The following is a 72,089-nucleotide window of genomic DNA, read 5'->3' as shown; positions in this document are numbered from 1 at the left end:
GGGAACATACAGCAGTATGTGTATGATTACTACTCTGTTGCAAGGTTCAAAGCCACATATGCCTATGCCTTGCCTGCTATGGAGGGAAAACAACAATGGGACATGGTGGACCCTGGATTCAAGCTTTGCGCTCCAGTTCTGAAGAGAGCAGTAGGTAGCTAGACCAAGGAAGAGTCAAATCAGACCTCGCAGCGAAGGAGCTGGACTTGGAGTGAGGAAGCGTAAGTGCACAAGCTGTGGTGGGTCTGGTCATTTCGGTAAGTATTGTGATAACACAGTAGATCCAGCATTCAGAGAGAGTTTCGATGAAGGCTTCGATGAAAATGTTGGTCAGCAGCCGGTTGCCTCAACAGATGATGAAAATGATGGTGAACAGTCGGTTGCATCAGATGAGGATTTTGACAAGATTCCAAATGATGATGGTCAACAGCCGCATGATTTTGACGATGATCCAAAATATCCTCCAAATGATGATTCAAGTGAGGCTCCAAATGGTGATCCAAGTGAGGCTCCAAATGGTGATCATGGTGATCCAAGTGAGCCTCCAAATGGTGACCAACCTTTTGTTGTTGTGAGTTCTGCTAGGTATGTAAATCTTGCAAATACTACTGTACATTTATCACTTGACATGATCTCATCACCCTTTATGTTTTGCACAGCTCTGTGGTAGGTTTGAAGAAGACACGCAAGGTACCGACAACCAAGAGGAGAAGAGAAGAAGCAATGAGCACAAGGTGCATGAGGAGCAAAGTGATGGCAAGAAGCTCAAGGAACAGACACAAGCCCCAACGCTATTTATGAATAATTATGAAACATTATGAATAATGTTGTATTTCTGTTGAATGATGTTGGACCTATGTTTGAATGATGTTGGACCTATGTTAGAACTTCAAATTTGACATGCTATATGGATGTTGGAATTCCTTTTTTTTGATTTTTTTGAATTTTGTTTTGCTCATTTGAATTCTGGTCAAACCTAACTTTGACCAAGATTTAAACAAGTCTAAAACATCAAAATGAAAAACTAAGCATGGATCCTTCTTAGTCACTCCAAAATGAAGCTGTGGTGAGGTTTTTGAAATTTTCATGAAAAAAGTGCTAAAAAAGAGGGTCCAAAGGTAGGGTAAACAACCTCATTTCTAAGCAAGGTTTTTTCGACCTTGTCTAAATCAGCCAAATAACTTTCCTACACATATATTCTATATATACAGACTATGTGCATTGGTTTTTCCTTTTTTTTATTTTTTTAAATTTGTTTTGCTCATTTGAATTCTGGTCAAACTTAACTTTGACCAAGATTTAAACAAGTCTAAAACATCAAAATTAAAAACTAAGCCTGGATCCTTCTTAGTCACTCCAAAATGAAGCTGTGGTGAGGTTTTTGAAATTTTCATGAAAAAGTGCTAAAAAAGAAGGGTCCAAAGGTAGGGTAAATGGCCTCATTTCTAAGCAAGGTTTTTTTCGACCTTTTCTAAATCAGCCAAATAACTTTCCTACACATATATTCTATATATACAGACTATGTGCACTGGGTTTTCCTTTTTTGATTTTTTTTAAATTTTGTTTTGCTCATTTGAATTCTGGTCAAACTTAACTTTGACCAAGATTTAAACAATTCTAAAACATCAAAATGAAAAACTAAGCCTGGATCCTTCTTAGTCACTCCAAAATGAAGTTGTGGTGAGTTTTTTGAAATTTTCATGTTCATTTCCCCAAAACACTTCTCTTCACTTCATACAAGAGAGTTTGAGATACTTGAGATATCACACAAGACACATGAACTTTTCGTTTAAATGTACGTAAACCTTGTTTATCAACTTAAATCGTTAGTATATGACATAAGAAGACTATGTGCGCAGGTTTTTCATTTTTCTGATTTTTATTTAATTTATTATACTCATTTGAAATCTGGTCAAACCTATCTTTGACTGCTCCAAACCCCTCCCTAACCCCGCTAACCCTAGCGCTGAACAACGACCGTCCATCTAACCCTAGCGGCGATCAAGGACCGTCGATCTAACCCTTCTTGAAGGAATCTGCGGGGAGGAGGAGGCGATCCACGAGATGCAATCTGATTGGGTGGGAGATTGTTTTTTTTAACAAGTGCTGGGCGTGCTGGATGGACCGTTGGGCCGTCTCGCTGTCTGGGCCTGAGACCGCAGTTAATAGCCCGTCTCAGCCTTTCCAGGCCTGCATGCATGGGAAGGGCGGCGACGTGGGTTTGCATGGGCGGGAGGGAGGCGGACGTGCATGCATGCGAGCGAGGCGAGCGATGCGAGCTAGGTGGCCATGCACGCATTGATTCAGAGTTAGGCCATTGTTTCAGATTACGGCAGTGGTTCAGATTACGGCAGCGAGTCAGATGCACGCACCCGGTCAAAGAGCTTCCCTATGCAGTGATTCAGATGCACGCACGCGCCCCATGCATCGTTTTCGTGCAAAAATTTAAGGGTCCAAAATGTAACGGATACACACACGCGTCCGGATTCACACACGCATCGTTCTCATCCCTTCTCTCTTCCTCTCCCACCCACAGGCCTATAAATGGGGTGCCTCTCTTCCTCTCCCACCCACAAGCCAGATCCGATCCATTCTCTCCAACTTCAAACACCCAAGCGACCGAGCCCACTCCAAGCGACCAAGTGAAGATGCAGTTCAACAGGCCGACCTTCAATCGTCCGCATGTCGTGCCAGAGCTGCGCTACCCACCGGGCGTGCTCGTAGAGAGGGAGCTCCGTGTGTGGGCGACTTCAAGGTGGAGGGGGTCCGTCGAACTCACCCGTGCCTTCCTCAGAGCCGGCTATGCCCACCTCCCACGGGGCTCGCCTAGGATGTTCACCCTCAACGAGGTTCGTGGCCGTGGCGGCATCCTCCTATTGCTCACGGTCACCTTCACCAACCCGTTTGACGCGCACGAGCTCCTCGGCCAAGTCTTTTGGTGCGGCTGTGAGGCCATCTTCTTCACGGTGTGCAACATCTACACCAACTACGAGAGCATCTTCCCCACTCCAGGCCAGATGCACTCCCTTCCCTACGACGACGGGGAGGAGGTGTGAAGTTGAACACAGTGTTGAAGGGGCGCGCGGCCAAGGTGGAAGAAGGAGGTCAACATGAAGATGTTCAAGAAGGGGTGCGAGCCCGGAGTCAAGCTCGTCATGTTTTAGTTTTATCATTTTTATTTTGTTGCTTTTCTATGTCGTGCGTGCCATGTCGTGTCGTGTCGTGTCCATGAACTTATGGGTCCAAGTTATTATTGCCTAATGTAAGGGTGCGGTGTGTTGCATCTTATCTATCCAAGTTATTATGTGTGTTAAAAATGTCCGTGCCCAAACATATCATTTCTTCCCTAAACCAAGCCATGAAGTTCGAGAACTTGTGGTTTTCATTAATGAAAATCGGAGGGGGTGAGAAGCCCTCTCTTTCATTCAAAAAAAAACCAAGTCATGAACTAACATGCAAATTTATTCCCTTTAAATCCTAAACCAAGTGCCACTCTAACCAAAATCATGTGGCAGTGCAAACATACGTTTCCAACCCTCCAAAATTTCAGTGCAAAACAAAGGAAAACCACTCTCACGCGTGTGCAAACATTCACTGTCTCACTATGTATACCTTCCTTCCCTACCCATGTCAAAGTCTTTCCATCTCTCCTAGCGGTTACCAGCGCAGCCCTAAACGCCACAAACCCACACGGTCCTGGGTTTGAGTCCCCAGCCGCACCAATTTTTTGTGCATTTTCCACCCTTCATTTTTTAGACAAATTATTTTTTTCTCATTGTAATGCCCTTAAAAAATGTTCCTTAATTTTGGCACCAGGTGTAAACCTCTACCAGAGCTGAGGCACATTTTCCATGACATTTTGGTCTTTGATTTAAATCACGGTGTATTTGAATTGGAGTAATTAAACTGCTATTAAATATTTAACAGCTCCAAAACAATTTCTAAACTTAACTGTTTGGCTCTGGAATAATTCAATTAGCTTCCACAAAAAGTTTCAGCATTATGATTTACCGCCTAAATTAACTCAGAACAGAAAACATAGAAACTCGCAAGAGAACCCCCGAATGGGCCTAATTGGATGCAGTTGGCCCATTAGTCTAGCCTGCACTTGGCTCTACGCTCTGAATTTGGCCCACAGAGGAACCTTTATTTTTTTACAGAAAGGCAGAGCAGAGAGCTGCATTTCATTGGTCAAAAGTTTATGAATTCCTCATTTCTTCTCCCTTTTTTCAACATATTTAAATGTTGGTCACTTCTTCTCTTTTTTTTCAACATTTAAACTAGGTGAATTTCTCATACAATTTCAAGCTTACAAATTCCTCCATAATTCATGCCTTTCCATACAATTTCAACATTACAACCAGTGCGATTACCATACCTACAAATGCCCAGAAGTAATTGCAAATGGGTATTGGTATTTGTGCTTGATCTTCAAGCTTCCTAACCTTCTTCTTCAACATCCTAATCTCAACAGCTAGCTCTCTGTCAGTGCGTGCTTCGCCCTCCATCTCTTCTTCCGGAGCTTGTGCTGCAGCCACTGCCGTTCGTGGCAGCATGCACAACCATTCTTCATGCTCTTCTTGCAGTTCATTCATCAGAGTCTTGGCCAGAGCATCGACCCAAAGAAAGAAGCATTTCACCTGCATGAACACCAAACAGATCAACCCATTGCTCAAAGATCCTGACCACAAAAATGGTGCAATTGCCCCGATTCTTACCCCATTCTTGCTGCACGCATAGAACGGACGATTCTGGTTCCTCGGTGTGTGAGAAACCCTCCGATCAACGGCCGCCCGGCATCGCGGACAGACGAAGACATGCATGTCCACCCGCGCCCGGTTCTGCATCCGCGAGGTGGCGCGGGAGCTTGAGGAAGACATGGAGCTCGGAACCGAAGGGGATCTCAACGCCGCCGCGCCCTCCACAGCTAGCTTCCCACCGCCGCTCTCTCTCTCTCGCTGTGGTCACCGCCGTGCTCTCTGTCGCCGTGGTCACCGCAGCTGTCTGTCGCCCGCTTATATAGCACACCCGCAACGGCTCTCTACTCAACGGCTCTCTGCTGGGTCCCACAAGCAACGCGTGCAACGGTCTGATCATCTAGGGCGTCTCTGCCGCCTGGTCCCACCTGTAAGGGCCAAGTCAAAAGGTTGACCTGATGGAGACGGCAGAGTTCACGGGACGAGTTGGTGCGCACGGACTAGGGGTAAAACTAAGCACGATTCGCATCTGAGGGCAAAACTGAGCACATGGACACCACTGAGGGCAAAAGGATAATTAACCCATAAAATAAATGCAAAGAGATGAAAGCTTATGCGTAGGTACTTGCTAGATGTTGATGATGTCTCCCCGACAACGGCGCCAGAAATTCTTCCTGCTACTTGTGAGCTGCGTTGGGATTTCCCCGAAGAGGAGGGGATGATGCAGTACAATAGAGATAAGTATTTTCCTCAGTCATGAAACCAAGGTTATCAATCCAGTAGGAGAATCATGCAACAACTCGTTAATTAACAGCACAAGGACACAAAATCACTACGGGAAACAACTAATTTGTCGTCAGGGGCCATCTTTGCCATGAGGTTTTTGCAGACGGAAAAGAAAGGGTTTGCCATAATCAGCAGACGGTAAAGAAAAACTAATGGCAAAATAGACTTTGTCGTTTGTGAAAAGAACACAGATGACAAAGAGCTCACTTTGCCGTCTGCTAGAACAAAGCCGTCTGTGTTTGTTCTGGCAGACGGCAGAGATTCTTTGCCCTCTGTATTTTTTTCGCACACGGCAAAGTGGGCTTTTTGCTGTGTGTGTTTGTTTTCGCAGACAGCAAAGAGGAAGCACACCACACGGGTCGATCACACGGAAGGATGACTTGGTAACATCTTAGACGGACATCCCACCCACTCAGGGCCACCGAACATACGGCCCCACCCAACCCACTGACCCATGACGCACGTGCCCCCATGATCCTACCCGCCCCGCCCACAAGCCACGACCGTACCTGCCCGCTCTCTCCACCCACATGAACCATCACTCGTACGCATCTGCCTCTCTCTCTCACGAACCTGCCGCTCGTGCTCCCAAGCCAGAGCACCCCGGCGCCGGTGCCTCGGCCTTCCTCTGGCCATCTCGTCGACAGTTGGCCCTGCCTCTTCCCGCTTCGCCCCAGCACCGTTGGTCCCGGCCTCACGCCCCAGCGCCGGAGACCCCCGGCCTCACGCCCCGGCGCCCATGCAGGCCTCCTCGCCACAGCCCCACGCAGGCCTCCTTGCCATAGCACCCCCGCGCGCATGCTTCTGTGCCCCGTCGTCCCCTTCGCCCCCGCAGGCCTCCGTCGTCCTAGGCCCTGTCCCATTCGCTCTTGCAGGCCTCTGCTACCCCTGCCCCGTCCCCCATCGGCCCCGGCCCTTCGCCCTCGTCGGCCTCACGCGCGACGCATCGTGCCTCCACGGCCTCCGTGTTCCATGCCGTGCCGGCCATTGCTGGCCGCGCGATCCACCTCTGGCTGAGTCGGACATCGCCGTGCCGTGCCGGCCACCCTCTGTAATCTTTTTTTTGTTCGACACTGTCTGTAATCACTCTGTAATGAAACTTTTTTACGTATACATAAGATGATTGTCAGACAACTTGAACACAGCCCAAACGAACGAATATCAAAAGAAAACAAGTTACGGTTTTGTCTACACCTTTGACCATCCAGCGTCTGAAATTGGACTTCTGATTTAGGTTTTTTTATAAATAAAAAAGATTCTTTGCCGTCTGTCTGTGATGTCTCAGGTTGACGACAAAGATGCATTTTTGGTTGATGGCAAAGACCATTTTCTTGGCCGTTTGTTATTTGTTCGGCTGGCGGCAAAGACAGTTTGGCTGTCGGCCAAATCTTTGCCTCCTGCTAGATGAAAAGCTGACGGCAAAACAGTTTTTGCTGACTTACTCTTTGGCGACACACTTTGCCGTCATGATTTCAATCTTTGCCGTCTGTGGGACACAGACGGCAAATTACCTGATTCCTGTAGTGGATAAAAAATCCTTGCACCCAACGCGAACAAGGGGTTGTCAATCACTTGACAGTTAATTGCAAGATTAAATTGTATGGTGATAGATAGATAGATCGAACAAAAATAAAAAATAAAATAAACAAAAGAGAAGAAAATTGCAGCAAGGTATTTCTAGGATTTTTAATATATGATAAAGTAGACCACGGGGCCATAGTTTTCACCAGAGGCTTCTCTCTTGAAAAATAGCATATGGTGGGTAATGAAATTACTGTTGGGCAATTGATAGAAAAGAAAATAAGCATGACGATATCCAAGGCAATTATCATGTATATAGTCATCACGTCCGACACAAGTAGACCGACTCTTGCCTGCATCTACTACTATTATTCCACACATCGACCGATGTCGAGCATGCATCCAGAGTATTAACTTCATAAAGAACGGAGTAATGCCTTAAGCAAGATAACATGATATAGACAAAGTAAACTCACGCATGAATAAACCCCATCTTTTTACCCTTAATAGCAACGATACATAAGTGTCATGTATCCTTCTGTCACTAGGATTGAGCACCGCAAGATCGAACCCATTACAAAGCACCTCTCCCATTGCAAGATAAATCAATATAGGTGGCCAAACCAAATCAATAGACCGGAGAGAAATATGAAGCTGTAACCATCATGCATAAAAGAGTTCAGAGAAAACTCAAATAATATTCATGGATAATCTGTTCATAAACTCACAATTCATCGGATCCCAACAAACACACCGCAAAAAAGTGATTACATCGGATAAACTTCCAAGATCATCAAGGAGAACATTGTATTGAAGATCAAATAGAGAGAAGAAGCCATCTAGCTACTAACTATGGACCCGTAGGTTTGTGGTAAACTACTCGCGCATCGTCGGAAGGGCAGTAACACTAGTAGGGAAAACCTTATACACAGAACCTTAGCAGTAGCGCTGTATAAATTGAGGCGCTACTGCTACTTAGCAGTAGCGCGGGTCCACAGAAGGCGCTACTGCTATAGACATAGCAGTAGCGCGGCAAGGACAAAGAGCGCTACTACTAAAATTGCCCCACCGTTGCTGCCAGGCTAAGTGTAGTAGTAGCGCTTTCCGTTGAAACACGCTACTGCTAGGTAGTTTAGCAATAGTGCGGGTTACTGCTAATCCGGCATTATCCCCCCGCGCACCCGCCCGTTTCCTCACTCTCATGTCTCACTGTCACACCGTCGCGGTCGTCCTCCTCCTGACATCGCCCTCGTCGACGCATTGCCGCCACCATCGCCGCATTGCTGCCGGTGTCCCCGCCATCCTCCGGCCTCGGTAAGCCTCCTCCTTCTCCTCTTCCTCCTCCCTCCTCCCTCCTCCCTCCTCTAGATGCCCCTCCTCCCTCCTCCGCCCCACTCCTCCCTCCTCTAGCTGCCTTTCCTCCTCCCCTCATCCCTCCCCCTGCTCCTCCCTCCTCTAGCCGCCCCTCCTCCATCAATAGCCCCTCCTCCCTCCACAGCCCCTCCTCCCTCCATAGATTTAGTTGATAGTATAGATAGGTGTGCTAATGTTGAAAACAGCGTTAGTCTAGGTTAGTTCTAACCAAATCATACCAAAACCATATAAAATTGTTGTAAACATGGCATGAATACTTCATAAATTATAGATACGTTGGAGACGTATCAAGCTCAAGGAGAAGTAATCTAAACATTCATTGTAGTTGGGAAGCATTGTGACCCAAGCCTTTCCAGCGGAGATTATAACCCCTCCCCACCCCCAAAGGACATGAGCATGAGCTTGGGGATAAATCACTTCGTTTCTATCCCCCTTTGGTTAATCATATTACTTGACCATTCCTTGTTTAGTTAATATTGTTTATCTTTCTTGCTAGTTGTATCTAGTCATTTAGGGTGATTCACTTATTTTTAGAGCACACATAATTTCGGAATTCCTAAACTTAACAAAAAAGGTTAACTCTTTCTAGACACCTATTAAACCCCTACTAGTCGACATCCCTATCCTTTACCGACACATTTTTCTTGAGTCTGTGCACACCCTACCAAGGATTATCACAATGAATGTCTACATCGATGGTATATGTGACAAAACCCATCTATTATATCCATGTAGTTACTTACATATTATGTGGTGCACACTACAATATACTCCGCCGGTTGTAATTTAATTCACATCACCGTGGATCCCTTGCACCAAACCCATGATGACGTGTCACTTTCTGGAGGGTATTGCTTTCGTGGAACGACATAAATCTTTTCGGTGCAAAATCTTTGTCGTCAATACACAACAATAAATCCTTGCACATAACAAATCAATGATATGATTCTCAATATATACAGAAAGATACTAACAACTACTCTTACTCATACCAAGAGATACATAGTGATCGGTAAATTAAATAGGAATTATTAAGAGGAGCTATATATAAGAAAGTGATACCGAGCTCGCCCAACAAAAATCGGTGCGGTAAGATCTAGAGTAACCTCTTCCATCTCCAATGGCCAAGTTTGTGGGTGTCAACGCTGTTGCCTATGCCGCGCTTGTCATCGCTACCGTCGCGGCCACTCGCAAGCCCGACTGTGCGAAGACACAGCAAGACTTCGAGCACTCGCTCGATGCCTTCATGGAGTCTTGCGACTGCCCCGACGACATGTTCTCTGGCCTCGAACAGATCACCCACATCCACCTCGCAATCGCAAAAGATCTACAGGCTACTGCCAACACTGAGGAGAAAGGGGTGCATGAAGAGAAGGATACAATAGCCACGCCGCCGATGTCGGTGATGATTCCAGCCTTCGAGGAAAAGTAGATCTATCAATCAATTGATATTGTGGCTTGTTGTTGTGATGTTAATTGGTTTTCTTGGTTATTATTCTAATCAGGTGAGTCATCTTGGGCATGAATAAAATGGTGAAAGATTGGAGAACTGAATTAGTATATTCCTAAAGGCAAATTAATTTGTTGCAGTTACTTTTTAGGGGAAATTTTATCATGATGCTTTGATCATGATATTATTGCTTAATTATGGGCCAGGGGAACAATGTAATTTAGAACAAAAGGCTCAAGCAGAGCTCAACTTTAAATTAATGAAACCACCACAACCAACACACACACAAGTTTAGTTATTACATGTTCACGGAACATACCAAAATGGGAACATGCGGCATCGACAAATCTCGGATTCATAGGGGTTTGGGTTGTGAGTACATTAGTACGATCTTGTTAACCGTGAGCTCCAACGCCTGTATGTCCTTCATCTGCACCAGTGGCTTCAATTGCTGCAAAAAGAGGATGATTTTCGACATACGATCAATCAATTGTTTAGGGATCACCCACTCAATTCTGAATTTGTACCTAACCCCATCGACCAACATTGAGCCGAGAAACAAATCCAAAAGGTTGTTTGAATTTTCATAAAATGTTCATTCTTTAAAAAAATATTGTTCAAGATTTCAAAATTAGTTCAAGTTTTTTTAAAAAAATTCACAATTTTTAAAATGTCTTCCTTTTAAAAAACTGTTCAAAACTTAAAAATATTCACAATTTCAAATAATGTTCACAAATTTCAAAGTTTGTTCACATTTTAAAAAGGTGTCCACAATTTGAAAAAACATTTGGGTTTTCAAAAAATGTTCAGAATTTCTTATAATATTTAAAATTTTCAATATTCATTCGTGTTTCCAAAACATGTTCAGAATTCGTGAACAATGCTTGAACTCACAAACTTTTTTATAATACATGAACATTGTTTATTTTTGCTCACTTTGTTCAAATTCGTGAACAATTTTTGAATTCTCAAACTTTTCTGTAATTCCCACTTATTTTGAATTTGGGAACATTTTTTGAATTTAGAAACATTTTACGAATTAAAGAATATTTTGGAATTCACAAGAAAATTTTGAATTCACGTTATTTTTAAATTAATAAAACATTATGTATTCTTGCTTTTTCTTGTCAAATATAAATTAACCGACCGAAAAAATAAGAAAAAACTAAAAAAGATAGACATGAGCTTACTAGGGTAAGCCCATCTGGCATGAGCGACGCGGGCGACTTGATGCTTGTAGCTCGCAGTGAGCGATACATATCACTCACCTAAGCCACGCATATGTCTCGCTATACGTACGGTACGCTCGTGTCTCGCGCCTTCCACGGCCCAACACATGGATCGGCGTCCTGCACCCTACGCCCTCGTTTTCTTATATGATGCTTACATGCTTTATCCATGTTATTTGCACCGCTTGATTGCTAGAATTCAACTTCTTCCAGACTATCCTGGCCATCACTTAACTGAATCTTGGGGCGCCTGTCGTTCTTCAGAGGACAGCTTTAGTTGTTCTTCAGACGTCGAGGACACGAGGTCCCGACAGTTCCGAACATATAGCTGTTTGCATATCCCTCTCAATCTAAATCATAGGACAGCCTTAGGGCGCGTCTGGAATTGATGTATTTAACTTACACCCGCATATTTACCGGCCGCTGAGCAGTTTACGTTTGGAAATGAAACGACGGGCCGAGACGTGTATTACTTACAAGTGTATTTAAAAGAAAAACGGGAACCCAAACACGACCTTAAAAATGGTGGAAAGTACTCCCTCCGTAAACTAATATAAGAGCGTTTAGATTACTATTTTAGTGATCTAAACGCTTTTATATTAGTTTACAGAGGGAGTATCTGAACTGCAGGTCGTGGGAGCTGCGACATAACGCCCTCGTCGACCATTTCTTTTGTTCAGAACTTTGTAACGAAGCTGATAGTTATAATTATGTGATCCCAGAACCTAGCTAGCTAGCTGGGAAGATGATCATGTACTTAATAGTTTCATTCATGGTGGATAGCCAACTTTTATGCGCACTTGAATGTCGAAGCCACGTATTTCAGGTGGCCATTTCCACTTCAGTCTTCAGGGCCCTGCGTGTGCTGCACTGCACCTGATTTAATTTTGGGCACTGAAAGAAGAACACAGCCAAGCGAACAATCTGTGCGTCCAGCTGGTTGTGATAACATGGTATATGCGCAGTACCAGCTGAGTATGGAGTATGGACTTATCTTTGGCTGGATATTTGATGATATATTCCAAGGAGATAAGATTGTGTCTACTCTAGCCACCTACAAAGGGTATATGTGCAGTACCAACTGAGTATGAACTGTCCAGTGATCTGCCAAGTTTGTAACGAGGGTAGGGAAGTGATTGCAGTCGCGCGAGGAAAGTTTGGATGAAGGTGGGTGCCATTGACAGAATCAACCAGGCCACAATTACTAACAGACCATTCTCAGCCATTTTGGAGGAACTAATCACAGATGGATGAATGCCAAATGTACTTGAAACATACTTCAATGATGGTTATTTTCACGTTTGGTTGCTGGCATTCGTGGTGGGAACGCAGGCAAAAGATGAAAAAATCCAATCGTTCGAAAGACCCGCGCTGTCAGTTCAGACTTTGGCTCTGAACTTTCAACGTGTCAGTCCGGATGTCTACGGGCGATTTGAGGGACGGCCGTTGGAGATGCCCTGATAACACGATAGAGGAGAGATGTCCACTTCCACGCCTTTCTAGCCTCTGTAAAAAAATGAAACACGAGAAAGATGAGTGAAAGAGACTCCGCTACAACTGCTCTTTCTTTATTGAATATGAAAAGGACGGTAGTGACTCTGCAACTGCAAGTTTGCATGCACGCCTTCAGTTATTTATGTCCAGCTTGCTCCTTCCTTGGCACTTCCTCTTCAGACATCCACCACTCAATTGCTCCTTAGGCACAAGCGATGGCGCATGTACCAGAGCAAGAAGCCAAGCGTAGCTGCCTCGGTGACGCCGCGAAACGAGGACGCCGACAACCTTGCCGAGCTCATCCCCTCGCTGCCGGTCGAGAAGCGGTTCCTGCTGCCGTTCCCCGGCTCGCAGAGGCGGCAGTACCGCGGGTACTGGCTCCCGGAGAGCAACCTGCTGGCCCTGGCGGCAGCCCGCCGCCGCTTCGAGGCCAAGCCCACGGACGTCTTCCTGGTGAGCTGCCCCAAGTCCAGCACCACGTGGCTCTCGGCGCTCGCCTTCGCCACCGTGCACCGCGGCGCGCACCCGCCGTCCTCCCACGACCACCCGCTGCGCCGCCAAAGCCCGCACGCCTGCGTCCTGTCCGTCAAGACGCTGTTTCGGCAGCCGAACGACGTCGCGCGAGGCATCCTCGAGTCCTGCCCGTCCCCGCGCATCTTCTTCACCCACTTCCCGCTGTCCCTGCTGCCGGAGCGCATCGCCGGCGACGGCTCCAGGTGCCGGATCGTCTACATCTGCCGGGACCCCAAGGACGTGGTGGTCTCCTGGTGGCGGTCCTTGCGCGCGTGCATCCCGGACCCCGAGGGGGCTCGGTTCGACGAGGTCTTCGATTTGTTCTGCCAGGGCCGCAACGGCGGGGGCCCTTACTGGCGCAATGCACTCGAGCATTGGGAGGAGAGCCGGAGAAGGCCACGCAAGGTGCTGTTCCTCAGGTATGAGGAGATGCTGCGAGACCCGCAGGGCAATCTCAGGAGGCTGGCGGAGTTCCTGGGGTGCGCGTTCTCTGACGCGGAGGAGAAGGCCGGCGTCGTGGACGCCATCTTGGAGCTCTGCGGCGTGGAGAAGCTAAACGAGCTTGAGGTGAACCAGAGTGGTGAAAAGACGGGGGAGCAGCGTGTCTCGGACGGTTCCTCCGTCAGGAAGGGGGTCGCCGGCGACCGGAGCAACCACATGACGCCGGAGATGGCGGCAAGGCGGCGGCAAGGCTCGATAAGATCGTCCAAGAGGCGCTGCAGGGAACCGGATTTAGCTTTGACATCCCCACGTCACAGTAATCATGTGTATGTGCGCTTGTATCACCAGGTCTAAACCAAAAGTTTTAATAAAGAGCTCCACTACAAATCTGAAATCAGATTTGTTGCAAACTAAATTTTTCATCATCACAGCAATATGATTGTCATGAAAAATGTCAGGTTTGCCATGCCAATTTTTTTTTCAGATTTTAAGTGTTTTCGTAAAAAGTAGGATAAAGCTAAAAAATTTGTCTAAAGATTTGTAAGGGCATTTACAGATCTTCTTATAGCAGGTCAACTATATAGTTGTTAGGCACGCATAAATAAAATGCGGGACAACAAAAGCGATAGAAACAGCTAGAACATACAGTACATGGTTCATAATTAAATTGTCTAAAACATAGGAAGGCAAGGCAGGAGGCACTGGGCAAGAATGATCACCAGTCATTGTGATCGAGGAGTGTCAGGTTACATCTAATCAGAGCCATTGTAGCCATCAGTCAGGTCATCAACCGAAGCTCCATCATGAGCTGAACCATACTCGACATCATACGGACATGAGACCTTCTGCAGCGAGAGGGATTCCGTACCAGTAAGTTGTTGTAGTGCTTGCCTGAGATGATGGCTGGTCACTTGAGTATTTGGGTCTGAACCAGCCGCAACAAGTTGATGAATCTGATCAGATGGTTAGTCTCGAATTTGTTGTTTTTGCTCCTTTATCACCTTGTCTTTCCGAGTCACTGAATCTGCGAGGCTTGCATTAATCTCTTGTGCTTGTTGCTTTGTGTAGTTGTAATCGACAATCACCTTCTGGCAGCGCCTTTCCATGTAGCTGATTGCTTTTGCTGCTACATTGTTACGTGAACTTGCTCCGTCCTTGCACAAGGAAACTTGTCATGGACACTGGTTTACATCTATGGTGCAGCAGTTCTGTCGAGGGGTAAGAACTCAATCTCTGACAGATACCCGCCTTGCTCAAGAGCGCGGGTGTAATAGTGTGGCTGAGGCAGGTCGAGCTTCTCGAACATAGCCTGCAGCAGGAACTTGCCAGAAAGATCAATCATCTCCACAGCGATCTGCATGGAGAGGCAGAATTTGTTTAGGGGTAGAATCACCTGACCACTATATTTCCCATGAGTATGAAAAGGAAAGCACAAAGGGTTAGGACAACCAAAGATAATGGCAGCCAGGCATTGAAAACTAATGGATCTCTGTAGTTTTTAACCACTGTGTTAGTAAGCAGTTATCAATTAGGATTGCAGCGGCTCAAAGTTTTGTGAGCAAGCAAATACGATGGGAAGATAAGTCAAACAAATTGGCATGTACAGAATAGAAACCTTAAGAGTTAAAATAGCAGTGCGTGTAATAACAAGAGAGCGGCATGGCAGATCAGTGTGGTAATCAACTGCAATACACCAAATCAAAAATCATGAACTGAGAAGTAGGTGATCTAAAATGCATTTGTTTAGACTAAGCCAGCAAGAATAACACATTAGCTTTTAATTTGCATACTTCATGTAAAGAAATAACATAAAAAGAATCAAGAATTTCTCAGTTTACTCAACCTTCAGCAAAGAGCAGTGAAAGTGAAACACAGCAGGCACACCAAATAAATCTGGGCAGATATAGACACATTTCTGTTATTCTCACACATAAAAAGCAGCTAACCTCTAGAGCCTATAAGTCATAAATATTACTCCCTCCGCCCGGAAATACTTGTCATCAAAATAAACAAAAAGGGATGTATCTAGAACTAAAATACGTCTAGATACATCCTCTTTTATCCATTTTGATGACAAGTATTTCCGGGCGGAGGGAGTAATAGTTTATTCTTCCCTAAAACTATCTGAGAAGGGACAAACAAGAACTTGCATACAGTACATTCAGATAATTACCTCCATCTAGAAAGAGAGCTAGATGTTACCGAATGATTAGTTCTAGATGGCTTTCCTAATAGGATTAATTTTAATGGATGTTCTTGCGAGTATAGAACAGAGATTAAAAAGGGAAGGAACAACTGAATGTAATTATGTACATACTGTACGCTCGTTATCTAGGTATTTTTCTCCCCTGCGTTGTATCGTTCTTCCACTTTACATCTTTTCTAAGTGATTTGTATTTTCCACCAGCACAGGCCTGGAGCTAAATAAACAAGTAATAGCAGGCAAATGCAGATGTAGAAGGAAGATGGTTATAATCGGCAGGGGCAAGAATACACCTGAGATGGCACCGATTGACAAACAGGAGCTGCAGTTAACTCCGCTTAAGCATAAAGCAAATCGACAGCCTATGGAAAAACATATTGTTGATTAGGTAACAGCCATAATTTTTCCTGATCTCCTGGAGGGTATTCAAGTAAATCTTGCGTGAGGCATGCCCTTCATGAAAGCCTCAAAGGTATATTTAAATCTCCAAGAATCAGAAAGAGTTGCCCTGCATATCAATGGGGTAGCATAATAGGTGATCAGGTAACTGACAATAATCTCATGTGGCAAGTGATACAAGTTCACTTCTGTACACTAATATGCTTAAAAAATGCAGCTCAAATGTCGTACTCAGCCCAAATAACTTTTTCTAAGTTGATTATATGCCAATCGAGAACATGAAAGTGAGTTAACAACACAAATGTATGTAAAACAGAGGAAAAATCATCAAGATAAGCATCAAAGAGTGTTGACGTACAAAGATCCTAGTATCGCATTTCAGGAACACTGATAACTTGGTCCATTCCAATAATCCTGTACATTGTTTATTTTATCTAGTTAAATGTTGGATTTGCCAAATAGCATATTCTTGAGAAGAAACATCCTTATCCTGCAGAGAAATTCACCTTCTCTAGAAAGTAGTTCATTTATATTTAAAACTACATAAGGGGGTAAAGAGAAGTCTGTGTAATAGTATTTTAGGAACTCTTACATATGCATGATCCAGAAAAGTACAGCGTAGGATGACATAATATTTTCATCAAACAATAATAAAGGGTAAATACACCACAAAATTGGAATGAGTACAATCTCGGTTATCTCAACAAATCAAGATATAAATATACCGTAAATTGCAATATTTACCACACTCTGATGCAAGATCATTATGAAATGGGGATATTATCTTTAATACTACCGGTAAAGATGAGGTCAGAATGTGCCATTGCATGGCTATGCAGTACCTGCCTAAAGTAGGACACGTCTTCAATGTAGATCAGCTGGTGAAGAAATAAATTTACTTTTGGAGGTCTCTCGTCAGTATCCTGATTAAACCGTGTCAGGCAGATGAAGGCGGACTAATGGATCTTGGTTCTACATCTGTGGAGGCTACCCTATTGCATCATACTTTGATAAAGGTCACTAAAAGTGGTCATGTCTTTAGTTGATAAAAGAATCTAGATTTTTTTTCTTCTTCTCTGTTTTCTAGACGATACTTCCTCTCAACAAAATACATATGGAAAATAGGTGCACATAAGAAACATCATATAACTATAGAATCATTCAGATCCCAGTTCTCTGATTGTTGTGCCCATATCCATAGCATGATAAGAATGCATTGCATCAAACATAGCACATCAACCACTGTAAGCAAAAACCGAAACTACAACTCTGTTCTCTTGTTTCAGTTAACTATAAACTCTGTTCGTAGCAGCGAAGAGCTTATCATTTGAAAGAGTTTAGCCTACTTGCCATAAAGGCCTAGGCACTATCCGGAGCAACTAACTGAAACTCTTTCCTGCAGGCATGGCACAACACACATTTGTCCATTACTTCATAACTGAAACCAACCAAGAAAATAAGCTGGCATTTATTTTTACTTATGACACTCCCTCTGAACAAGTACAGGGAAAAAGTGCACACAAGTAATATATAAGAGAGATGAGAAAATAATCGATCTTTGTAGACTCTGAACGAGAAGCAGCCAAGAGAAGATAAGAGCCCAATAAATTCATATGCAGCAGATCGGCTGACCCCAAATATGAACTCTAGAACAGCAATCAACCTGGTCCAGAAAATCCAAATCCCATGCAATACACACACGGGAAGCACATAGCTTAAAACCAAGGAGTAACAATAAGAAATCTAACAAGATAAGTAAGGATATCCCAACCTTAGCCTACCTGCAAAACAGCACGCATCCATCATGCCCTCCCTCCCAAAGAAATCCGAAGCAGAGAATTTGAGACCAAGCAAGAAATCTGATTCATGAAGTAGTTAGCAATTGCTGTGATCGGAATACTCATGGAACAATGACTGCTGTTTCATGTACTAACCAAAAATGACATGCAAAGAGCAAAGTATACAAATATTCAGACCAAGATTATTTTTATGGAACGGTGTAGCTAACAAATTAGCTGATTAAATCAACACCTCCTGCCCCTAGTGCCATCAAACCACATAATTCATTGCCACCACCTTCCGATCCCATAGCCAATTTTATCCAACATATGGAAATTCTAAAAGCATACTTTGGCAAATTTACTGGTCGTCAACCAACAGCCGAGCACATAATTATCAATTGATGATTATCAATAATATCTAACGATCACCTAGGATTTTGGCACTTCTTGGTAAACAAAGAAAAAAATGGAAACCAGTTGGTTTACCTTGATTAAGTGACCTTATTCAAATTCATTTCAAATGAGAAAAACTATAGTGGAAGCAACAATCCTAGAGAAATAACATCAAGAAATGGTGCTACTGAATTAGGGTAGAAAAGATAAAAATATGCATAACAAATAAGAGATATCAGAAATATTGGATAAGCCAAATCATCAAAGAGAGTACAACTCCGGAGTTCTCACTGCTGTAAAATTAATTATTGATTCCTATTTTAACGGCTTAACCAGATAGGAGCACCGATATTTGATCAACAACTTAGCTAAACCCTAAGTATTCATAAGAATCCTAAGAAAGAACACATACATGCCAGCATGACAGATAAGTACCAGATCCGGTGTTTTACTTCAAAGAGGCGCATCATCAAGCATCTAGCATCAAGAGAGATTAAACCAAGTGGTATAATGACTTAACCAGTAAGCAACAAGCATGTACATAAGCGTTGTTCAATACAAAATTGATGCAAACATATCTAACAGCTACCACCTAGCAGGAGCATGTATAGAGATATCAAAGGGAAACAACTATCATGCATATCGAAACAAATATAGAATAACAAAACTTGGAAATGTACCTGTCAGCCTGTAAGACTCTTTTGCCCAACAAAATAATAAGCAGGTTGCAGCGCGGGGTGCGCACAAAGGAGGCACGGAGGAGGACGGGGCCGTGGCCAGGCCATGAGGAGGCACGAGGAGGATGCAGCCGGGGCCATATAGACCCCCACCTCAAGCTCCAACATCACCACCAGATCCACCCCACCACCCATCTCCCTCGTCTGACCATGGCCTCGAACTCCCATTCTCTAGCATCCCACGCCGGAGCCGCTTGGTGCACGCCAGAACCGCGCGCTCTAGATCGGGAACCCAGACGGTGGAGGGAGAGACGAGGAGAGCTGGGGACGGGAGCTGAGAGGGGATTTCTTGCACCCCGTCCTGTGTAGGGCTAAGGTTTTCACCTGCCCATGAAATCCTTCATCGCCCAGCCCGTCCGTCGCCTTGTTCGTGTAACAAAAACAAGAGAAACCTAACATCGCTTCCACGACCCCACATGCCTAGTGCCCCACCAGTCATCCAGCCTTAGCCCGAGCTTGCACGCACAAAAGGGATGGACGGCCAAAAATCACTGCCTCGACGCTGAATGCTTGTATGGCCGGGTAGACCAGCTTCTTTTGCTAGATAGATTTGCTACGTGGATTCCTTGCTGAGCAGGGCACACTTGCTCAGTTCTCTTGTCATGGTCCTGGTGCTTAGAATGGTGTTGCTGAGCGTAAGCATCATCACCTTCTTGAGGTGGCTAGTGTATTGAAGATCGTCGCCTCTATTCCACCTCACTTTTGGGTTGAGGTTGTTTCTACTTCCACCTACCTCATAACATTCACCCTTCCTCGCACTGCAGGATGACATTCATCTCGAGCATCTTTTTGGTCGTTCTTGCGACTGGGACAGCCCACCCGAGGGGAAGCACGGACGCTGCTTTTGTTACCTGGCGCTAAGAGCACTGACTAGGAGTTTAATAAAATGTTCTAAAAAAAGGTGTTTAATAAAAGCGCTACTCACTCGCTTTTTTTGAATTTCCGAGGTCTTATATTTCTTTACAGAGGGAGTACAAGGAAATGAGCCGTTCTAGTATGCTAGATTTGATGTTAACGTAGTACAATTGTTTAATTATGAGATAAAGTAGTCTAAATATGTATTTCGAATGAATTTGTATGGGGGGAAAATGTGTTCAATGTTTTTAAGAGATCAAATTTTAGGGACTCTGATAGATGAGAACAACTGCAATCCCATAAGAAATTTGACTTTTTAAGATAGGGAGGAGATTTTGAACTTTTAGAACAGGAATCTGCTGGAGATTTTTAACCGTTGCATTGATGGTGGACTAGACGACCAACTCTTATGCACAATTCAATGTCGAAGCCCCATCGCAAGCGGAGCAGTGGCCGTTTCCACTTCAGGGTCTGCATGTGCTGCGCCTGGTTTGGAGCTCTGAAAGAACACAACCAAGCCAACAGTTTCAGCGGCTGACTGTACTTACTGTACTTGATGATTATCATAATATCTATCGACAACTGTCATATTCATCTTGTGTCTCAGAGGTAGAATAATCCTCAGTACTTGTGTGTACATGGATATATGAACTCGTTGTGTGCTTTCTCTTGGATCTTAGGTGATATATTCTACAAAGATAAGATTTTGTCTCTGCTCTACTCAGCGTGTACTTCTGTACTATTCACCTACCAATTAAGTGACAACTAAGGACCAGATTTTATAGTGTGTGCATCCTTCAGGCAAAGATGCTTCTGGCTCTGACCAGGGAAGTTCATCAGGTTTACAGCTATGCTCTCTACACAAATTAATTGAAGCCCGTAATTAACTTAACTCACTATATACATCATTAGTGGATATTCTTAATGGGATTCTCCAGCTAATAAGTTTGTGACTCGGGGTCTCGTGACTTTTGTAAGTCGCGAGCATATCCCTTTTATTCTAGGGTCGACACTGAAACCAAACATGTGGCGGTGTGGCCGGTCTGCGCTGCAGTCAATGGATGATTCGCTGGAAAAGAAGAAGACAAATGATCCATCCAGCTAGTGGCCGCTCCTACTACTTCTCCTTCTCTGTTCATCATGCGCCATGTGCGTCCCTTCCAAGTTCCAATCCACCATCTCATTTGAGTCATCTCCAGCTTGCCAATCGTACGTACGTGGCGTTGTCTTTTCGGGAACTTGTAGCGAAGTGTATATATATGCAATGCATGACTGTGGTACAGCTTCGTTCGATCATCATTCAGGCCTACTGAGACAATACAATATGTAGGAGAACATGTTTAACATAGATAGGCGGAACAGCATGAGCATCTACACCCGCATATATAGCTAATCCCACCCTTCAAACGATCCGCGGACACCAGTAGAAAAAGAGGCTTCCATACGCCCCCATTAGTCCCCAAAATAATCGAACCGCGACCAAAGGGGTCTTTAGTCGCGGTTCGGGAGGAGACCCGCGACCAACTATCTGGGCCCAGCGCACTCGGTCGACAGCTGGCGGACGGGAGGGGCTTTAGTCCCGGTTGGCCTGGCCAACCGGGACTAAAGGTCCTCAGGCTGGCCCGAAGGCCTTTAGTCGCGGTTGGCCAGACCAACCGGGACTAAAGGTTAGCCCTTTAGTACCGGTTGGTCTGCCAAACTCTCCCCCCCCCCCTTGGACCGCCTTTTCAGTTTTAGAAAAACCAAAAGAAAATGATGGAAATGTCAAAAAAATAAAATAAAATAAGTTTCTCATGTGATATGTGGTCTAGTTGTTGGGAAAATTAACAAATATGAATTTCGACTTTATTTGCAAAATCTCTCTGGAATTTCTTAAAATGGGCATAACTTTTGCATACGAACTCGGATGAAAAAGTTTTTTATATGAAAAATCATCTACTCGAAAAGTTACATCCGAATTTAACGGGGGACCCCGTTAAACATTTTCAAAATCCTCAAAAACCTAACAGAAAAAAAGATACGGGGCTTTTAAGATCTGGAGAGGCAAAAAAATTCAAATTGTGGTCAAACTAATTATTCTAGAATATTAGTGTTACTAAATAATTATTTAATTTTTTTTAAATTTTGGTCAAATCTGGTCAAACTGTGGTCAAACAATGGTCAAACTAATTATTCCAGAAATATTAGTGTTACTAAATAATTATTGTTTTTTAAAACAATAGTTTCAAACTCAAACAGTGAAATGTGTCACTTCATGCTCAAGCTAAATTCCTGAGGGTTAATAGAATTGACATCCTACTATTGTCAGGAAAACAACAAGTGCAGACTTGGAAACGAGGGAGAATAGAACCCGGAAGTTAAGCGTGCTCAGGCTGGAGTAGTGAGAGGATGGGTGACCGTCCGGGAAGTTAGATGATTTGAAATGATGAGGGGTGATTAGAGATTAGAGGATAAATTGAGCAGTGATGAGGGGTGATGATTAGAGATTAGAGGTTAAAATAATTCAAAAATTTGAAGAAAAAAAAATTCACAAAAAAACCAGGTTTAAACCTGCGGAGGAGGCCTTTAGTCCCGGTTAGCCACGAGAATCGGGACTAAAGCCTTTAGTCGCGGTTCGTAAGAGGCGCGACTAAAGGGGGGGTCTTTAGTCGCGCATATTTAGTCCCGGTTGCACAGCCGGGACTAAAGGCCTTTTTTCTATCAGTGGGACAGTGATCCGTCACCCCTCAAAATTTCGTTTCCACAACCGGGTACCTTATTTAGCGAACCCTAAATTCATATAACCACATGCATCATAAAATACATCTGGGATCCCACACAAAGTGTCCGGCTACTACATCAATACATGACACCAGATTACCAAAAAATGGCATGTTCAACATACATAGTAAACTATGTACAAAGCTCATCCTCGGCTACCCTTGGCCTTGCCGGCGTCTTTGTCGCGGAAGAACGCTAGACGACGCAAAATGGATCAAGCCGGATCTACTCATCGCCAAAGGTGTACGACCCGTCACTATCCTCCTCCTCTTTGGGAGGCAATCCGCGATCATGGCACAGACCGCCCGACTTTGCTCTCGGGCGAGCGCGTGTGTTCCTCGTCTTCCACATCTGGAGAATGCGGGCACGGTCGGCTTCCTCGGCCAAGGCAGTGGGTGATGACGCCTCCGCCTCCGCCATGTCGACAATGAGGCGGGCATCGGCCTTCCACACCCTCTGCTTCGCACGGCGGCCACACCGGTCCCTGTAACACTCATACACCCCCGCATCGGAGATGGGACGGTAGATAGACTTACAATGGATTCCCGCCTGATTGAATCCGACCACACTCGCGCGCACTTCTCCTGGGACCGGTTGAGGGCATGCGGACGGCGATTGCCTCCTCGTCCCCGCATGAGACGATGGCCTAGTTGATGGATCGGGAGTGGTCGGAGTCGGATCTGCTTCCCGCCGTGCCAGAGATGGCCGGAAGGGTGTTGGGGACGGAGTGGAGTGAAATGGAGTGGCTAGGGTTTGGTCTGGGATGCGGATGGAGATGAATATATGTGGGGGTCAAGATGGGATAGTGTAGGCCGGATCCAACGTGACGGACGCGTCCGAGCCTCCCTATATCCATCCTAGATTGGGGCTAGATATGAGGGGTGTCGGTCAGTCCAGATGTATGGAACCAGTATGAGAAGCTCGTCTAAGGCGGGATTATGTGACCGGACCTGGGCGTATATGGGGGTTTAGGGAGCCCAGCTATGGATGCTCTAGCAGGCTAAGGCCTTATACAATGCAAGGTGCTTAGGACAGGTGCTTGGAGGAATAAACCAATTTTTTTTGCGTTTTGATTTTTTCTTAATTAGACATCTATTTAGAGATAGACAATGTTGCTTTAAAAAAACCCAGTTTATTTTCTAGGCATCTTCTTAAACACCTAGCATTGTACAAGGGCTAAGAGCTACGACTGCTAGCTTATTGCTAGCTAGGCACAATGTTCCATTCGATCAGTTCAGCCACACGGTGAAAAAAAAAAAGTTTAGTACGGTACACGGGGGAGAACAAAGCAGATTTAGCAGTTGCAATTCATCCCAGCATGGCATCGATCGATGCTACGCTCATGACCGGCGCCGCATGGAACCAAAGGTTAGTGGGTGGAACACCTATGACGAATTATGGCGGTCGATGCATAGGACTGAGTCAATGATGAAAGAGTGATCATCATCATCATCATCATATTAGCCAGAGAGATGATGAGCGCATGCAGCGAGCGACGTACCAAAAAGCATGGGGCAAAATGCATGCACGGGGCCCCGGCCAGACAGGCATGCAATCTGTTAGGGAAAATCTATAGGTTGTGCAGCACTAACAGAGTAACAGGTAAGTAGAGCTCTGTCTTGCAATAATTTCCTCACGTCATGGTCGATCTCTTTCTCTTCTTCTTTTTTGAATTTGCCATGGTCGATCTTTTGAACCCTTGGATTTTGATCCATCTTTTCCTTTATCCTCTCCGTGGATGCTCGTCGCTGGCGGCTCTGCCCCGCATCAAACGTGCTTTCCGTCAGGGTGAGCACCACGCCCGATCCAGCAAGAGCCTGATCGTACCACTCAAAAGCAAGAGTGTGATCGTGGGTCTGCGAGTGCGTGCGCGCGCCCACTGCACAAGTGCACCTCTGCACGGCGGTCTCGCCGTCTCGCGCGGACGCGGGAAAGAAAGTGAAGATATTTTGACCGGAGCATATGTATATGATTGTGTCCACGGCCACGGGCTAACAGAAACCCGGCCCCGGTCGGTAGTAATGACAGATGCACGTGGGACCGTATGTGCAGTTCGACCACCCGATCACACGGCGGGATGGATTGATTCGACGGGAGGCTGCGACCTCATCTCCCAAGTGGAACGATCGTTAATATTCGAACCGAGGTCATCCAACAAGATACCTCATCAAACCTGGTGTGTTCTCTTGTCAAAATCCTGCAAACCCGGTACAAATTAGGAAAGGTTTACGGGCATTCGGACCAGGACTGGGCCCACAAAGTGTGTAGAGTGTGCCGTCCGCACAGTGTTAGCAGGCTTGCCAGTACTATGCCATCGTCCCAACCGCCAGTCGAGGCCGGCGAAGGAACGGCCCAAGGCCCAGCTAGGAGAGCCCGCAAGCCCAACAAACGATTGGCTGGCGAGGAGTGGGTGAACACGACCCAGGAAGCATAAAGCAGGGGATCGCTCTCTGGACAAGGATCGAAGATCGATCAGGCTGGAACGGCACGGCGGCGGCGGCTACCTACTTAGAACCCTAGTTCCTTTCCCTTTTCCTTCCTGTATCCAGCACTGATGTGCTTGTAAGAAGAGAATCCTGTACTCTGAACCACATACATACCTGAGACAGTAGTGCAGTCCTAACACTTGGTACTCAGAGCCAGGACCCAATTTTGCTTCCGCCCTGGCGGCGTCCATCATCGAGACACGACAGCAGAGGGCAGACCGACTGCAACGGGAGGCCATGGATCCCGTCACCAAGGCCGACCTCAAGGACCTCTTGAAGGAGCTTCGAGCGGAATGGAGGGAAGACATCAAGTCTTCGGTCGCTGCGGAATTCGCATCCTGGAAGCCTGAGATCGACTCGAAGATGGCTGATCTGCAAGAGGCAGTCGACTTACTCAAGCAGAAGCAAGCGAGCGGCAAGATCGATGACGCGGGGGAGGCGTTGGGGCTAGATCACCCTGATCTGGTGGCGCGGAAGAGCACTTCGTCTTCGGACGATTCTCCGGCGCGCGTTTCTCCTCGGGCTGATGGCCACGGCACTGCCTCACCTCCACGGACGGCGGTTGACGGGCTGTTCATCAGTCCGTCGGCCCCTCCGGCCAACGGTACGGTCCACCCACAACTTCCATCGTCTGCTGTAGCCACTGCTATATCACCAACTACTCCGTCACCATTTTTTTCCTTGCACGCTCCTAGTCCACCAACCATGCCATTTCCGTTGTTTGATGGCGAAAATCCACTCCTTTGGAAGGATCTCTGTGAGCAGTACTTTGCTATCTATGGTATTCAGGAGTCCGTTTGGGTCCAGATGGCTACTCTGAATTTTTCCCCTACTACAGCAGTGTGGTTACAGTCTGTTAGGAAAAAGGTTATGGCCTTGAATTGGGAGGGGTTATGCAATTTGCTCTCCACCCGTTTCGGTCGGGATCGACACCAGCTACTGATCAGACAATTCTTTGCCATTAAGCAATCTAGCACAGTCCAGGATTACATTGAGAGATTTGAGCATTTGATGAACCAATTGTTATCATATTTTGATGAAATTCATCCTTTCTATTTTTTGACACGCTTCATCGGTGGACTTCGGGCGGATTTGCGAGCGGCGATCATGGTCCAACGCCCTGCTGATTTGGACACAGCCTGTGCTCTCGCCCTGGTCCAGGAGGAGGTGCAAGATGGAGTGCGACCGGAGAACATACGTTTTCCAGAGCAAGCTTATCGACCAGCGTCACGCCTTCCTTTACAGGCAGTTCCTCTTCATCAACCACGACCACCTACAACACCAGCCGCGGTTGATCGTCGTGGTGTGGAGGCAGCTCGTGCAGTCCTCGTCGAGCAACCACGTCCGCAACCAGCGGAAGCTAATCCCCTCAACACCTTACGGGCGTACAGACGAGCTCGTGGGCTCTGTTTCAAGTGTGGCGAGCGTTGGGGACGCGACCACACTTGCCCTGCAACCATTCAGATGCATGTACTAGAGGAACTCATGGATTTCTTGGGAGTCACACCGTCAGAGGAAGCAGAGCCGAGCAACACTTCTGACACCACTGAAGAAACAGTGTATGTAGTCTCTTTACAAGCGTTCAATGGGAATGATTCTTCCAAGTTGTTGCAATTTAGTGCCACAATCCAGGGACAAAGTGTGGAAGTATTAGTGGATTCTGGGAGCTCAGCGTCCTTTATCAATTCTCGTTGTGTGGGGGGACTCCAAGGACTGCAACCTATGGCCAAACCAGCTCGTGTTAAAGTGGCCAATGGAGCGGAACTACAATGTGATCAGGAGTTGCTCAACTGCCAATGGACAGTCCAGAATCATCAGTTGTTGGCGTCACTAAAGGTATTACCACTTGGAGGGTTTGATGTCATTGTCGGGATGGATTAGTTGGAAGCATTCAATCCAGCCATTGATTGGATCAACAAGACTGTCACACTCCAGTCAGAAACTGGTCCCATCCAATTGCAAGGCCATAAGTTCTCCGCATCGAATTGCCCGCAAATTTCATCAGAAGAGCTGCACTTCATGTGTGTACAGGGAGAAGTGGATCACCTGGTTTATGTATGCTCAAAGGATGCCAAGCCAGTACAGAAAGGTGCAGAATCACCGGATCCACCAGTTGAAATCCAACACCTCTTGGATGAGTTCTCAGATGTGTTTGCAGCACCGCAAGGCCTTCCTCCCAACAGAGCATGTGATCATCGTATTCCCCTCTTGCCAGGAGCTCAACCTATCAGCATTCGCCCTTATCGGCACTCACCAGAAACAAAAACGGAGATCGAACGACAAGTTGAAGAGTTGCTCGCGTCTGGCATCATCCAACACTCCAACAGCCCGTTTGCCTCACTAGCCATCCTAGTCAGTAAGAAGGACGGACAATGGCGTTTGTGTATTGATTATCGCAAACTGAATGCATTGACTGTCACACCAAAATTCCCCCTTCCGGTCATCGATGAACTTTTGGATGAATTGTCCGGAGCGAGCTGGTTCTCCAAGCTGGACCTCCGTGCCGGCTATCACCAGATCAGGTTAGCAGCGGGAGAGGAATACAAGACAGCCTTTCAGACACACTCCGGCCACTATGAGTACAAGGTCCTTCCTTTTGGAGTTTCTGGAGGCCCGGCCACGTTTCAAGGGGGCATGAATCACACTTTGAAGCCTGTGTCGTGCCGCTGTGCATTGGTATTCTTTGATGACATTTTGGTATTCTCCATCTCTTTTGAAGATCACATCAAGCACCTCCGTGAAGTGTTGCAACTATTGTGTCAAGATCAATGGCAAGTCAAATTTTCCAAGTGCTCATTTGCTCAGAGAGAACTCTCTTACTTGGGTTTTGTTGTGAGCCAGCAAGGTGTTTCTACCGAGACCGAGAAGATCCAGAAAGTCCAACAATGGCCAGTGCCTCTCAATGTCAAGCAATTACGACAGTTTTTGGGTCTTTCCGGATATTACCGTAAGTTTGTTCGCCACTATGGGGTAATTGCTAAACCCTTGACTCATTTGCTGAAGAAGCATGTCCCATCCGTGTGGACCAGTGAATGTACCACATCATTTGAAACACTGAAAAATGCCCTAGTGACAGCTCCAGTCCTTGCCTTGCCCAACTTCACGAAGGAATTTGTCGTTGAGACCGACGCCAGTGATTTGGGAGTTGGAGCAGTCTTACAACAAGAAGGCCACCCCTTGGCATTCTTGAGTAAACCTCTTGGCCCAAAAAACAGAGGATTGTCTACTTATGAAAAAGAACTTCTCGCTATTCTGTTGGCTGTGGAGCATTGGCGATCGTACCTTCAATCAGCTGAGTTCATCATCAAAACGGACCAGCATAGTCTGGTTCACCTCGAAGACCAACGTCTCCACACCCCATGGCAACACAAGGCGTTCACCAAGCTTCTCGGGCTGCGCTACAAAATATGCTATCGAAAAGGTGTGGATAATGGAGCAGCTGATGCACTTTCACGCCGTCCTTTCTCTGACACCGATGAATTGTATGCTATTTCCCTGTGCAAACCGGAATGGATCAAAGACGTGCGAGAAGGGTATGCACAGGATACGGCAACACAGAAGATAGTGGAGGACTTACAGGCTAATCCCCAATCCCATAAAAAATTTACACTTTCAGAGGGCATTTTACGCTACCAAGGGCGTATTTGGATTGGGAGGAATTCCCAATTGCAACAACAACTATTAATAGAAGGGCATCAATCTGCCGTCGGGGGGCACTCTGGCGCACCAGCCACATACCAGCGGCTGAAGACGGTATGTGCGTGGCCGCGTATGAAACATGCAGTGACTGAATTTGTCCAATCCTGTGCAGTTTGCCAACAGGCCAAGCCCGAGAGATGCAAGTACCCCGGCCTCCTTGAACCCCTTCCGGTTCCTGTTCGTGCATGGCCAGATGGTTTCTATGGATTTCATCGAAGGATTGCCACAGTCAGGACGATTCAATTGCATTTTGGTCGTCGTGGATAAGTTCTCCAAATACATCCATTTCCTACCATTGTCGCATCCATTCTCTGCTTCCCAAGTGGCAACTACTTATGTGGATCAAGTTTACAGACTGCATGGACTACCAAATTCTATTCTATCCGACCGAGATCCAATCTTTACAAGCAGATTCTGGCAAGAGCTCTTTACAAACCCAAACAACCCTTCGGATGAGCACACCATATCACCCGGCCACGGATGGGCAAACTGAGCGTACAAACCAATGCCTCGAGACTTTCCTCAGATGTTTTGTGCATTCTTGTCCAAAGAAATGGAGTTCATGGCTTCCTCTTGCTGAATTCTGGTTTAACACCAGCTGGCACAGTGCTCTTGGGAAATCCCCCTTCTTTGTCCTTTACGGCCACGAACCTCGACATTGGGGCATTGAAGCAGCCTCAGCCACTCCAGTTTCTGATCTGAACACTTGGTTATCAGAACGGGAAGAAATGCAAGCTCTAATTCGACAACACCTCCTCCGAGCTCAGACGAGAATGAAACACCAAGCTGACAAGAACCGATCTGAACGAAGCTTTGAAATTGGGGATTCTGTCTACATTAAACTCCAACCTTATGTTCAGAGTTCTGTTGCTCGCCGAGCGTGTCATAAGCTCTCGTTTCGCTACTTTGGGCCATTTCTGGTGCAAGCTCGCATTGGACAAGTGGCTTACCGTGTGGGTTTACCAGAGACTTCGAAGATCCATCCCGTCTTTCACGTCTCGCAGCTTCGCAAGGCTGTGAAACCAGGTGTGTCTATTTCCTCTGTTCTTCCTCACAATACTAATCAGTTTGCGGTTCCTTTGGAAGTGCTTGACAGTCGCCAAAAGACCAAGGCCAATAGAGTGGTTGAACAAGTGCTCGTCCGTTGGTCTGGTGACACTCTGGAGCCGACGTGGGAGGATCGTGACGAGCTCCAGTCACGTTTTCCGTGCGCCGCGGCTTGGGGACAAGCCGCAACTCAAGCAGGGGAGGGTGTTAGCAGGCTTGCCAGTACTACGCCATCGTCCCAACCGCCAGTCGAGGCCGACGAAGGAACGGCCCAAGGCCCAGCTAGGAGAGCCCGCAAGCCCAACAAACGAGTGGCTGGCGAGGAGTGGGTGAACACGACCCAGGAAGCATAAAGCAGGGGATCGCTCTCTGGACAAGGATCGAAGATCGATCAGGCTGGAACGGCACGGCGGCGGCGGCTACCTACTTAGAACCCTAGTTTCTTTCCCTTTTCCTTCCTGTATCCAGCACTGATGTGCTTGTAAGAAGAGAATCCTGTACTCTGAACCACATACATACCTGAGACAGTAGTGCAGTCCTAACACACAGGGTCCATAGATTTTTTAGGGTCCAAATTTTTAGGTAGGCCTATGTATATTCCTGGGTGCTGGGCCGCTTGTCCTCTTGCGCGGCTCAGTTTTCGGAGATGCTCATAGACGTAGGGTGTGCGTGTGTGCGTTCGTAGGAGTGAGTGTATGCGCGTATGTATGAGCGTCTGAACTGATGTTTAAAAAAAAACGTCCCAGCCTTCCAGGCCGCCTGGTCGATGCGTTGGACATTTAATGATCACGGGTAACGGTATAGGCACATTGAGACGGCGGCAGCAGATATCGATTGCGCCCAGAGGCACGAGAGACGGCATCCACACCAGGTCAAAATCGATCGCATCCAGAGCCGGCGGCAGGCGGGGCAACGAGCTTGCCACTTTTGATTGACTTCATCTGTTCAACATGTTCCTCTCCCCAAAGCAGGTAGCCGGTTGCCAATGGATTCTTCGGCTCCTACTGTCCTACTCCAAATTCCTAAGTCGTAGTTAACTTTTGACGGGGATTGTTACTTCGTTACAGGCCGGATCTTGTCTCCTTGGTTAAACATCACTATAGCAATTCAATCAGACATGACACAAATCTAAGGTATGATTTTCAAGTATGATTCTGTTATGGATGACACAAATCTAAGACATGACACAATTGTTATGTCAAAAATTACATCATATTCATTATACTTGCTTATTAGTTTGTTTTTTCTAGTGAGATAGGACCCTTTTCTAATGGCTAGTACTAGGCGCCGGTCCGCCGGCCGAAATTTCGGCCGGTCCGACGTCAGCCGTCCGATTGGCCGAACTAGGGCCGTCTGATTCCGTGGAGATGCCTTCCCGTACCCGTTCAGTCATCACGCATATATGAACAAAAAAATCCCCTCCTGCGCCAACCGACGCGCGACTTGCACGCTGTTGACGCGCCCGTGCGCTCCGGCAAGGCGCCGTGGCGCCCCTGCGTCGATGCTCCTTGCAGCATCCCACGCCCGTCGAAAAACTCGTCGCCACCCTCGATGGTCGTTGTTGCTCATCTCTCCAGTTCTTCTTTGTATGGGCATGAAAATAACAATGAACACCGGTAGTAGCAAAAATTGATAACGGCTGCAGCAAAGAATACATAGTCCCGGGTCTCGGCAACCTCATGATTCATCAAAAGACGGATGTAACAACCGACAGCGCCGGTAGTAGCAAAAATCCAATACGGTTGTAGCAAAGGTGATACAATGGTTCCAGCGAAAAAACATGGCAGCAAAAATTTGGTTAGTTCTAGCAAATATCAAAGACGGTGGTAGAAAATTGATACACTGGTTCCAGCAAATACAAAACGTGGTAGCAAAAAATTTGGTTGGTTTCAAACAAAAACGGAAGATGCTGGTAGCAAAAATTCGAGCTGGTTCCAGCAAAATCAAATCATGGTTCCAACAAAAAAATGTCGCCGGATCTCCCCGCACTTGTCGCCGTGGTTCAGCATCGCCGCACAGCCACCGCCGCGCTGGTTCCAGCGCCTTCACTGGCTGGTTGCAGCACAAACGGTAGCTAGTTCCAGCATCGCCGTCTCCCCGCCCCGGGGTGCACCCCATCACCGCGGTTGCAGCACACAGAGCATCCCCGGGTCGCCGTCGCCCGCGGTGCGTCTTCACGCACACCCGGCCTCCACGAATTGCAGTGCGTGGTCACCGCCGTGGTAGCACCCCAGTCTCACGGTTGCAGCACATGGTGCACCTCCGTCTCGCATCATGGTGGTCATGCCATGGCTTGTGGCAGGATTGAGTGAGCGGGTGGCCATGGCTGAAGAGAAGAAACCGAGGATGGGGATGAGCTCGGCCGCTTGGAGAAGAGATAAGGCAATGTGTGGATAAGAAGCGTCTGGATACCAATTGGGGGTAAAAATACCGGATAAAAAGATGGGTGGGCTCTATACGCACATGGCATGCATGAGAAGTCAGCTGAGCAACAGCGCGAGGCGACCGGCGCAAAGTTCCGCCGGCCGACCGGATATAAGCGTTTCCCTTTTCTAATTTTGCACAGGACCCATACTCGGACCGCCCACCAAGTACGCGTGTGACCGCCACCTCCCACTCCAAAACCCTCTCTACCCCCCAAAAAAAAACCTCTCAAAACGAAGCGGTTGCAGTTCAACCACTGTTGGGGAACGTAGCAGAAATTCAAAATTTTCTACGCATCACCAAGATCAATCTATGGAGTTTACTAGCAACGAGAGGGGAAGAGTGCATCTACATACCCTTGTAGATCGCGAGCGGAAGCGTTCAAGAGAACGGGGTTGATGGAGTCGTACTCGTCGTGATCCAAATCACCGATGATCCTAGCGCCGAACGGACGAAACCTCCGCGTTCAACACACGTACGGAGCAGCGACGTCTCCTCCTTCTTGATCCAGCAAGGGGGGAGGAGAGGTTGATGGAGATCCAGCAGCACGACGGCGTGGTGGTGGAAGTAGCGGGATTCCAACAGGGCTTCGCCAAGCGCTGCGGGAGGAGGGAGATGTGTCACGGGAGGGAGAGGGAGGCGCCAGGGCTTAGGGTTTGCTGCCCTCCCTTACCCCCACTATATATAGGGCCAAGGGAGAGGGGGGCGCAGCCTTGGCCCTTCCTCCAAGGAAGGGTGCGGCCAGGGAGGAGTCCATCCTCCCCAAGGCACCTAGGAGGTGCCTTCCCCCTTTAGGACTCTCCCTTTACCTTATCTCTTGGCGCATGGGCCTCTTGGGGCTGGTTCCCTTGGCCCATATAGGCCAAGGCGCACACCCCACAGCCCATGTGGCCCCCCCGGGGCAGGTGGACCCCTTGGTGGACCCCCGGACCCCTTTCGGCACTCCCGGTACAATACCGATAATGCGCGAAACTTTTCCGGTGACCAAAACAAGACTTCCCATATATAAATCTTTACCTCCGGACCATTCCGGAACTCCTCGTGACGTCCGGGATCTCATCCGGGACTCCGAACAACTTTCGGGTTACCGCATACTAATATCTCTACAACCCTAGCGTCACCGAACCTTAAGTGTGTAGACCCTACGGGTTCGGGAGACACGCAGACATGACCGAGACGACTCTCCGGTCAATAACCAACGGCGGGATCTGGATACCCATGTTGGCTCCCACATGCTCCTCGATGATCTCATCGGATGAACCACGATGTCGAGGATTCAATCAATCCTGTATACAATTCCCTTTGTCTACCGGTATAGTACTTGCCCGAGATTCGATCGTCGGTATCCGGATACCTTGTTCAATCTCGTTACCGGCAAGTCTCTTTACTCGTTCCGTAACACATCATCCCGTGATCAACTCCTTGGTCACATTGTGCACATTATGATGATGTCCTACCGAGTGGGCCCAGAGATACCTCTCCGTTACACGGAGTGACAAATCACAGTCTCGATTCGTGCCAACCCAACAGACACTTTCGGAGATACCTGTAGTGCATCTTTATAGCCACCCAGTTAAGTTGTGACGTTTGGTACACCCAAAGCATTCCTACGGTATCCGGGAGTTGCACAATCTCATGGTCTAAGGAAATGATACTTGACATTAGAAAAGCTCTTAGCAAACGAACTACACGATCTTGTGCTAGGCTTAGGATTGGGGCTTGTCCATCACATCATTCTCCTAATGATGTGATCCCGTTATCAACGACATCCAATGTCCATGGTCAGGAAACCGTAACCATCTATTGATCAACGAGCTAGTCAACTAGAGGCTTACTAGGGACATGGTGTTGTCTATGTATCCACACATGTATCTGAGTTTCCTATCAATACAATTCTAGCATGGATAATAAACGATTATCATGAACAAGGAAATATAATAATAACCAATTTATTATTGCCTCTAGGGCATATTTCCAACAGTCTCCCACTTGCACTAGAGTCAATAATCTAGTTCACATCACCATGTGATTAACACTCACAGGTCACATCACCATGTGACCAACATCCAAAGAGTTTACTAGAGTCAACAATCTAGTTCACATCACTATGTGATTAACACTCAATGAGTTCTGGTTTGATCATGTTATGCTTGTGAGAGAGGTTATTAGTCAACGGGTCTGAACCTTTCAGATCCGTGTGTGCTTTATGAATATCTATGTCATCTTGTGGATGCTACCACGCGCTACTTGGAGCCATTTCAAATAACTGCTCTAGCATACGAATCCGGTTTACTACTCAGAGTCATCCGGATTAGTGTCAAAGTTCGCATCGACGTAACCCTTTACGACGAACTCCTTTTCACCTCCATAATCGAGAAAATTCCTTAGTCCACTAGATACTAAGGATAAGTTCGACCGCTGTCATGTGATCCATTCCCGGATCACTATTGTACCCCTTGACCAACTCATGGCAAGGCACACTTCATGTGCGGTACACAGCATAGCATACTGTAGAGCCTACGTCTAAAGCATAGGGGACGACCTTCGTCCTTTCTCTCTCTTCTGCTGTGGTCAGGTCTTGAGTCTTACTCAATACTCACACCTTGTAACACAGCCAAGAACTCCTTCTTTGCTGATCTATTTTGAACTCTTTCAAAATCATGTCAAGGTGTGCGTTCTTTGAAAGTATCATCAGGCGTCTTGATCTATCTCTATAGATCTTGATGCCCAATATGTAAGCAGCTTTATCCAGGTCTTCCTTTGAAAAAACTCCTTTCAAAGAACCCTTTATGCTTTCCAGAAATTTTACATCATTTCGGATCAACAATATGTCATTCACATATACTTATCAGAAATGTTGTAGCGCTCCCACTCACTTTATTGTAAATACAAGTTTCTAACAAACTTTGTATAAACCCAAAAACTTTGATCACTCCATCAAAGCGTATATTCTGACTCCGAGATGCTTGCTCTAGTCCATGGAAGGATCGCTGGAGCTAGCATACCTTTTAGCATCCTTAGGATCGACAAAACCTTTCTGATTGTATCACATACAACCTTTCCTTACGAAAACTGGTAAGGAAACTTGTTTTTGACATCCAACTGCCAGATTTCATAAATGCAGCTAATGCTAACATGATTCCGACGGACTTAAGCATCGCTACAGACGAGAAAATCTCATCGTAGTCAACTCCTTGAACTTGTGAAAATACTCTTTGCCACAAGTCGAGCTTCACAGACGGTAACATTACCGTCCATGTCCGTCTTCTTCTTAAAGATCCATTTATCTCAATGGCTTGCCGATCATCGGGCAAGTTCACCAAAGTCCATGCTTTGTTCTCATACATGGATCCTATCTCGGATTTCATGGCTTCTAACCATTTGTCGGAATATGGGCCCACCATCGCTTCTCCATAGCTCGTAGGTTCAGTATTGTCTAACAACATGATATCTAAGACAGGATCACGTACCACTCTGAAGTAGCACGCATCCTCGTCGTCCTACGAGGTTTGGTAGTGACTTGATCCGAAGTTTCATGATCACTATCATAAGCTTCCACTTCAATTGGTGTAGGTGCCACAGGAACAACTTCCTGTGCCCTGCTACACACTAGTTGAAGTGACGGTTCAATAACCTTATCAAGTCTCCACCATCCTCCCACTCAATTCTTTCGAGAGAAACTTTTCCTCGAGAAAGGACTCGTTTCTAGAAGCAATTACTTTTGCTTCCAGATCTGAAATAGGAGGTATACCCAACCGTTTTGGGTATTCTATGAAGATGCACTTATCCGCTTTGGGTTCGAGCTTATCAGCCTGAAACTTTTTCACATAAACATCGCAGCCCCAAACTTTTAAGAAACGACAACTTACATTTCTCTAAACGGTGTCGTCTCAACGGGATTGCGTGGTGCCCCTTTTAAAGTGAATGCGGTTATCTCTAATGCCTAACCCATAAACGATAGTGGTAATTCGATAAGAGACATCATGGTATGCACCATATCCAATAGGGTGCAGTTATGATGTTCGGACACACCATCACACTGTGGTGTTCCAGGCGGTATTAATTGTGTAACACTTTCCACAATGTCTTAATTGTGTGCCAAACTCGTAACTCAGATATCTCTATGATCATATCATAGACACTTTATCCTCTTGTCACGACGATCTTCAACTTCACTCTGAAATTACTTGAACCTTTCAATAATTCAGACTTGGGTTTCATCAAGTAAATATTCTCAGCATCTACTCAAATCATCTGTGAAGTAAGAACATATCGATATCCACTGCGTGCCTCAGCACTCATTGGACTGCACACATCAAATGTATTACTTCCAACAAGTTGCTCTCTTGTTCCATCTTACTGAAAACGAGGCCTTTCAGTCATCTTGCCCATGTGTTATGATTTGCATGTCTCAAGTGATTCAAAATCAAGTGAGTCCAAACGATCCACCTGCATGGAGTTTCTTCATGCATATATACCAATAGACATGGTTCGCATGTCTCAATCTTTTCAAAAACGAGTGAGTCCAAAGATCCATCTACATGAAGCTTCTTCATGCGTTCTATACCAATATGACTCAAATGGCAGTGCCATAAGTATGTGGTACTATCATTACTATTTTATATCTTTTTGGCACGAACATGTGTATCACTGCGATCGAGATTCATTTTAGGTGCAAGACCATTGAAGGTATTATTCAAATAAACAGAGTAACCATTATTCTTCTTAAATGAATAACCGTATTGCGATAAACATAATCCAATCATGTTTATGCTCAACACCAAATAACAATTATTTAGGTTTAACACCAATCTCGATGGTAGAGGGAGCACGCGATGCTTGATCACATCAACCTTGGAAACACTTCCAACACATATCGTCATCTCACCTTTAGCTAGTCTCCGTTTATTCCGCAGCTTTTATTTCGAGTTACTAATACTTAGCAACTAAACCGGTATCTAATACCCTGGTGCTGCTAGGAGTACTAGTAAAGTACACATTCATATAATGTATATCCAATATACTTCTGTCGACCTTGCCTGCCTTCTCATCTACCAAGTATCTAGGGTAGTTCTGCTTCAGTGACCGTTCCCCTCATTGCAGAAGCACTTAGTCTCGGGTTTGGGTTCAACCTTGGGATTCTTCACTAGAGCAGCAAATGATTTGCTGTTTCATGAAGTATCCCTTCTTCCCTTGCCCTTCTTGAAACTAGTGGTTTTACTAACCATCAACAATTGATGCTCCTTCTTGATTTCAACTTTCGCGGTGTCAAACATCGCGAGTTGCTCAAGGATCATCATATCTATTCCTGATATGTTATAGTTCATCACGAAGCTCTAATAGCTTGGTGGCAGTGACTATGGAGAACCATCACTATCTCATCTGGAAGATTAACTCCCACTCGATTCAAGTGATTGTAGTACTCAGACAATCTGAGCACATGCTCAACGATTGAGCTTTTCTCCCTTAGTTTGCAGGCTTAAGAAACTTGTCAGGGGTCTCATACCTCTTGACGTGGGCACTAGTCTAAAATCTCAATTTCAGTCTTCGGAACATCTCATATGTTCTGCGACGTTTCAAAACGTCTTTGGTGCCACAATTCTAAACCGTTAGCATTACGCACTGAACTATCACGTAGTCATCAAAACGTGCATGTCAGATGTTTCACAACATCTACAGACGACGCTCGAGGTTCAGCACACCAAGTGGTGCATTAAGGACATAAGCTTTCTGTGCAGCAATGAGGACAATCCTCAGTTTACGGACCCAGTCCGCATAATTTCTACTATCAACTTTCAACTAAATTTTCTCTAGGAACATATCTTAAGCAGTAGAACTTAAGCGTAAGCTATGACATAATTTGCAAAGTCCTTTTGACTATGTTCATGATAATGAAGTTCATCTGATTATTTAATGAACTCCCACTCAGATAGACATCCCTCTAGTCATCTAAGTGATACATGATCCGAGTCAAACTAGGCCGTGTCCGATCATCACGTGAGACGGACTAGTCATCATCGGTGAACATCTCCATGTTGATCGCATCTACTATACGACTCATGTTCGACCTTTCGATCTCTTGTGTTCCGAGGCCATGTCTGTACATGCTAGGCTCGTCAAGTCAACCTAAGTGTTTCGCATGTGTTCCGAGGCCATGTCTGTACATGCTAGGCTCGTCAACACCCGTTGTATGCGAACGTTAGAATCTATCACACCCGATCATCACGTGGTGCTTCGATACAACGAACCTTCGCAACGGTGCACAGTTAGGGGGAACACGTCTCTTGAAATTTTAGTGAGGGATCATCTTATTTATGCTACCGTCGTTCTAAGCAAATAAGATGTAAACATGACAAACATCACATGCAAATCATAAAGTGACGTGATATGGCCAATATCATCCTGCGCCTTTGATCTCTATCTTTGAGGCGCGGCATGATCACCTTCATCACCGGCATGACACCATGATCTCCATCATCATGATCTCCATCATTGTGTCTTCATGAAGTTGTCTCGCCAACTATTACTTCTACTACTATGGCTAATGGTTAGCAATAAAGTAAAGTAATTACATGGCGTTTTCATTGACACGCGGGTCATACAATAAATTAAGACAACTCCTATGGCTCCTGCCGGTTGTCATACTCATCGACATGCAAGTCGTGATTCCTATTATAAGAACATGATCAATCTCATACATCACATATATCATTCATCACATCCTTTTGGCCATATCACATCACATAGCATACCCTGCAAAAACAAGTTAGACGTCCTCTAATTGTTGTTGCATGTTTTACGTGGCTGCTATGGGATTCTAGCAAGAACGTTTCTTACCTACGCAAAAGCCACAACGTGATATGCCAATTTCTATTTAACCTTCATAAGAACCCTTTTCATCGAATCCGATCCGACTAAAGTGGGAGAGACAGACACCCGCTAGCCACCTTATGCAACTAGTGCATGTCAGTCGGTGGAACCTGTCTCACGTAAGTGTACGTGTAAGGTCGGTCCGGGCCGCTTCATCCCACGATGCCGCCGAATCAAGATAAGACTAGTAACGGCAAGTAAATTGACAAAATCGACGCCCACAACTACTTTGTGTTCTACTCGTGCATAGAAACTACGCATAGACCTAGCTCATGATGCCACTGTTGGGGAACGTAGCAGAAATTCAAAATTTTCTACGCATCACCAAGATCAATCTATGGAGTTTACTAGCAACGAGAGGGAAAGAGTGCATCTACATACCCTTGTAGATCGCGAGCGGAAGTGTTCAAGAGAACGGGGTTGATGGAGTCGTACTCGTCGTGATCCAAATCACCGATGATCCTAGCGCCGAACGGACGGCACCTCCGCGTTCAACACACGTACGGAGCAGCGACGTCTCCTCCTTCTTGATCCAGCAAGGGGGAGGAGAGGTTGATGGAGATCCAGCAGCACGACGGCGTGGTGGTGGAAGTAGCGGGATTCCAACAGGGCTTCGCCAAGCGCTGCGGGAGGAGGGAGATGTGTCACGGGAGGGAGAGGGAGGCGCCAGGGCTTAGGGTTTGCTGCCCTCCCTTACCCCCACTATATATAGGGCCAAGGGAGAGGGGGGGCGCAGCCTTGGCCCTTCCTCCAAGGAAGGGTGCGGCCAGGGAGGAGTCCATCCTCCCCAAGGCACCTAGGAGGTGCCTTCCCCCTTTAGGACTCTCCCTTTACCTTATCTCTTGGCGCATGGGCCTCTTGGGGCTGGTTCCCTTGGCCCATATAGGCCAAGGCGCACACCCCACAGCCCATGTGGCCCCCCCGGGGCAGGTGGACCCCTTGGTGGACCCCCGGACCCCTTTCGGCACTCCCGGTACAATACCGATAATGCGCGAAACTTTTCCGGTGACCAAAACAAGACTTCCCATATATAAATCTTTACCTCCGGACCATTCCGGAACTCCTCGTGACGTCCGGGATCTCATCCGGGACTCCGAACAACTTTCGGGTTACCGCATACTAATATCTCTACAACCCTAGCGTCACCGAACCTTAAGTGTGTAGACCCTACGGGTTCGGGAGACACGCAGACATGACCGAGACGACTCTCCGGTCAATAACCAACGGCGGGATCTGGATACCCATGTTGGCTCCCACATGCTCCTCGATGATCTCATCGGATGAACCACGATGTCGAGGATTCAATCAATCCCGTATACAATTCCCTTTGTCTACCGGTATAGTACTTGCCCGAGATTCGATCGTCGGTATCCTGATACCTTGTTCAATCTCGTTACGGGCAAGTCTCTTTACTCGTTCCGTAACACATCATCCCGTGATCAACTCCTTGGTCACATTGTGCACATTATGATGATGTCCTACCGAGTGGGCCCAGAGATACCTCTCCGTTTACACGGAGTGACAAATCACAGTCTCGATTCGTGCCAACCCAACAGACACTTTCGGAGATACCTGTAGTGCACCTTTATAGCCACCCAGTTACGTTGTGACGTTTGGTACACCCAAAGCATTCCTACGGTATCCGGGAGTTGCACAATCTCATGGTCTAAGGAAATGATACTTGACATTAGAAAAGCTCTTAGCAAACGAACTACACGATCTTGTGCTAGGCTTAGGATCGGGGCTTGTCCATCACATCATTCTCCTAATGATGTGATCCCGTTATCAACGACATCCAATGTCCATGGTCAGGAAACCGTAACCATCTATTGATCAACGAGCTAGTCAACTAGAGGCTTACTAGGGACATGGTGTTGTCTATGTATCCACACATGTATCTGAGTTTCCTATCAATACAATTCTAGCATGGATAATAAACGATTATCATGAACAAGGAAATATAATAATAACCAATTTATTATTGCCTCTAGGGCATATTTCCAACAACCACCCGATAACACAGCGGGATGGATCGATCCGACCCGGACCCGGCGGGCTCAACTCAAGGCAGCTAAGCTAGCGCGCGCTAACTATAAGTTGCTCGCTGTCTAGCTGGCCATGTTCTCCTATCCTTTTGTCCACGACCACGCACTGCACTGCACCCACACCTACTAATTTTTTAGAACGCATAACCACCAGTTGCTCTAATAAGGTTTAAAAACATTGGTTGCATCATCTTGGTACTACATGTACTTCCTCTGTTCTGATTTACACGTCGTGATTTTAGTTCAAATTAATCATGACGGGTAAATCAGAACGGAGGGAGTACCATGCACGCATGCTCCACGTAACCTAATGCCGTGTAACTACGTGGCCGTGTTGTGGTTAGCGCGCGATTTGGCAGGTTGGTGCACGGACGCCGTCCAGTTGACGTGTGCATGGTTAATTGCATGTGTTTGTCAATGGGGGGCAGGTGAAAGCGACGACCAGCAACGAGTTACCACAACTCAATTTCTCTTCACTCACGTACTGTATGTGGAGAAGCAACTGTTACGTGTACGGCCCCGTTACTGCCGACGTGATTTGTGTGGGACAAGCCAGACCGGCACGCGAGCCGGCGTTTGACTGAGGCAGTGAAAATAACGTACGTGGTCGGTACGCAGACGTGTCATCCGGTGATGTGACGCGCCGGCCACCTGTTCTACATGAGCACCTACGTAGCTAGTCTCTGCAATGCATGCATCAGCACAAGGAAACGTGTGTGCCATCGAGCTGCCACGTGGTGAGCAAGGATGACAGGAGGGCCAGTTCGTCGTGTGCAATGCGCATTGCTAGCATAGGCGATTTTTTTGTGGTATACGTGTGAACGTATGATTAGTAGGTTCAACAGATCAATCAATTTTCATGCGCATATAGCAACAAAAATTTGTGAGACTTGGGTGTGTGTTTTGAACTAGTATTGTGCTCCTGGCGGTTTGCTTTATTTATAAAGCGGGGCGAAAGCCTTTTTCGGTATAGCAACAAAAATCAATCAGTGGCACGTAATCAGGGCGCACGTGGAAATGTGCTGGTTCGGTGTACATGCACCGGCGTATGTGTTTACCGGCCAGAATCGGAGGTGTTCGCCCTGATTGGGGATTTTGGAATCATCCACCAAAGGTGCGTTGCTCTATGCTCGCGTATCTCTGCTGAAATCGGTGCCGCGGGCATATATGGTGCCCGTACCAACTCAATCAATCAAATCTTGCATTTTGAAGACGAACTAGCTACATATCCATGTGTTGCTATAAGATGAAACAATATCTACAGCGTGGTGATGTGTGACCGATTGTCCTACCGGTGTTCTCGAAGGCATGGTCGGAGCCCTCGACTGTTATCACTGGGTCGTCCTCGAGCGCGCGACGGCTGACCTTGGTCTCAACAGTATGCAACAATCGCATGCAATGCACAGTAGCATCGTCCATGTAACATCAACTACAAATAGAAGACATGAACAAATGTTCGTTGGTAGTCATAGCTGTTGCTGGAGCGATGTTGTTGTTGATGATGTCGGTGACGACCTTATGCAGACGACGATGAGACTGCTGCGTGTGGCTGTCTGGGTGTTGGACTGCTGCTGGTGGTAATTGCCGGATTGGGTGGGATCCGAGTCTTCCACCTACCCGTCCTCATAGCCACCTCCTCCTCCTTCGCCTTCGTCGTGGATGATGTCGAGCATCTCTCTTTCCTTGTCGTCGTACGCCGGCTCCCCGCTCTAGGCATTATAGTGAACAACCTGCGAGCACCCTGTTCTTGAGCTTCTCCTTCTTTGAGGCCTTCGCTATGACGTGGCGAGTTTGCCACGTAGCCGAGCTGATCTTCCGTGCGAGCGTGATGCTCAGATCCTCCGGCACCTCCGTCACCTCCATCTTCGACAGGTTCTCCGATGGTTCCATGCGTCGTCGGCGGAAGGAAAGAGAGGGTCGTGGAAAAGAGCGGGAATTGGGCGGAGAGCGGCGGAGGAAGAAAAAGGGGAGTGGAGGATTTTAGCGCAGAAACTATGAGTTGCTATAAAAGCGTGGGCTCCGTCTTTCTTTCAGGTGGGGCGGGGCGGGGGAGGGGGGGGTCAGAGAGTGACGTTTCATGTGTTCGGACTCCCACAAAACCTTCTCCATGTTTGATTCTGATTTGCGAAAGAAAACACGTCCGGACCGATACAGTCCCGGGTTGGATTTCTTCGACGGTCCGGACGGATGCGAACGGTTTAAGGGTCGGCATTAGAATGCCCTAACTAACTAATTAAGTGATCATAGAACATAGATCGGAACATGAGCATGTAGTTGTCCATTCTTGACGGATGGCCAACTTTTATGCGTGCTTCAATGTCGAAGCCCACATTGCAGGTGGAGGAGTCGTCATTTCCACTCCCGAGCTTGCACATGCTGCATTTGGTGTGGGACTCTGAAAGAATACAGCCAAGCGAACAATCTCGCCGGCTGATTGTACTTACTGTACTTGAGTACCATAATGTATCATGATAAGATATTCATATACGTATGGAGTTGTCTTTGTCTGCTTTCTCTTGGATCTTAGGTGACATATATTCCACAAAGGCAATATTGTCTCTGGTCTCTACTCTCTGCTCTGTCTGTAGTCTGTACTAGGCACCTACCAAGTGCCAAGTAAGATCCAGAGTGTGTAATCACCAAGGGACTTCAGGTTATAGCTAGCTAGCAACTCTATGCGAGTAAATTACATTGATCATTTAAATAACTTAACCCATCACATGAATCAATGGTTCGTTAATGTTTATTCTTTATGGGATTTGTATAGCTAGGACTGGTCGTAGTGGGAGTATCATATACTAGTATTACTATATTCATAGTGTATACATAAATTAGTATCTTAGAAAGTCTCGTGTATAAGACATTGTACGTAGTATCATATTATTTGTTATGATACGGTAGCCTACCAAGGAATCAAACAAGGATAGAATACCATTCGAGGCCTTAAGGGGGATCTTTATTTTGTTAGATAGCCTTTTACGTATGTTTAGTGAATCATTGTAGTAAAAGATCCGTGTCAGAAACTTGCATTATTCTGTTTCAACAACTTCAGATACTATCTTCATCCCACATTTCATTAACACTTGCTTATGAAGAAAGAGCCTTACAAAATCAGCGAGACCCTTACGGGAAAGAACGAACGAGAAGGGAAGGAGTGAGAAGAAATGACTAGAGAGCTGCCTAATAAATAATTAATTACTGTGCACAGCGACTCTCCTTAAACCTAAGCCAGCGGTTGGCGAGGTCGAACTCCCAGAGGTGCTCCTGCTGCAGGATGTTGCCGATGACGGACACCCCGGGCCAGCCGCCCTCCTGCAGCCCGATGCACTTGACGCCGGGCGCCGCGTCGATGACGTAGCTCTTGGTCGGTGGCTGAAGCCGCGCCGACCCGGCGAACCGCACCTCCAGCCTCGGGACGGCCGGCGGCGTGCCCGTGGCCGTCCAGTTGTAGCAGTACTCGAACGGGTCCATGGTCACCCTTGGCACTCCCGCGAGCTGCTTGCTCAGCGCCGCCACGACGGCCTTGTACGCCGGGGTGGCGAGGATGGTGAGGCTTGTGCCGGAGTCGAGGATGGCGCCGCCGTTCCTCTTGACGTCCCACACCTCGGCGGGGATGTCGAGCGCCTCCCCGGCGACGGAGACGGCGTCGACCGTCACGGCGTAGAACGGGGCCACCAGGGCGTCGAGCAGCAGCGGCGTCCTGGAAGATGAGGCGCCGTTGGAGGCGTCGGGGCCGAAGGTGAGGTAGCTGGAGGTGTTGCGCGGGGCGAGGTGGTCGACGAGGCAGTAGGAGAAGCGGCCGCCGAAGCGCGCGGCGGCGCGGGCGGCGAAGGAGATGTTGCTGTTGCCGAGGCTGAGCACGCCGTCGGAGGCCTGGAAGCTCTGGCCGTCGTAGGAGGTGGTGCATCCCAGCACCACCTCCTGCAGCTTGGCCTTCCTGTCCGCGCCGCCGCCGTTGGAGCCGGACAGCGCGATGGTGGCCGCGTCCGTGCCCACCACGCCGCGGGCCGACGAGTTGTCCTTGTACCTGCAACCCACACGCACGATCAACGATCCGGTCAGCAACGTCGGTTGACAGTTGGTTAGGATCATCATCGGTTGGGTGGGCTAGCAGTTGGTCCGCACATGCAGAGATTCGAACAGAGTAGCAGAACACAGCGCACCCAGGAAGAAAATTTGCAACGCATTATGATGGAGCCGAGTTGACCCACTCCAGCTAGAACACGTACGATGTCTGTTGGTGATCGTGGGCCTAATGTGTTTATCTGAATTCTGAAATCGTACTTACAAGTTACTACAAGTGATGGTGGTGTGCCATGGGGACCGTGTCTTTTCGTAAGGCAGCATGCACAAGGTAAACAACAGACAGAGCCAGCTTGCAAGCTGCTGCTACTACTACTACTCATCTTCTATATGCTCCATAACGGAATCATCATTTGAAAAGATAACATGTCTTGTTCATGAACTGTAAAGCAAAAGGGAGCATTGTTCCTAGAGGTGGACCTAAGTACAGCGGAGTGCATGATTGTCGATCGATCCTAGCTCAACACAATTTTGTAGCCCGGTGACCCAAGTCTGTTTTTGGCAAAGAGCAGTGATGCACCAATACGAATATCAATCAATCTCATGAAGCTAGCTGGCAGACCAAACGAGCTACGCAGTGGCACCCCCCCTTGCCCCTTAAAGGCTAGAACAGAGTACGTTTGTCTATGTAATCATCATTTTTTAGTTAGGATTAGTACAGCAAGGCATCGGACCTACTTGTGTTAATCGCCTGCAAAGCAGGTGCTGAAGATCGAGATCGGTGACTGGTCATATGATGGGCTGGATAAGGGCCAACATGGCAAGATTCAGATACGGCGCGTCGATCCTAACATGCATGCATACGTACGCATACGTGACCATTAAATGAGAATGCATTTTGAGCTAGCCGTTAACTGTAAAGCGGGTGGTAAAGCGATCGAGGTGACAGATGGATGCATATAGAATAGCCAAAAGCTTGTGGGCAGATATAAGCCGAACATGGCAAAGGTTCAGAACTTGAGATCATGCCTTGTGCCTGTGTACTGGTCAACTTGAGAGTGCCGCCACTTGCAGTAATAGTATCACGACTGCAGTTAGCACTAAGTATGAACGACAGGAAGAACAATTCAACAGTTTTAACAGAAGACAGGGTAGCCAGCAACAGGAGTAGTAGTTCAGGGCTGACAGAGTAAGCACTGCGTGCGTTTCTCTGAATTTTAATCATCATTCCCCGGCGAAGCGCAGCTTAGTATAGCTGTACCTGTACGTACGTGCGTGCAGGCGCACATGGCGCGCCACCCTAGCGCCCGCCCTCCGTCCTGCCGACCCGACCCACCGTTGGGTGCGCGGCGTCGCCATGCCAAGTTGCTCGCCCTTTTTTATGGTAACGGGTAACGACGACAGCGCATCGCCGCCGCCTAACCGAGACGGCAACGTGCGCGCGGCGTGCCACCAGCGGAGCAAGCCGAGAGCGCGCGCACCCACGCGGCGTGCGTCCAAATCTGGCGCGCGCGACAGGGTGACGCGGCCGTCTGACGCCAACGATTAAATACGGAGACCGCCTCAATCCCCCTGTCCGGGCTCGGAGACTGTGCTGCATCACGATCGATCAAAACCAGAGAGCAAAATGGGCATAGATACTGCTGGACTCCACAGTGGAGTTGGTGAAGATCCAATGAATGCGGATTGAAGAGCGAGCGGGGCGGACGGGGGCCGATCGGCGCGGCTGGCTCTGTTCGTACCTCGTTCGGACATGCTCATGTTCATGCTCGTTCACCCACCTACGCGGGCGCGCGCAATAAGTGGCCGTAACGAACGCCGCAAAAGCCGAAGCAGGCAGGGCAAAGCTCGGGGCTTCGTGAGTGAATGCTACACGCTATGCTCTGCTACGGCGAGGCGCCCACAGTCACCACGGCCGCGGCAAATTTATGGCCCCTGCCCGGGCGCGACACCCACCCAGCACCCAGGCCACCAGGCCAGCCACGGCGCGCACTTACTGCGCACCCACTGCCGCGCCACCCCGAACCGAACCACCGTGTCGCACGATCCAGAGCGAGCTAAAATGGAGAAGCAACAACTTGGCAATGGTGGTGGCACTGACCTGTAGTCGTAGGAGCAGGGGGCGGTGCCGGCGGAGCAGTTGGCGAGGGAGAAGGGGACGTAGGACTTGCACGTGTCGGAGGAGCACGGGAAGGGCGCCCACGACTTGGAGTCGGCCGGCCGGAACACGCGCGGCGAGCCTGACGGAGACGCGGCCGACGGCGAGGACGCGCCGCGGCACTTTACCCAGGTGAGGTCGCTGCCGGTGTCGGCGACCAGCACGAAGGGCTGCGCGGGGGTGCCCACGCGGAACCGCACGAAGTACTGCCCCGTGCCCGTGTACGCGCCCGACGTCAGCGGCATCGCGAACGCCGACGCCTCCGGGCCCGGGGCCGTCGACGTCTCGGCCGCGCGCCGCCGGCTTGACGACGCCAGCCTGGTGGAGATGTAGGCGTGCCGGTGCCGGTCGTCCCGCGCGCGCTCGGCCAGCGACGCGCCCGGCGCGGCGGGCACCAGCTGCAGCCGCGCCGACGCCCTGCTCCCCCGCCGGTGGTGGTGATCCCCACCGCCCGCGGCCGCCGCCGCAGCCACACATGCAAGCAGGATCAGAACGAGAACGGCGACCCCACAACGCGCCATTGCGTCCACCTCCTTCGCAAGCTGCTTCACCGGACGGCAATGGCGAGCTGAGCAGAGCGGAGCGGAGCTTGGCGGCCCCTGCTTTTTGGCAGGGTCCGGCAACGGCGAGGGGAGGCGGCTTTTATAAAAGTCGCCTGCGCTCTCCAAACATGGACGGATATAACGCGGTTGATTGCGCTGGGTGCTTGCTTCGTTGGCGATCGCTGCGTTTGCGGGTCGAGAATCATTTCTTGCCCGATTCGGCTCGACCCGTTAATCATGTACCCACGAGCGGTGTGTCAGTCAGAGTCTCAGAGGACAGTGTCTGCGAATTAGGCAACCGGACGATATATCTTGCCAAAATAATGCTATGTGCTTAACTAGGGTGAATTGCACATAAATATTACTCCCTGCGTTCCTTAATATAGGGTGTATAGATTTTTGAGAAAAAAATCTGAAATATAAGGTGTATTGCGTTGCATCGCTCGTTTGGATATTTTTTTAGGGATTTGATTAGATTTCCTTATATCAGGCAAGCTCCTCTATTTTCTCATGTCAATTAGTCTGGTAAAATCTCGCCCAAAACTTGTGAAATTTTCCCTCCATGTGTGTTCTTTAATTTCCATGCCAAAAACTATACACCTATATTTTGGAACGGAGGGAGTATGGTTCTGTGATTTGTGAAACAAATGAACCTCTAGCCAATGCTTGCAAATTAGGCAACAGGAGAAAATCAAGAAAAAAAATTATGGTTCTATGTAACAAGTATATCAAGTAAATTAGTGTGTGCTTGATTGTAAGTAATCAAGTAAACTATTATTGCAGAGGCTGCAAGATGGTAAGCAAGAATCCGTAGGTCATCGCCGTTGCACGTAGTCATTAATGCAAAACAATTTCAAAACTGAACGCCGAATTAATTTGGATATCAAGTCATTCATTTAATTACTGTACTTAGATACTAGTTAATTACCTATGCAATTAATTTGGTCTACTTTAGTAAGGATTTTTCCGCAAAGAATCAATTTGTACACCAAGTCATTAATGCAATAATTAATTAGGCATATAGATAATTAGAAGTAGATATTATTTTCCAATTAGACATATAATCTATTAATCAGGTAGGTAGTTAATCTCCCCCCGCTCGTGGGCGAGGACGGCCAGCAGGTTCTCGCAGATGTTGGCGACTGCCAGCAAGCTCTCGGCGACATGGCCGACGAGCGCTTGCCAACATAAACTAACCGCTCGCGTCGGGGGGGGCTCAGGCGAAAACCCAAGCCGCCACCGCCGCCCCCGTCCTCTTCATCTGCTCCGCCGCCGCCGCCGGAGGACGCCAGCAGGCAAAGCCTGGTTGGCCAACGGCGGTGGCAGGGATGTCTTCTCGCGCTGAGATCCCCCGCGCGAGGAGCGCTCCAGCCGGCACGGCGCGACGGCCCCGGACGAAGCGTCTAGGCGGCGGAGCTTGGGAGCCGGGGCGGCGGCCCCGGGTGCTGGTGGTGGTGCTGCCGAGGTAGCCGTGTGGGCGGCGCTGGGGCAGACCTGCGGTGGCGGCAAGGTCCTGCGATGGCGGATGGTGGCGACGGGGCAGATCGATCCCCTAGCTTGCTGCGCGCGCCCCTGACCTCCTCCCCAAGATGGCGTCGTGGTCTGCGGCGGCTGGTGTCGTATGGAGTCGCGGACTGGCAATGGCCATGGTGGCGGCGGTCTGCTTCCCCATGAGCTGCACCTGATGTCTTCCAAGATCCAACCTAGCTGCGGCCAGTCGCGAATGTGCCTCATGCATGGCGGCCCTCGTCTCTGGTAGCGCCCACCTCCCTCGATCTGTGGTGGTGGCTTCGGCATGGCGGTCATTGAGGCAACGGTGGTCTTGGCTTTGCTCCGGCCACGCGGTCTCTGGATTGTTGGCGCTGCGTGATGTGCTGGATGGATGAGGTGATTTAGATCCAATTGGCCGGATGGTGGCATATGTAGATTGTTCTGCAGCGACTTTATACGGATCCACGACATCATCAAAAAGACTTCGGGAGGTTTTATCTCCTGATCCGGTGGATGACTTCAGTGGTGGGTTACAAATTATGGACAATGACTTGGCGCAGAGGGTTGTTTGTGGAGTAGCGGCGATCCAATTGTAGCTGCTCGGATAGCGAAAAAGCGGAGGAGACAACACATGTGAGATTTGGATGGTGGTGCTATGTGCACCCGGTCTCGAGCTCCGGGGCGAAAGCCTAGGACAGACCCGAGTGGTTATTCCTGGCAATGGCGATGTTTTTTTACGTCGTTACCTTGTTGGAGGCATTGCTCGCATATGTTCGGACTGATTCTTCTGGGTGAAAACTTTGATACTGACCTTTGTGGTTGGATCCGGTGACGGCGTCGCTTGAGTGTCACTTCCTTCCTGAAGGCGTTGCTGTTGAAGATCCTTGTCATCCATGTGGTGTCAATTGTTGGTGCGAATATGGTCTTAGTTGTAGTTTGTCGATCGTTCATGTGATCGCTTTGGGGCTTATTTCTTGTTTCTTTTCCTTTTTTCCACACCTGCACATAGCTTTTGGTCTTATGACTTCGCTAGTTGCCGGTGTGTTTCTGTGTGTGTGTTGGGTTGGTTGTGTGCATGAGTGCATCTTAGTTATGCAGAAGCCGGGTGTGTGTTCAGTGTGATGTATCATCTTGATGCTTCATTTGAGCCAATAAAATCCACCCTTTGTCGGATGCGCTTGCGACATGAGCGACCGACCAAGTGTTTCCTATGATGAATGACAACCATGTTCGGCAAGACATCCACACCCTGACTGTTGCCGATGTTAGAAATAATGGGCCTAAACCTTTGTACAATTGTTCAAATTTCAAAGAGGCCCATGTATAAAATGGAAGTTGTGGTTCGAAAGTTTAATCTCATCGCGGAGTTGACGAGGTGTGATGCCTATTTATATAGTTAATTCTCTCCACCGCGGTGAAGTGTTGAGGAGAGAAAGATAGGACCACACGTCTTGGGGCGGTGTGGATGTGCGACACGCGCGTGAATGATCCGTCGAAATCCGGTTCCTGGCCTCTTAGTACTCTTATATGTACAACTTACCCGTCGTGGTCGAAGACACATTGAAAACACTTAAGGTTTTGCCTCATCTCATAACTTGCGCCGACGCATCAGCGCGTGGGAGAGTTGGTCTTCGAAATCATTTTTTCCTTGAGATCCCGCACCGGGAGAGGACAAATTAGATTTTCAGGCAGCACTCTGTGCGACTCTCAAGTTCGTCACCATGGGTCATCTTCCGTCCAAGTCAGGTGGCACTACTCATCGTCGTCTTCAACACAATCTGCATTAGGTCGTCACCAACAACGTTGCTCCAGCATAAGCTACGACTACTAACGAAGAGTACGCCCACCATGGTTTTTCATGTCTCTATCTGTAGTTGATGTTACATGTGCGATGTTGTTGTGCATGTTCTATTCATCTAGTATGCTAGGCTGTTGCATGCTAATTACTGTTCCACTTATGAATTATCTACTGAAATTAAATCATGAATTTGAGTAATATTCCAACAAAATCTAATTGTAGGCAATTCCCTGAATTAACTATGCCTGGATTCTCTGATGCATCGATGGCGGATAAGTTTACCAATGTGCACTTTAAGAGGTGGCTGGTGAAATCCACCGCTCTAAATTTTTTCCATGTTAGTACGGGCATCCAAGAGGGGTCTTCCGATGAAGATCCTAGAAAGTTTCAGGAAACAACTACTATCTTTGTGGTATTCGTCCGGAGTGTTTTTTCTGACCGTCTGTGTGATGTGTATATGCACATACAAGATGGAAAGACACAGTGGGATGCGGTTAATGTGAAGTTCGGTGCAACCGATGCAGAAAGTGAACTATACATCATGAAGATTTCCATGACTACAAGATGATGAATAACAATTATGTAGTTGAACAAGCTCATGAGATACATTCCATTGTGCAGGAACTAGAAATCCTTAAGTGTGATTTACCCGATAAATTTATGGTTGGGTGCATGATTGCAAAGTTGTCTTCTTCATGGAGAAATTTTGTCACTACTCTGAAACATGAAACACAGGAGATATCAGTCGAAAAATATGATAACGTCTCTTGATGTTGAGGAGAAAAATCGCGCTAAAGACACTACTAAGAAGGAGGCGAGGTTCAATCTACCGCCAGTATGGTGCATAGGTAACCACAAAACAAGAACGAAGGGAGGAACAAGCTTGTTTTCAACAAGCATGTCAAGACTACTACCATTAAGAAGAAGAAGAAGAAGAAGAAGAAGAAGAAGAAGAAGAAGAAAGCTAAACAAGGTTGAGCTAGAGTGCTACGCCTATGGAAAGCACGAAACTTTTCCAAGAATGCCCAGAATGCGCAGACCGTGGAGGGAAAGCGAGCTCCAAGAATGTCAACATGGTGTCCTCTAGCAATACTGATGGGTATGGTAATATCTATTGTTCTTTCAGTGTTTTAATCATCATCTTGGTGGATCGATTCGGGTGCTACACTTACGTATGTGCTGACGTATCTTTGTTCACTTCTTATCAAGCCCGACAGGATTCTTCCGTCCTAATGGGTAATGGGCCACATGCTTCTTTTCGTGGCACTGCCACGGGGGAACGTGCAGCTAAGCAACGTGAAACACGTCCTGATTCGGCTAGACCTGGTAATTATGTAGCCACGAGCGATGTGTCAGTCGGAGGGTAGTGACTACGAATTAGGGCAAATCCAATGCACGACCCCAAATGGTCCGGCCGCGTACGTTTGGGGGTAAACGGACAGAAAAGGCGGCCCAACGCGCGGGAGCAAACGGACTAATGTCCATTTTTGGTCCTCTTTCTACCCATTCTCGGCCCAACTTTGGGCTGCATTCGCCCTTGTCCTGCCCTCCCTCCACCCTCCGCCCCCCCCCCCCCCCGCCATTGCTGCCGCCATCCTGTCTGTACCCCTCTTTTTCCCGGCCGCATCGCTTTCCTGCAAGGCCGTCCGAACCACGACCACACCATGTCATAGTCGGCCCACGCCCGTGTTTCGGAAGAGCTTTTTACCGACGTTCATGGTTCTTTGTTGCCGATGGGATAGAAGCTACGGCCGCCGGTGCCGCCCATCGACCCCAACAACTTCCGGCAGGCATTGCATTGCCGTAGGGCGCCCACCCGCCAACACCAACCTTGCTTTGCTGCCTGCGAGGGGAGCTCGACGTGCTCTTTTCGTCCGCATCTTCACCACGACCGCAAGGTGTTCGACGCTTTGCTCACAAGGTACCATGGACAGTGGGGATGTGTATTTCTTGCACAACTTCATTTTTTCATCGGATGATTCGTCCTCGGATAACAAAGAGCTTGTGGTGGTTGCATTGGTCGTCCATGACCACATTAGTATGCAGCGGCCTCGGTTCAGGGGATCAATCCGCGGGCATGCTCCGGCCTTGAACCGCAATAGGGAGAAATGCCACACTCTTCTCTATGCCGATTACTTTGAGAATACCACACTCTTCAAACCACATCAATTTCGTCGCTGATTTCGAATGAGGAGACATGTGTTCAACCGTATTTGGGAGGGGATTGGTAGGATATGACCCATACTTTGAGTGCAAAGAGGATGTCCTTGGCAAGCTTGGCTTCTCTTCTTACCAGAAATGCATTGCGGCTATTTGCATGCTTGCATATGGAATTCCTGGTGATCTTGTGGATGAGTATGTGCATATGAGTGAGTCCACATGTCTCCTCTCAATGTATAGTTTCTGCAAGGCCGTGGTGGCAGTGTTCGGCCCTTAGTACCCGAGAGAGCCAACTGCAACTGATACAGAGAGGTTGTTGGCGATCAATGCCGATAGGGGCTTTTCAAGCATCCTTGATAGTATAGATTGTATACACTGAAATTGAAAGAACTGTCCATTTGCTTGGTAGAGGCAGTACAAGGGGCATGTGAAAGGTGTCACTGTCATACTAGAAGCGGTGGTTTCACAAGATCTGTGGATATGGCATTCTTTCTTCGGCATGGATGGTTGCCACAATGATATCAACGTGCTTCAGGGTTCTCCAGTGTTTGCAAGTCTTGCAAAAGGCCACTCCCCAGGGGTCAATTTTGAGATCAATGGCCATGATTACAACAAGGGATATTACCTAGTTGATAGTATCTACCCTCAGTGGTCAACTCTTTTGAAGACTATACCCAATTCGCAAGGAGAGAAGAGACAGAGATTTAACCAAATGCAGGAGAGTGCTAGGAAGGATGTGGGGCGTGCTTTTGGTGTGCTTCAATCTCGATGGGGTATCGTTCGAAACCCTGCATTGACATGAATGACTCAGAAGCTTTGGGAGGTGATGACTGATTGTGTGATCATGCACAACATGATCGTGGAGAATGAGCGTGGTGATAGCATCTACCACCAAGGGTTTGATTTTCAGGGTGAAAATGTTGAGCTTGAGCACCCTCCTCCTGCAACCGTTGAACAACTTGTCCAATTTCATCGTGAAATGCATGATTGGCATACTCATATGAAGCTCCAGGATGACTTGGTTGAGCACATGTGAACTCACATTGGCAACCAGTAGATCTATCGGTTCAAATTTTTTCATGCAAAACAATTTTGATTGGGTTGTAAGACTATTTGACATTCTTTTTATTTTGATTGGGTAGTAATACTATTTCGAATGTAGAACTATTTGCTATGTTTGATTATGAACTATTTGCTATATATGCTTGATTATGAAAAATTACATGCAGGCGGACAAGATGCGGCTGCGTGTTGGGCACAGCTGGCGCATCCAGAAATCCGGGCGAACGCCGCCCCATTGTCATCTCTAAACGGACAAAATCTGGACAAAACGGACGACCATTTCAGATCGTGCGTTGGAGTTGCCCTTAGGCAACAGGACGGTGACTTGCCAAAAAAATGTTGTGTGCTTAATCAAGGTGATTAAATATTATTTTTTCTGAAATGGAGGCAAAAGATTTGCCTCATCCATTAAATAAGCAGAAGAGAATTGGCCGGTTAATTAACGGAGAACCGGGCGAAAACCATCACAAACCGCTGAGCGGCACACACAAACGTCCCACACACACCTTTACAAAGAGTGCCTCGCCGAGCTAGCACACAGGCGTTCTATGATTTTGTAAAAGAAAACATCTTTCTAGCCAATGCTCACTAATAATATTATTAGTGTGTGCTTGATCGTAATCGTTAGTAATCAAGTAAAATTTGAAGAAAAGGGATTTCCCGCCCCACTTTATTAGAATGAGGCAGCAAAAACAACTACTGTTCCCGGTTTTCAAGCCTAGGTAAAGTAGCAGGGCCAGAATGAGTACATATCAAGTTTCACAATAGTTACATGTAAGTTGTCTGAATTTATAATTTGAGTCAGTCAATTTTCGTGTGAAGAAAGGAACAGCTGGACGGAATGAAGGAGCTCGCACAAACGGCAATTAAACAACCACATCACATGTGACATTTAGCTGGAAAGGCTCCTCGCAGTAGCAAGATTACTGTAGAGGCTGCAAGATGGCACACAAATTCGTCTCCAAGGTACAAGATTTGTTTTATTGAGTTGGCACGGACGGCATATGTGCCCGCGGCGCCGATTCCAGCAGAGATACGCGAGCATAGAGCAACGCACCTTTGGTGGATGATTCCAAAATCCCCAATCAGAGCGAACAGCTCCGATTCTGGCCGGTAAACACATACGCCGGTGCATACACCGAACCAGCACATTTACACGTGCGCCCCTGATTACGTGCCACTGATTGATTTTTGTTGCTATATGCGTATGAATATATATTTTTAAACACAGACGCAGGCGCAGGCGCTCATATACACGCACATACACTCATCCATATGAACGCACACACGCACACACTATCTCTATGAGCATCTCCGAAAGACTGAGTCGGCATATCATCTTGAAATTTACGAAGTCACCGTCGCCGGAAATCCTGAAATAAATACGAGCATCCGGATTTGAACCCTGATGGGCTGGGAATACCACAGTCTCTCTAACCATCCAACCACATGTTAGTTTGCATATGCGCATGAATATTGATCTGTTGAACCTGCTAATCATACGTTCACACGTACCATAACAAAATCGCCTATGCTAGCAATGCGCATTGCACACGATCGAACTGAACCTGCAGTCATCCTTGCTCGTCACTTAGAGGATCTCCAACAGCGACGTCAAAAGACGCGCGCAATAAAATGTCACTTTAGCGTGCGTGGGATGTTTTCGCGTGCTCCAGCAGAGGCGGGAAACTAGCGCGCGCGGGAAAGCGGCAGCTCGCAGCTAGATTTGGCGCACCGCTTCCGGCGCGCTTATAAGATGCGGCGCTCGCCACGCGGCCTCCATACTGCCACGCGCGCTCTCCCCGCTCCCTCTGCCGCTTCCACTGCCGCTTCCTCGCCCCGCCACCACCGCGCCACCATGCTTCCGCGAGCGCCCCGGCGGCACCTACTACGCGGAGATCCGGTTCGGCGACGTCCGCCTCGGCCTCGGCACGTTCGGGACCGCGCACGAGGCCGCCCGCGCGTACGACGCGGCGGCGTGGCGCCTAGAGAGGCCTCGCGCGCAGATGAACTTCCATGATGTCTACACGCGCGAACAGACGCAGGCCGTCGCCCTTCCACCTCATCTTATCACGGACCAGGACCGTGCAGAGCACCATCGACGGCAGCGCCGCCTCCTCATCGCCGAGGAGGACGAGCGAGCCATGGCGGAGTGGCGCTGGCGCCACCCGGAGGACGTCGCCAACGAGCGCGCCTACTGGGCAGAGAGGACGGCAAGGCGCCGCGCGGAGCGGGTGGACAGGCGTCGGCGGAAGGCACTGGCCATATCGCAGTGCGATATTGTTGAAGCAGGTGGGGAGTCGTTGTTTTGCTGATGATGATCCTTGTTGGGAGGACATTTGGCTCGATACCTCGGACAACACCAGCGAGGATGATGATGATGAGGACGACTCGGAGTAGGTTGTAGTTGCACCATAGTTTTTATCTAGTTGCACCGTAGTTTTATTTATGTAGTTGCACTGTAGTTTTTATTATTTAGTTGCACCGTAGTTTTATCTATCTATGCTATGAACCATGTAATAAAATATCTATGTATCGTTTTATCTATGCTATGATGAACTATGTATCGTTTTCAATATCTATGCAACCTAGTCCAGAGGGTTCGTGCGTGAGCGTGCGCTGCATTTTAGCGCGCCTGCTGGAGCTACGCATGCTAAATTTACCGCGGCCGCTGGAGCCAGCGCTCCCGTCGCGTTAAAGTAGGCGATCGGCGCGCTGCAAACTCATTTTTAGCGTGACGTCCCGCGCGTTGGACGGCTGTTGGAGATGCTGTTACGTGGCAGCTCGATGGCACACACGTTTCCTCGCGCTGATGCATGCAGAGACTAGGTAGCACCTCCAGAACAGGTGGCCGGCCGGCGCGTCACATCACCGGATGACACGTCTGCGTACCGATCATGTAACGTTATTTTCACTGCATCAGTCATTGGCCGGCTCGCGTGCCGGCCTGGCTTGGCCCCCACAAATCATGTCGGCCGTAACGGGGCCGTACACGTAACAGTTGATTCTCCACATACGTGAGAAAAGAGAAATTGAGATGTGGTAACTCGTTGCTGGTCGTCGCTTTCACTTTCACCTGCCCCCCATTGACAAACACATGCAATTAACCATGCACACGTCAACTGGACGGCGAGCGTGCACCAATCTGCCAAATAGCGCTAACCACAGTGTTAGTTTACGTGGAGCATGCGTGCATGGTACAAGTGGTACCAAGTTGATGCAACCAATATTTTTAAACTTATTACAGCAACTGGTAGCTATGTGTTCTAAAATATCAGTAGGTGTATGTGTGCAGTACGTGATCCATGGACAAAAGGGTAGGAGAATATGGCCAGCTAGATAGCGAGCAACTTATTGTTAGCGCGCGCTAGCTTAGCTGCGTTGAGTTGACCCCGCCGGGTCCGGGCTGGATATATCCATCCCGTTGTGTGATCGGGTGGTTGAACGGCAACCGCTTCGTTTTGAGAGGGTTTTTCGCGTAGAAAGGTCTTTGGAGTGGGAAATGGCGGTCAGATGCGTACGTGGCGGGCGGTCCGAATTAGGGCCAGCCGGCAAAATCCGGGGCCCTGTGCGAAGTGAAAAAATGGGTCCTATCTCATTAGAAAAGAAAACTAACAAGCAATTATATGTATATAATATAATGTCTTACATAAAATTGGATATATAAAAAAAACATACCGTGGATGTCATGTCTGATTAAATTGCTATACTGTTATCTTCAACCAAGGAGGCAAGATCCGACCTCTAACCAAGTAGCAGTCCCTGCCAAAAGTTAATTAGGATTTAGGAATCAGGAGTAGGACTTTAGGAGCCAAAGTTAACCAGGAGGAAAAGCCGACGGCAGCGGGCTACCTGTTTTGGCGAGAGGAACATGTTGATCAGACAAAGTCAATAGGAGGCGGCATGCTCGTTGCCCCGCCTACCGTCGTGTGGCCCGTCGCCAGCTCTGGATGCGATCGATTTTTGATCTGGTCTAGATGCCGCCTCGCCGGCCTCTGGATGTGATCGATATCTGTTGCCGTCTCGATGCGCCTATACTGTTTTCGACGTGGTTGCCCTACGATCATCAAAGGTCTAGCGCATCGAGCAGGCGGCCTGGAAGGCTGAGACGCTCGGCTCAGCGCCCAGGAGGACCAGCGGCCCAGCGCCATGCTCAACCCGGTGCCCAAGAATATACATAGGCCTATCTAAAATTTGGACCGCACAAAATTTATGAACCCTGTGCGTGCTGCACACTTTGCACACCTGTGAGCCTGACCCTGGTCCAAATGCCCGCAAACCTTCTCCAATTTGCATCAGGTTTGCTGGATTTTGGACAAGAGAACATGCCATGGATCGAGGTAACTTGTTGGATGACCTCAGTTCGAATATTTGCAAGTGTTTCGAAGGTTCGCGTTGGAGACGAGCTATCCATCCCGCCGTGTGATCGGGTGGTCGAACTGCACATACGGTCCCACGTGCATTTGTCATTACTACCGATCGGGGCCGGGTTTCTGTTAGCCCGTGGCCGTGGACACAATCATGCTCCGGTCAAAATATCTTCGCTTTCTCTCCACGAACCTGCATGCAGCGATGCTACCGCGTCCGCGCGAGACGCCGAGACCGCCGTGCAGAGGCGCATTCTGCTCGATCGGTCGTGGTGGCCGGCAGCACCGAGGCCAGCTGGGCCGATTTGTGGTGGCATAGGACCAGACCTGATATACTCGGTTTATTTCACCGCAGATGACAGAGCCGCCAACGACGAGCATCCATGGAGAGGATAAAAGGAAAAGATGGATCAAAATCCAAGGGTTCAAAAGATCGACCACGACAAATTTAAAAAAAAAGTCGACCATGACGTGAGGAAATTATTGTAAGACAGAGCTCTGCTTACCTGTTAGTACTGCAGAATCTATAGATTTTCCCTAACAGATTGCATGCCTGTCTGGCCGGGGCCCCGTGTGTATGCATTTTGCCCCATGCTTTTTTGTACGCCGCTCGCTGCATGCGCTCATCATCTGTCTGGCTAATATGATGATCATCATCCTTTCATCATTGACCCAGTCCTATCCATCGACCGCCATAATTCGTCGTAGGTGTTCCACCCACTAAGCTTTGGTTCCATGCGGCGCCGGTCATGAGCGTAGCGTCGATGCCATGCCATGCCATGCTGGAATGAACTCCAACTGCTAAAACTGCTTTGTTCTACACCGTGCGGCTGAACCGACCGAATGGAACATTGTGCCTAGCTAGCAATAAGCTAGCAGTTAGCTGGGGTCCATAAGAGCATCTACAGCCAGAGTTGACAAATCCGGCCATTCAAATGTCCGCGGACGCGCCGGGCACCCCTCATATTTGCTATTCTGCATACACGTATCTCATATCCCGCCTTATATCTATACTATCCATGCACACGTTGATCTATTCTACGTGACCAGACGACGAACAACAAAATTGAGCTGCAAAGGAACACAAGATCCGCTGCAAATAGACATAGACATAAACATACTTCATCACTACATCCAAAAGATCATAGTTCGTCCACAGACAAGTTCATAAACTTCTACAACTAAAAACAATATAAACATTGAGGGGGAGGGGGGCCGGAATCACCACTTCCTCGGGGGGCCTTTGCCCTTCCGGTCGCTGGCGCAGTTGTAGGCGTGCGCGGCTGATGGAGTGTCTTGGTCGTCGGACGAGGAGGTGTAGCTGTTGCCGTCGTCGGAGTCGGAGCCGGAGAGGACGATGAGCCCCTTCATCCGATGGACCGCCCTGTCCTGCTCCCGCTTCAGCCTTGCCACCCGAGCCTTCTCCGCCACTGCCTCCTTCGCCTCGCGCTCCGACTACTCAATAGCTAGCCGGAGCGCCTTGGTGTTCTTCCGTCGGAGGTGGCGAGCGCCCGTCTCCGCCGTCGTGAGGGAGCGGCGGTACACCCAGACGAGGAGACGCGCGTCCTCATTGGCGTCCAGCTCCGTCCCGCGGCAGCGGCGCATGGACTGCTCCGCCGCCTCCCTCTCCCGTGCGCGCTGCTTCTCGCGGCTCGCGGCGCGCCTCCGACTCCGGAGTGCGCGTGTGGGCCGGAGGCGCGGGCACAAGCACCCAGCGCTGGCCGCGTGCAGGAGCTGCCGGTGGGGGATGGAGACGATGCGGGGTCGGCGTGAACTGTGCTGACCGGGCATCGCTGCGCATGGGCCGGGAGGGTCTAGCTCCGGCGTCCACGCTGCACCGGTGCGGGAGGTGCGGCGACGCTCCAGATCCGAAGCTGCCGTCGGTCTCCACCTTCAACCGCTCCAGCGCAATGCGGAGGGCCATCTCCTCCTCATAGTCGACCTCCGAGCCGGACTCGCTGCCGGAGCTGCTCATCATGGTGGATGGGATCGGAACCGGAGAGGGAGAGGAGTTGGCGGATGGAGCATGAGAGGGAGAGAGTGAGCTAGGGTTTGAGCTCGCCGCCCGGATTAGGGTCTTTTGTGGGGTCCGTGATGGGCCGGGCCTGTCAGACGAACGCGCCTGGACGGGCTTTTGTCCGCAGTTTGAGAGGTCTGGTTGGGTCGATTTTTTGTGGCCGGTCACTGACCGGACAGCCTGCCCGGGCGTTTGAGACGGGTATGAGAGGCCCGGCTATAGATGCTCTAAACACCCTATACGTCTGGGTCCGGTCACTGATCGGTCACATAATCCCGCCTTAGATGACCTCCTCATACTGGTTCTATACATCTGGACTGACCGTAACCCGTCATATCTAGCCCTAATGTAGAATGCATATGGGGAGGCTCGGACGTGTCCGTCACGTCGGATCCGGCCTACACTATCCCACCTTGACCCCCACATGTATGCATCTCCATCCGCATCCCGGACCAAACCCTAGCCACTCCACTCCGTCCCCAACACCCTTTCGGCCATCTCTGGCATGGCAGGAAGCAGATCCGACTCCGACCACTGCCGATGCATCAACTGGGTCATCGTCTCATGCGGGGATGAGGAGGCCCTCCACCCCCTCCCAGCAGAAGTGCGCTCGACCGAGGTCGGATTCGATCCGGCGGGAATCCATTGTGCCAACACAATTGGCGCTTGGGTCTGCCCAGGCTGGAGAGGCTCGGGTCTGTCTACTATCCCATCTTCGGTGCGGAGTTGTATGAGTGTTACAGGGACCGGTGTGCCCGCCGTGCAAAGCAGAGGCTGTGGGAGGCCGAGGCCCGCCTCGTTGTGGACATGGCGGAGACGGAGGCGACCTCACCCACTGCCTTTGACGAGGAAGCCGTCCGTGCCCGCATTCTCCAAAAGTGTCAGACGAGGAACACATGCGTCCTCGCCTGAGAGCAATGTCGAGCAGGCCGTGCCATGGCCACGGACTGCCTCCCAAAGGGGAGAAGGAGGATAGTGACGGGTCGTACACCTCCGGTGATGAGCACATCCGACTTGATCCATTTTGTGTCTTCGAGCGTTACTTCCGAGACAAAGACTCCAACGACGCCGGCAAGGGCAAGGCCATTAGTGGATGAACTTTGTACATAGTTTACTATGTATGTAGAACATGACAGTTTTTGGTAGTCCGGTGGCATGTAATGAGGTAGTAGCCGGACACTCGGTGTGGGATCATAGATGTAGTTTATGATGCATGTCGTTATATGAATTTAGGGTTCGCTAAATGAGGTGAGGGATGACTGGTCACTGTCCGGGGATGTTTGAAGGGTGGGATTAGCTATACGCGGGTGTAGATGCTCCTACTGTTCCTAGTTATGCCTAGCTATGTTAAACAGATTCTCCTACATATTGTATTGTCTCCGTAGGCCTGCATGATGATCGAACGAAGCTGTACTGCAGTCATGCCGAAATTGCTGCACGTACGATGCTTGAATATACGATTTTGTACGATTCCTGATCGGGTGATGGGCAGCGGCTTACTCTGACACAAGGATGGTGTGATATACAGTGCCGTATGAAAATTGTATGGAAATAGTCGTACGCATAGCAATGCTCCATGCATATATATACACTTCGCTACAAGTTCCCGAAAAGACAACGCCACGTACGTACGATGGTCAAGCTGGAGATGTACGATTGTCAAGCTGGAGATGACGCAAACGAGATAGTGGATTGGAACTTGGAAGGGACGCACATGGCGCATGATGAACAGAGGAGGAGAAGCAGTAGGAGCGGCCACTAGCTGGATGGATCATTTGTCTTCATGTTTTCCAGCGAATCATCCATTGACTGCAGTGCAGACCGGCCACATCGCCACATGTTTGGTACGTACAGTGTCGACCCTAGAATAAAAGGGATATGGTCGCAACTTACAAAAGTCACGAGACCTCGAGTCACAAACTTATTAGCTGGAGAATCCCATGAAGAGTACCTACTACTATTCATCACGATTTACGAGTTAAATAAATGAATCCTTGGTTCGAGTCAGAAGAATCTTTAACTGAAGGATGTACACGCTCTAGATTGTTGTTTTTTTCGTCTCCTTTCTGACATCACACACTATGAAATGTGGTTGTTAGAGCATCTACGCCGGGCGTCTCAAACCCGTGTCATATGTTCGGGCCGGGCGTCATTGTTCGGTTGCGAAATTTCGACCCAGACGGGCACCTCAAACGGGCTTCAAACAACTGGATTGATCGGTGCCCCTCATATCTAGCCCAATACGGGGTGGATATGGGAGCGTCTGGGTGCGTCCGGGCACGCCCGCCACGTCGGGCCCGACAGCCCGACCCACTGCAAATTGCACCAAATCCACCACCCAGATCCGCCGGATTCATTTGCTATCTCCTCTCTTCTTTATCCACCACGCCGTTCGTCTCGTAGCTCCGCCAACGCGCAGACTCTGCAGCCGCTCCTAGCCTCTGCGTCACCAGCTCCGGCAGAGCCGTCCTCTCTCCCGTCCTCGCCGCGGGGGACATCGTCGTCGGCCCTGACGCCACCGCGGTACGTCCGGCAACTCTCGGGCTCCACCTTGCGCTTCATGTGTTCGACACAATGTCTGACCGGATTTTTTGTGATTTTGGGGCTGTTTGGTTTCCAGCCACATATTGCCACACTTTACCACACCTCACCTTAGGCAAGTTTGACCAAGTTAGGTGGGTATTTGGTTCTAGCCACACCTAAGGCAAGAATTTTTTTATGAGCAGTGGACCCCACATGTCATAGACACAAAAAGTGTGGCAAGATTCCCTTAGGCAAGCCAAAATATGGCTAACAATTTGAGCAACTCAAGTTAGGCAAGTGTGGCAAAAATAATATGGCAACATAAAGCAAACATAGTCACAATCCAAACAGCCTCTTTATTAGGGAAAACGATGGATTCTAATGCTTTGTCGGACGAGGAGTGTAGATCGACGGAGCTTGATCAAATGATTCAAGATGAGTTCTTCGATTCCTCGGATTCAGACGAAGAAGTGGACATCATCATGCTCATGAGCATGCAAGAGAAAAATGGACCGGCAAGTGCAACATATTCTAAATTTTAAAGGCTCAATCAAAGGGAGAAGAGTGATCAATCGGGATAGGGTGTCTTGAGCAAAACTACTGCACAAACACTACTTTGCTCCCAAGCATACTTTCTCGGATGATCCATGGTTTCATCGCTGTTTTCGCATACGGAAACCATTAGTTTTACGCATTGTGGAGGGAGTGGAGGCACACGATGACTACTTCAAGCTCACAAGAGATTGATACGGACAACTCTCTTTCTCTGCCAAGCAGAAGTGCACGGCTTCTGTGAGGATGCTTGCACTTGGTACTGCTGCAGATGCCGTTGGTGAGATGGTCAAGATGTGGGAGAGCACATGCCTGAAGACTACTGCCAAGTTTGCCCGCAACGTGGTTGAGGTGTTTGGACCTGAGTATCTCAGAGAACCAAATGCACAGGACATCGAGAAGTTGTTGCCTATTAGAGAGGCCCGGGAGGGGGGGGGGGTCCAGGAATGTTTGGATCAATTGATTGCATGCATTGTCAATGGAAGAACTCCCCCAAAGGTTTGCGGGGAATATATCATGATCATGATCACACCAAAGAGGCCACCATCATACTAGAAATGGTGGCATCACATGACTTATGGATTTGGCATGCTTTCTTCGAAATGGCAGGTTTCTCACAATGACATCAACATGCTTTAACGATCCCCGGTGTTTGGGAGACTTTGCAACGAGGAATCACCACCGTGCAACTACACCGTCAATGGCAGAGACTACCACATGGGATACTATCTTGCCGATGGTATCTATCCTCAGTGGGCGGCGTTTGTGAAGACAATATCCGAACCGCATGGCAATAAACAAAGCCACTTTGCAACAATGCAGGAAGCGGCTAGTGATGACCCACAAGTATAGGGGATCAATCCTAGTCCTTTCGATAAGTAAGAGTGTCGAACCCAACGAGGAGCAGAAGGAAATGACAAGCGATTTTCAGCAAGGTACTATGTGCAAGCACTGAAATTATCGGTAACAGATAGTTTGCTAGCGAGGTAATTTGTAACACACGACAAGTAGCAATAGTAAAAATAGGTGCAGCAAGGTGGCTCATCATTTTTGTAGCAAAGGACAGACCGGAACTTTCTCTTATAGCAAGTAAAACGTTCTTGAGGACACACGAGAATTTCATCTAGTCACTTTCATCATGTTTGTTTGATTCACGTTCGCTGCTTTGATAATTTGATATGTGGGTGGACCGGTGCTTGGGTGTTGTTCTTACTTGAACAAGCCTCCCACTTGTGATTACCCCCTCTCGCAAGCATCCGCAACTACGAAAGAAGAATTAAGATAAATCTAACCATAGCATGAAACATATGGATCCAAATCATCCACTTACGGAATTGGGCATAAATTAGGGTTTAAACTTATATCACTCTAGCAACCTATCATCTAACAACTACTCCACAATGCATTCCTTAGGCCCAAAGATGGTGAAGTGTCATGTAGTCGATGTTAACATGACACCACTAAGGGAAACAACAATATACACATTATCAAAATATTGAAGGAATGCCAAATTCACATGATTACTTATATGACAAGACTTCTCCCATGTCCTCAAGAACAAAAGCAACTACTCGCAAATCATATTCATGTTCAAGATCAGAGGGGTATTGAATAGCATAATGGATCTGAACATATAATCTTCCACCAAATAAACCAACTAGTATCAACTACAAGATGTAATCAACACTACTAGCAACCCACAGGTACCACTCTGAGGTTTTGATAAAAAAATTGAATACAAGAGATGAACTAGGGTTTGAGATGAGATGGTGCTAGTGAAGATGTTGATGAAGATTGATCCTCCCATGATGAGAGGGTTGTTGCTGATGACGACGGCTTCGATTTCCCCCTCCCGGAGGGAAGTGTCCAAGACAGAATCGCTCCGCCGGAGAGCAAAAGTGTTCCTGCCCAAGTTCCGCCTCGAGAGGCGGTGCTCGTTGAGGCTGGCTAAGGGCCCCACGAGCCACCAGGGCGCGTCCGGGGGGTGGGTGCACCCTGGTGCCTCGTGGGCACTTGGGTGGACCCTCTGGTATTTCTTTCTTCCAATATTTTTTATTTATTACAAAACAATTCTCCGTAAAATTTCAGTTCATTTGAAGATGTGCAAAATAGGTATCTCTGACATAGTTTTTCTAGGCCTAGAATTTCAGCTGCCGACAATCTCCCTCTTCATGTAAATCTTGCAAATTAAGAGAGAAAAAGCGTTAGAATGGTACTAAAAGTATTATATCGGCCAAAAACATTATAAATAACAGTAGAAAATCATGATGCAAAATGGACGTATCAGCTAGGAAGGATGTGGAGATGGCATTTGGTGTGCTTCAAGCTCGTTGAGGAATTATGCGTGGCGTTGCAATGATGTGTGAATCAGAAACTTTACGGAAGCTGATGACATGTTGTGTTATTTTGCATAATATGAGTGTCGAGGATGAGGGTGATGGTGTAGCCCAAACCAATGATTTTGAAGCACCTGGAGGACAAGTTGAAATCACAGACGCTCAAGGTACAACTCAGTTGATGAACTTTCTACAGATGCATCAGAATCTTCGAGATCATCAGGTGCACACACAGCTACTCAATAATATAGTGGAGCATACGTGGACCCATAATCAAAACCAAAAAACTGATGTTTGATACCAACATTTGTTATTTACGTGCGACGTTGGCTTATACGATTGATGTGCATGAATTTGCATGGATTTGAGAGTTCAGATTTGAGATATATAAATGCCGGGAGCGAAATATGAGGGCCCGTCCGGATGCGTCCGCGGGCGTGCCCGGACGCGTCCGCGAATATATAGAGGACCTGATTTGCCAAGTCTGACGGTAGATGCTCTTAGTTATCACTTAATTCTTAGGTGAATAGTACAGAAGTACACGCTGAGTAGAGCAGAGACACAATCTTATCTTTGTGGAGTATGAGTACATATCTGGTGGAAACCGAACATTCAGTGAAAACATGGAAACTTGGTCTTGTGCCGTTGGATAGAAAATGTGTGCTGTGAGATGGAAGGATGTACAAATTGCAAATTAAACCCCGCAAGAATTCTGCACCTCGGTATAGACCCTGAGCCCTTCTGTACCTTTCCCCGTAGCAGTATGAGAATCCCCATTCTATTTCCTACCGTGAGAAGCTAGGGTTAGGAGACGAGCCGGCCAGACCCTCTCGTTCGGCGCTGGACGGCGAGCGGCGGGCGGCGGGCGGCGAGTGGCGCCGGTGATTCCTCTCTGGTGATTATCCCGCTAACAGTGGCGGCCCTATTCCGAGCGTTCCGTGCTGGGCCGGCGGTCAGCGAGCGGCGCGGCTGATTCCTCTCCGGCGATTGTGCGGCCAACCGTGCTCAATCCCCAACTATCCCCAATTGGATTTGGGTCCCTAGGTATGAGGATTTGTACCCTTCATATTTTCTGTTTTGCCCCATTCTTCTTTGTCCCAATTACTCATCTAGTGGGTTCCTCTTCTCTAGATTGGGCTAGATTTGCAAAGCAAACAAAGGAGGCGACTAGCTCGTGGCTCATTGGGTTGTCTCCTCCAAGTTCAGCACATCTAAAAATTAAGGAAATAGGAGAGGGGACGAGGTACTGGCATCTTGCCAGCAACTGCTTATTTTCCTAGAGGTCACTGTCCAGATTTTTGTCTTGAAGAAATTGGGGAGATATAATTTACTTGCTCCTAATTAAGTGTTATATACATCTATGACTATACGTGTGTCGCTGCTTGGCATGTGTGCTGTGTGTGACAGTAGTCTAATGAAAACTGATATCTGTATAAACTGCTACCGCTACTGTATAGATGGAATTTAGATGATGATAAGTATGTGAACTGAAAATTATGTTTAGATGGAAGTTACCAAAGAGAAAGCTTGAGCGGTGTGTAGGGCTTGTACAGGTTTATCTATGCGTGTGTGCTACTGCTAGTAGTGTGATCGACAGTGAGAAAAAAATCCTAGACTAGTACATGGATGCATGCGTGCAAAGGTCAGTTTAGCAGAGCATGTGCATGAACTGTAAGAAGAATTACACATGGTCTCTTCAAAAGTCTAAAAAACCAACTGCTTTGTATTATTTGCACATAAAGATGCACATGGTTAATTGCATGCTTATAATTAGGATCTTGCATGCACTCCAGCCAGCTCAAAGAAATTCGGCCCAGCCGATGCGGGCGCTCACAGCCCGTCCTATGATCACTTACAAACTGTATATCTTGTTTTGTGCAGTAACTATGGAATGCCAAAGCGAAGTGAGCAAGGCTCCTTCTTTGGCTATTTGTGATGTCCAGTCTGATGCAGAATCAGCCGTCCACACTAGGCCAAGTCTAGACATTGGGTTTACTACACCACAGAAATCGTATAGTGCACACCTTTCTGTGTAAGTACTTGCCTAACTAATATGTACTCTCTCACTACTTTAGTGATCTATAAACAATCTTATATTTCTTTACAGAGAGAGTACATCTCTATAATTTCCTATATTCCAACAAAGTAAATCTGTTGTGCTTTTCGTTCAAATTGTAGGGCTCATATTGTACTCCAGAGTGTGATGATGCCATCAGACCAGCCATAGGGATGACTTTTGCTGATTTGAACGCAGCCAAGGAGTTCTATGAAGCTTATGCACATCATGTTGGTTTTTCAGTACGTGTGGGGCAGCAAAAGACTGTCAATGGTGTCATTACTCACAAGCGTTTCTACTGTGACCGTGAAGGTTTCCGTGAAGAGCGGAAAGGTAAGGAAACTTTCGTAGCTAGCACTGGTAGTAAGAGGAGATATGAGAGAAAAATCACTAGATGTGGGTGTGAAGCTAAACTTGCGGTCAAACGCACGGTCGAGAATAAGTACATCGTGACACTTTTCGAAGAGGAGCACACACACACACACACTTGTATCGCCCAGTAAAAAACAATTCATCAGATCAAACAGGAAAGTTAGCCAACAAGCAAAAACTACATTATGGAACTGTCATAAAGCTAGCATTGGCACATCCCTAGCATACAGGTTCCTTCGTGTAGACTTGGGGGGGTTTGAGAATGTTGGCTGTACAAAGAGAGACTTGCAAAATCACCACCGAAACCTCAGGTGCCTCATCAAGTCATCCGATGCTCAAATGTTTGTTGACCAGCTTGCTAGAAAACATCTTGCAAATTCAGGATTTTATTTTGATTATGTTCTTGATGATAAGGGCAAACTAGTACATGTGTTCTGGGCGGATGCCACATGTAGGAAAAATTATGCTGTATTTGGAGAGCTTGTGTCCTTTGACTCAACATATAGCACCAATCAATATAACATGATATTCACCCCCTTTACTGGAATCAATCACCATAAGGCAAGTGTTTGTTTTGGTGCTGCAATGTTACACGATGAGAAGGCAGATTCCTATAAGTGGTTGTTTCGCACTTTCTTGAAAGCTATGGGAGGGGCTGCACCTAGGTTTATAATAACTGACGAATGTAGTAGCATGGACAATGCAGTAAGGGAAGTTTTCCCAGCAGCTGCACATAGGCTATGCATGTGGCATATTATGAACAAGATTCCGCAGAAGGTTGGCCCTGATTTGAAGACCGATGAGGATTTCCATGAACGATTAGGTCGGTGCGTGTGGTCTTCTGAAACTCCTACTGAATTTGAGGAACGATGGAAAGAAATTATGTCAGAGTATGGGTTGGAAGATGATGAATGGTTCAGTAAAAGGTTCAACCTTCAAGAATCATGGATACCAGCTTATTTCAAAGAAATAGCTTTGTCAGGGCTTATGCGGACCACTTCAAGGTCAGAGAGTGCCAATTCTTTTTTCTCATGTATTATTGGTTACAAACATGCTTTGGTTGAGTTTTGGCTTAGATTTGACACGGATTTGGAAGAACAACGTCATAAGGAGTTGCAAGAGGACCATATGAGCCTACATACGATGCCTGTGTTGAAGACATTGTGGGCGATTGAAAAGCATGGCGGCGAGGTGTTCACGCATGAGATATTTCAGGATTTTCAACATGAGTTGCTTGCTGATAGGGATCGTTGCCTTGTTGAGATGATGGCACATGATGGTGAGGTTAAAACAATAACTATACATGATGGCTATAAGAAATTAAGGGTGGTAACTTACAACACAACAACCATGGTAGGTTCTTGCACATGTAAGTTGTTTGAGACGCACGGTATCCCATGTCGTCATCCGATCCATGTCCTAAGAACAGCCCAGCTAAATGAACTACCAAAGCATTATGTACTCAAAAGGTTTAGAAAGGACTGCAAAACCGAGCAAGTCTTTGACAAGGATGGCATTCTATTGGAAGGCAATGAGAGCAGTTCAATAGATCCGGAGATACAAAAATTAGCTTCAGAAACATTTAAGAAGATGGAAGACCTTTTAGTACAAGCGAAGCAATCTCAAGTCAGCATGCAATTCTTGAGAGATCACATTTTTGCACTTGGAGAGTAATTGTCTACCCAAGTTCCAGCGAAAAAACAAACTCAAACAGAAGAATTTGAGGAATTTTTAGGTTGTTCTATTCCAAGTGAGGTTCATATCCATCCTCCAAATGATATTTGATCAAGGGGTAGAATCAAAAGACTAAAGGGGTACAGGGATAAGGGTGGAAAGCAAAGACAGAAAGAGAAGAACAAGAACAAGGACAAGGAAATGCAGCAGACATGATTACGGTACATTCCTCTGGACTTAGTTTAGAGAATATCTCTAAAATTGTGCTTGCTGATAAATACAACACACACTGATGTAACTATATTCATAGATTAGTATTAAAAATTTGTTTATAAAATCTTTGTATAATTTCCAGTGATGTTTACTACTGCTTGGCCAATTAAACTTTTTTGTTTCAGGTTGCTTGGTGGCCCTACCGACTTCTGCAAGTTATTAGGAATAATATTATTTCATTGGTGTTCTTGGCTAGAGTAATGGAGGTATTAGCTTTTGGCGCGAGACTTCTGTAAGTTATTAGCTAGTGTACTGGAGCTATGTGCTCAATGACTGATGTATATAAAGGTGTAGATTTGCTATCACTATTAATGATGCGTCTATTTTGTAAGTGTGTACTGGAGTGAGGCATTATCTTGAGTGGAGTGAGGCATTATCTCGAGTGACTGAATCAGATTGATATTGCATAATCACACTATGTGCAGCTGTACTATTTGCCTTACTTAAGTCTATTCCAGGCAATGGTTTCAATTGCTGGATTTGTGCTATGTGAAGTGCATGAGTGACTCATGCACTGGGCAATGGTTTGGCTGTGGTTTCGGCATTGATCTAGGCAATGGTTTGGCTGTGGTTTCGGCATTGATCTAGGCAATGGTTTAAGTTGTTCTATTGTACTATTTGTTCTATTTAAATCTACAAGGAACTGGGCAGACTTCAATATTTTTGGCCAGAGCTTTGTTGGACATGGACGAGGAGCTAGCTGTGATAGTTGTAAGCATCAGGGGGTTATGTGTAGAACAACTTCACTAGGGGTGGGCGTTTTTCTGCAAAACTGCATGTAGCAGTTATGGATGAATCTTGTCCATACATAAAAGATCCAACAACCTGCGGTAAGGTTTCCACGCTTCCACTGAAAGCTGGGTTTTCACCTGATATTGTCTCGTGGAGTATATCACCTAAGATCCAATAAAAAGCACACAACGAGTTCATATATCCATGTACACAGAAGTACCGAGGATTATTCTAACTCTGAGACACTAGATGAACATGACAGTAGTCGATTAGATATTATGATAATCATCAAAGTACAATCAGCCGGTGAGACTGTTGGCTTGGTTGTGTTCTTTCAGAGCTCCAAACCAGGTGCAGCACATGCAGACCCTGAAGTGGAAACGGCCACTCCAGCTGCGATGGGGGCTTCGACATTGAATTTTGGATAAGAGTTGGTCGTCCAGTCCACCATCAATGCAACTGTTAAAAATCTCTAGCAAATTCCTGTTCTAAAAGTTCAAAATCTCCTCCCTATCTTAAAAAGTCAAATTTTTTCTTATGGGGTTGCATTTGTTCTCATCTATCAAATCCTAAAACTTGATCTCTTAGAAACATTGAACACATTTTTCCTCCACACAAATTCATTCGAAATACATATTTAAACAACTTTATTTCATAATTAAACAATTGTAAAACAAATAAAACACGTTTTATATTGGAAATTCAAAAAAAGCGAGCGAGTAGCGCTTTTATTAAACTCCTATTCAGTG

The 72,089-nt window shown here is 47.6% G+C and overlaps 1 protein-coding gene, 1 long non-coding RNA gene and 1 pseudogene across 2 annotated transcripts; 1 reads left to right on the top strand and 2 right to left on the bottom strand.

Annotated features, from left to right (window-relative positions):
• Window positions 1-12,723: 12,723 nt before the first annotated feature.
• Window positions 12,724-13,920, top strand: LOC109780153 (cytosolic sulfotransferase 5-like; annotated as a pseudogene).
• A 110-nt stretch (window positions 13,921-14,030) lies between these two features.
• On the bottom strand, window positions 14,031-17,881 carry LOC120965398 (uncharacterized). The gene is made up of 2 exons (XR_005758266.3): window positions 16,002-17,881; window positions 14,031-14,859 (listed from the first exon to the last, which is right to left on the bottom strand). It is a non-coding gene; the product is annotated as an uncharacterized lncRNA (long non-coding RNA).
• A 26,376-nt stretch (window positions 17,882-44,257) lies between these two features.
• LOC109780163 (aspartic proteinase NANA, chloroplast) lies at window positions 44,258-48,112 on the bottom strand. Its single transcript, XM_020338744.4, has 2 exons — window positions 47,329-48,112; window positions 44,258-45,231 (listed from the first exon to the last, which is right to left on the bottom strand). Exons 1-2 carry the CDS (start codon window positions 47,904-47,906, stop codon window positions 44,400-44,402), a joined length of 1,410 nt encoding a protein of 469 aa, XP_020194333.1. The 5' UTR covers window positions 47,907-48,112; the 3' UTR covers window positions 44,258-44,399.
• Between the last annotated feature and the right edge of the window lie 23,977 nt (window positions 48,113-72,089).

The sequence above is a fragment of the Aegilops tauschii genome, chromosome 1 (assembly GCF_002575655.3).
Source record: "Aegilops tauschii subsp. strangulata cultivar AL8/78 chromosome 1, Aet v6.0, whole genome shotgun sequence".
NCBI lineage: Eukaryota > Viridiplantae > Streptophyta > Magnoliopsida > Poales > Poaceae > Aegilops > Aegilops tauschii.
This window is presented reverse-complemented; position numbering and strand designations above follow the sequence as displayed.

What these genes read in the sequence shown, in the direction of transcription:
- LOC109780163 (XM_020338744.4), bottom strand. Translation starts at nt 47,906, where the DNA reads ATGGCGCGTTGTGGGGTCGCCGTTCTCGTTCTGATCCTGCTTGCATGT. An exon ending in CCCTGCTCCTACGACTACAG is followed by an intron (nt 45,232 to 47,328) that starts GTCAGTGCCACC and finishes TGTGGGTTGCAG; the next exon opens with GTACAAGGACAACTCGTCGG.